The sequence below is a fragment of the Rhineura floridana genome, chromosome 17 (assembly GCF_030035675.1).
Source record: "Rhineura floridana isolate rRhiFlo1 chromosome 17, rRhiFlo1.hap2, whole genome shotgun sequence".
NCBI classification, from domain to species: Eukaryota; Metazoa; Chordata; class Lepidosauria; order Squamata; family Rhineuridae; genus Rhineura; species Rhineura floridana.
This window is the reverse complement of record NC_084496.1, coordinates 7185414-7244171: the sequence shown is the minus strand read 5'-3', so window position 1 is coordinate 7244171 and position 58758 is coordinate 7185414. Positions and strand designations below refer to the sequence as shown.

Genomic DNA, 58758 nt, shown 5'->3' with positions numbered 1-58758 from the left:
ATAATCAACAAAGGTAAATCCTTTGCAACCTTGTAGTTAAAATAAACTTCAACAAATTAAATGGCAAATTAAATCATTTTTTTTAAAAACAGTACTAATACATTCATTTAGCATTAATTAACATCACTACTTTTCAACACCCTGGGGTGGAATGGCTGGCTCTTCAACAGTATAATAGAATATAATCCTGCAAATCTGAATTTTTGGTTTAAAGAACAGTTTTCTATCCCTGATAGGTTTTGGAGAGAGAACATAAAGATATGCAGACAGGTTCAACTATCTTTTTGAAACCAAAGTGGGACTTCTTCATAGTTGCTGTTATGGATTGGGATGGTTCAGATGTGCCCTGTGTTTCTGTGCTCTGGTCTCTTCCCTGTGTTTACACCTTTGCACTTCCCCTTGCATGCTTAGCTTAATGAGTAACTGAACGGTTTGATCAAACAGTAATCTGGTGATTCAGAAGCCACAGCAAACTGTGGTTTGATCAAACCAGGAAGTTACTTACTAAGCGGAGCAAATGGAGGGTGGAGAGCTTGAGGACAGAGCTCTTTTCAATTCTGTTGGAACCATGCCTTTGGCTTTTCTGTAAGTTGAAAACCCCAGCTGTCCATCTTTCATCAGTTTAAATGTATTAACACACTCCTAGTTCTGCTTAAAAAAAAAAGCCTCCGCTCTAAAAACTATGGACCAAATCATTCTCATTAGTTTTAACTGGCTTATATTTCTCTGGCAGAATGTGATGGCTTTAGCATAGAACAAAATCCTTCCTGTCCATATAATTTTGTGACTCTGTGAGGTTAAGGTTTCAGCAAAAGGAATGCAGCTCCCGGCTTGTGCACCCTGCAACTTCCCTGAAGTTTGAATGGTTTTGATCCCTAAAGGCACATGTGGAAAAGTATTGCTCCAGATAAATTAAACTGGAGGGACTAGTTTATCAAAGTGAACCTATTTGTTCCATATTCACTGTTACTAACCCAATTTAGAGTTGCACTCCAAGCATTGGCATAAAAGGACCTGCTTTTCTGTTTCTTTTTAACTAACCTGATTAAATATAGAAGGGTGTTATTGAATCTACACTGAGACAGCATATAGGCACTTAAAGATGTGGGCCTAATTAGTTGCGACTGCAGCAGACCCATCTGGTAGAATGTGGGTTGTGCTGAACAGAGTGTGGGGAAGGGGAGTGGAGGGAGCTGAACTTCTTGAACTTCTACCCCAACCCCGCTTTTCTTCCAGCTGGCCTCAAAGATTGGAAGTAAACTCATCTGGGGGAAAGCGGGGATGGAAGGGCAGGGAAGGGAGTGAAGCAGTCAGTATCCCTTTCTTGCCCCACACCTCTCCATTTCTAGTCCCACCAACCTCTACTTTCTCCCTGACCTGGGACAGCCTGCATTGTATTTGTGCCACCATCAGGATCGGTTCGCTTAGATTTACCAATTGCTCTTAGTGCATAATGCTCAGTAAAGCTTTGGCCCTGCTCTTGGTATGTCTGTGCAGTGGAAAGGCAAGCCTGCCTAAACTGGCCTTTGACCGTCCAGAGCTGTTGATTTGGTTCTTCAGCTCATTCCTTCCTCTTCCTTTGTTTTTGTTGAGTTTTAGCTTGTCTGGTCTGTCTTGTTCCCCCGCAGGCTCAGATACTTGTGGGCAGAGCGCTCTCAAATATCCTGCTGCTGCCATGGCCAAACCTCCCAGAGAGTGAACAGCAGTGGGCCATTCGCTCGACTAACCATGCCAGCCTAATATCCGCCCTCACCAGGGATTACCGCAGCCTGAAATCCAGTGCCATCTTGCCCCAGAGGAAAATTCAGCAGGATGATAGTAAGTCTCCCCATCACAGGCCTCGCTAGCAACGGCAGAGCGGCTGCTAGCATGATTGTAACTGAAGGATCGGTAAATCTAGAAACTTGGGGCTTCCGAACCCCGCTATTGGCAGACATTGGTTGGACTCCCCACCCAGGGCCGGCTGAAGTGCCTGCATAGCAGCTTGGCATCATTGCTGTTTAATTCCTAGTGGCCCAGTGGTAATTAACCCTTACTTACTTGCTAGGAGGAATGTGACTAATGTTGCTATCGTTGTTGTTTCTTCTCCAAAAGATTTCCTTCTTGGGAAATCTGGGGTGTTCAGGAGGATGTGTGGTGTGTGTTTTTTTCCATCGTCACTGTAGATGTCTGGACAGGATTTTCTCTAGAAATCCCATCAGGGCTGAAATCATTAGGACCAGGCTCAGATGCCTTAAATCACACTCTGTAAGCACTTGGGATGGGAAGGGGGAGCACCCCCTGCTCTAGGGACTCTGGAGTCTGCAGAGGGGGGCAAGTCTCCTCTTGTAAAATGCCTGCCATGCTCACGTAATGGTACTATACAAATAACGGTTTTCCAGATAACTGTTCCTCCTCAGGCCCCCATACAGTTCAGTAGATGATACGGGCCTGGAGCAGATTTGGAGGCTGGCAAATTTCAGCGGCATTTCTAACCGCCTCTCTTTTCAGAAATACAAACAGAACCAATAGCCTTTGAGACAACAAGCAGGAGCTACTAGTTCCTAAATTCAAAATAAAATTCAAATTCAAACTAGTTCCTAAAACGGCTGTATGCAGAAAGTGTCCTTCAATAAAAGGGACATAAGCTAGAAAGCGGCTAACTTTGGGTGATGGCTTTGGCAAATCTGGCGCAAGTGTGTTTTTCTTTTGGCTGATGGTACCCTCTTGGTCTGCGAAAGCCATCTTCTTTGATCAGAGAAGCACATGTTCAAACTGCACCAGTTCCCAGGCAGCTATGATTTCCATTACTGAAGATTTCAGCTGACTGCCACGTAGTGCCTGCTTAGAATCCCCTGACTCTAGCTTATACAGGGGGTGTACACTGTAAGTATTAGATAAGCCTGGGAGGGTCAAAGCATCTGAATGCCTGCTGACTAAAAAAGTTCCAAAGAATATTTATGGGACTGTGTTTAAAGAGAGTGCAAGGCTCCTAATTCCATGATTAAACACTGTCAGGCATGTTTAATACAGGCATAAATCTTGCCAACAAGTATGTTTGTAAGTGCATGCACTCCCTTAGAGGACGATTGATACAACACTTCCCAACGGTCCTGATTGTAGCTTTGAAATTTAGACCCAGGAGGACAGGGAAGGTTGTTCTGGCCTTTGAGAAGAGCATGTGCTTTTTGTCCTCTGCAGAAAATATGAAGCCGCCTGTGGTCAGATTTCTGGTGTGTGAGCCATTTTTCTTCCATGAACTAAAATGAAAAGTGCCTTTTATCATCATGCTGGGAAGAAGCATGTAAAAAGCAACAGTTGCCTCCCCTTGTGCTGGGTATGCCCCCCCTGCCAAGGCGGGTCATGATTAGGGTTGTACAGAGCACCCCCAATTCAGTTTGCTACCTGTTTCAGTGATCCTGACTCAGGCCCCAGACCAGTTTGGGAGCCTTGCATAGCCCTAATGTTTAATTAAGGTTTTCAACCATAATTAAACACGGTTGGTGGCAAGGAGAGGCTTGGGGGGGGAGAGAGGGGGGGAGAGAGAGAAGGAGATGGTGCAGGCAGAGCCTTTCACTTGCATCATCTCCTGGATGCTGCCTGATTGCTCCCCACCCCTTTTGACAGCCCTCTGTTGCTCTGAACCAAAGCAACCCGCTCTGGACAAATCCTGGATCAACCCGATTTGGTTTGGATTTGTCCAGACAGAATACACGGCGTTAGTCATTATGCTGCATCTCTTCAGAGTCAGGACATACTGTGCCCCACATCCAGTAGAAATCGGTTAGGAGGAGGTGAGCTGCTGTTGGCGGAAGACTCTGGATGGGTTTTCTGGGTCCATCCTTTGTCATTTCCCATGGGAACACCATCTCATGGCAAAGAATATGGGAATTTCAGGCTGCCACTTCTGTTTTTTTATATTTTTTACTCTGGGTGATCTGGGGTGATTGATCAAATGTTCACTCTTGATTTTTGCAGCCAAGGTGGTTATCCATCAGACTCTTAGCGTCCTGGAAGATATCGTGGAAAGCGTCTCTGGGGAAGCCACCAAGTCCCGCCAGCTCTGTTACCAGTCGCTGCAGGAGTCCGTGCAGGTCTCGCTAGCCCTCTTCCCAGCTTTCATTCATCAGCCAGGTATAACCACAGGGCAGCCTTTCCCAGCATGGGTCGCTCATTAACTCTACATATCAAGAATTCTCACCTGAGCTCTCCTTGGCAAGAAGTCCCTCAGGGTTTCTGTGGCCACACAGATGCTGCTTCCACTGTAATCATTCCTTCCCCACCTGCCCATCAGTTGCGTTGAGAATATTCATCAATAATCATGTTGGCACCATGCCTACCTTTGGGCTGTCCCAGCTAGTTGAATCTTTTCTTTCCCACCCAGGGAAAAGGTGGGCCCATTGAGAATTTGCAGTATAGGGGAGACGAGCATCTGCTTATCTAGCTGTAACTGCTTAAACCCAGCAGCCCACGATGCATTGCTTTTCCTGGTAGAATACCTGATTTGCCTCAGCAAGCAGGAATCTTTATGGCTTTCACTGAGGTGGGGAAACAAACCTCCCCTGCTCATTCTTCCAAATTCCCTTCAAACTCTTGGCAGCACAGCATCTGTGCGGCAATAGGTGGTGGTGGGGGAACAGTGAAAAGAGTTCTTAATTGTTGAACTAAAATATATTTGTGTAGAAATGATTATATGCCTCCCGATTTTAAAAGATTTGGAGCAGCATGGCTTGGTCAGTAAACCAAGTGGCTTGATGCTCAAGTGGCAGGATGTGGCTCTATTTGGTCTAGCGTGGTGCTGAAAAATTCAGTTTTGGTCCTGCGTTACTAGTCTTAGCGCATGGCTGTGTAGGTTTCCAGGAGGCACAGGACTCCTTTAGTACCTACAGAAATCAAGCAGGTTGGATTGCTGCCCAAATATACAACTCTAGATTAAGGCTGCAGACCCATGCTCACTTGACAATAGGAATGAGCCCCTAATTAATTCAACATGTCTTGCTTTTGAATAGGTGTTCAGCTGTGACTTTATGGTGGTTTGCTAGATGAAATGTTCATCTCGTTTTTGATTTTTTATATTCATAGGCTACCCTATAACAAATTTTAGGTTCAAGTGATTGTCTTTTACTGTCCTGCATTGCCACTGTGAGCCACTGGAGTTTAATCTAAACCATTCCGCACACTGATCTGGTGCTTTGTCACAGGCTGTGGGGCTAAGTGTCTTCTTACACTGATAATGCTCATCCGCCACTTAGCTATCCATTTCTGGCACCTACTGGAAAAGGAGAGCTATGATGTCAAGCCTGTCACATTAGCTGTGCAGCGAGGGACAGGATTCACGTTGTAAAACCCAGGGTCAACTAGCAAAGATGGCTTCAGCCCAAGACGAGTCACTTGTTGGAACACTGGCTTTGCTAACGCTTTCTTTTCTGACTCCTCCATCTTCCCATTTCCAGATGTGACAGACGAGATGCTGAGCTTCTTCCTCACTCTGTTTCAAGGGCTGAGGGTGCAGATGGGCGTGCCTTTCACTGAGCAGGTCATACAGACATTCCTTAACATGTTCACCAGGTAACCTGCTCACCTCTCTCTCCGTCGCTGATCTTCTTTGGCACAGAGCTTGGATGTTTTAATGTGGGGTGGGTCGAGCTCCCTTCTAAGATTGGAGCATGGGGGGGCAGAATCCTCTCTGCGCTCTCTTCATTTCATTAGTTGTCAACAAAACTCTGCAGCTGGACCTACATCTCCCACCGAAATGACTGGTTTTGTGTGTTGTGTGCCCTAGAGAACAGCTGGCAGAGAGCATCCTGCACGACGGAAGCACCGGCTGCCGAGTGGTTGAGAAGTTTCTGAAGATCCTTCAGGTGGTGGTGCAAGAGCCAGGCCAAGTCTTCAAGCCTTTCTTACCCAACATCATCTCACTCTGCATGGAGCAAGTCTACCCCATCATTGCTGAGGTAGGGCCGTTCTGGGGCTGAGTGGGGATAAAAGTCTGTGTCAGAAGCGGCAAGGCAGAAGCTTCTGATGCGAGGTCTGAATGGTAGGAGAGCAACGTCCTTCACAGGAAGCCCTTGTGGCTGCTTCATAACCGATGTACGCCGCTCAGTGACTTGCAGCTGAATGCGTGAATGGACTCCATTCAAATGAGATACTGATTGTTGAGATACTGTCAGGTGATCTGTCCTCTGACGGCTCATCTATACATGATGGGACCAATGGCAGGGAAGAGGCAGGCAGCAGCCAAGCTATCCCTCAGAATTAACGTGGTCAGGGAGGCAATGGCACTGTGCTGACATGCTTCTCTTTCCCTGTGCAAAGAAGCCCATAGAGACATAGGAAGCTGCCTTACTCTAAGGCAGATCCTTGGTCCATCTAGCTCAGTATTGTCCACACTGACTGGCAGCAGCTCTCCAGGGTTTTAGGCAGGGGTCTCTCCCAGCCCTACCTGGAGATACCTTCTGCATGCAAGGCCCATGGCTCTTCTCTAGTACTACACCCAAATTGTCTTTCCATTTGCATAGGGTGGTATATAAACTGAAAGCCAGAGTGTTTTTTTTTAAAAAAAAATCAGTGTGTTTCTCAAAGGAGCAGACTATTTCCTTAAAGGGACAGTATTTGAAAGATGTGCAGCTGCAGAATTAACCCATAGTCTGTGCCAAAGGTGTACAACTGCAGAATGGTCTGTGTGCCAAAGCATTCACCCATGGTCACTGCCTGCTTCTGCCACGTAGTGAACATCTCCCTCTCTCTCCCCGTCTGCCTTAGGCGGGTGTTGATCACGAGGTCCGTCCGGGTGGTGAGTGGGTTGACGCCCCGTGCGCTTTTTCCCTTTGTCCCCAAGCGATCCTCTCCTGATGTGAAGGCTGAACTGTTTGAGCTGCTTTTCCGGGTCCTGCATCACAACTGGCGATACTTCTTCAAGTCCAGTGTTCTGGCGAGCGTCCAGAGAGGGGTCGCCGATGATCAGATGGAGAACGAAACTCAGTTCAGTGCCATTATGCAGGTATCTGGATAGCAGTCCCCCAGTCTTGTCATGCCGTGCTTGTGAAGGCTCGGGTGCTTGTGGCTGGCGGCTGAGGAAACAGAATGCTGGGCTGAACGTAGGGGTTTTGACTGATTGGTTGTGTTTCTTTTTAACTGGTTTTAATGCACGTCACTTTGGGTCACTTCGATGATAAAAGTGACTAATAACTATAAGTAATAACAATCTGAGGATCTGCTTGGGAATTGGCAGATGTTGTTAGAGGGGCTGTGGTTGGCTGTGATGTTGCTGTGCCTGCCTATTACAGGGCATGTTCAGAGGTGGCTTTCTGTCTTTGTTGACTGGTTAGCCCTCTTGTTCAACTATGTCCTGAGAGGCTTTTTTTCCTACTCCATAGGCATTTGGCCAGTCCTTCCTGCAGCCTGACATACACCTTTTTAAGCAGAATTTGGTCTATTTGGAGACTCTGAATACAAAGCAGAAGCTGTATCACAAGGTGAGCCCTCGCTCCTTTCCAGGTTATTGTTGGAAAATGCTTGGAAGGGTGTACTTTGCTTCTGTGGAGTTCTGGTGGAAGCGGGGCACTTCAGAAGGCTAGACAGTCCTGCTCTCCCTGCTTATTGCCCCCTAGTGGTCCGTGCGCTCCTCCACTGCAGCTGCCGCTTATGTGTTGGAAGAACACAGGTCTGACTTTCAGTGGCCAGTGGGGGAGAGGCAGAAGAAACCTGCTCTGATGAAACAGACAAACAGCAATGCTGTTTCCTTCAGCATGGAAGAGGGAAACAGGAAGAACCTTTTTTCTGCATATGCAGAATACTCTGTTCCCACTGTTGCTGTCTGCCTCTTACATGGCCAGTAACAAGTGGCCAACAACAAAGACACTTGAAGAGAGACACTGCTTACAAGTGCCTGTACGCTAATGCTAGGAGCCTGCGAACCAAGATGGGAGAACTGGAGTGCTTGGTCTTAGAGGAGAGCATTGATATAGTGAGCATAACGGAGACCTGGTGGAATGGAGAAAACCAGTGGGATACGGTTATCCCTGGATATAAACTATATCGGAAGGACAGGGAAGGATTGGTGGCGGAGTCGCTCTATACGTGAAAGAAGGCATTGAATCCAGCAAGCTTGAAACCCCAAAAGAGGCAGACTCCTCCACAGAATCGTTGTGGGTGGTGATACCATGCCCCAGGAGGGACTTAATACTGGGAACGATCTATCATCCCCCTGATCAAAATGCTCAGGGAGACCTTGAGATGAGATATGAAATTGAGGAAGCATCCAAACTAGGAAATGTGGTAGTAATGGCTGACTTCAACTACCCGGACATAGACTGGCTGCATATGTGTTCCAGTCATGACAAAGAAGCAAAGTTTCTAGATATTCTAAATGACTATTCCCTCGACCAGTTGGTCATGGAACCGACCAGAGGGACGGCAACCCTAGACTTAATCCTCAGTGGGGACCGGGACCTGGTGCAAGATGTAAGTGTTGTTGAACTGATTGGGAGCAGTGACCACAATGCTATTAAATTAAACATACATGTAACTGGCCAATTGCCAAGAAAATCCAACACAGTCACATTTGACTTCAAAAGAGGAAACTTCACAAAAATGAGGGGATTGGTAAAAAGAAAGCTGAAAAACAAAGTCCAGAGGGTCACATCACTCGAAAATGCTTGGAAGTTGTTTAAAAACACTATATTAGAAGCTCAACTGGAGTGCATACCGCAGATCAGAAAAGGTACCGCCAGGGCCAAGAAGATGCCAGCATGGTTAACGAGCAAAGTCAAGGAAGCTCTTAGAGGCAAAAAGTCTTCCTTCAGAAAATGGAAGTCTTGTCCGAATGAAGAAAATAAAAAGAACACAAACTCTGGCAAAAGAAATGCAAGAAGACAATAAGGGATGCTAAAAAAGAATTTGAGGAGCACATTGCTAAGAACATAAAAACCAACAACAAAAAATTCTATAAATACATTCAAAGCAGGAGACCATCTAGGGAGACGATTGGACCCTTGGATGATAAGGGAGTCAAAGGTGTACTAAAGAACGATAAGGAGATTGCAGAGAAGCTAAATGAATTCTTTGCATCTGTCTTCACAGTGGAAGATATAGGGCAGATCCCTGAACCTGAACTAACATTTGCAGGAAGGGATTCTCCGGAACTGAGACAAATAGTGGTAACGAGAGAGGAAGTTCTAGGCTTAATGGACAATATAAAAACTGACAAATCACCAGGCCCGGATGGCATCCACCTGAGAGTTCTCAAAGAACTCAAATGTGAAATTGCTGATCTGCTAACTAAAATATGTAACTTGTCCCTTGGGTCCTCCTCCGTGCCTGAGGACTGGAAAGTGGCAAATGTAACGCCAATCTTCAAAAAGGGATCCAGAGGGGATCCCGGAAATTACAGGCCAGTTAGCTTAACTTCTGTCCCTGGAAAACTGGTAGAAAGTATAATTAAAGCTAGATTAACTAAGCACATAGAAGAACAAGCCTTGCTGAAGCAGAGCCAGCATGGCTTCTGCAAGGGAAAGTCCTGTCTCAGTAACCTATTAGAATTCTTTGAGAGTGTCAACAAGCATATAGATAGAGGTGATCCAGTGGACATAGTGTACTTAGACTTTCAAAAAGCGTTTGACAAGGTGCCTCACCAAAGGCTTCTGAGGAAGCTTAGCAGTCATGGAATAAGAGAAGAGGTCCTCTTGTGGATAAGGAATTGGTTAAGAAGCAGAAAGCAGAGAGTAGGAATAAACGGACAGTTCTCCCAATGGAGGGCTGTAGAAAGTGGAGTCCCTCAAGGATCGGTATTGGGACCTGTACTTTTCAACTTGTTCATTAATGACCTAGAATTAGGAGTGAGCAGTGAAGTGGCCAAGTTTGCTGATGACACTAAATTGTTCAGGGTTGTTAAAACAAAAAGGGATTGCGAAGAGCTCCAAAAAGACCTCTCCAAACTGAGTGAATGGGCAGAAAAATGGCAAATGCAATTCAATATAAACAAGTGTAAAATTATGCATATTGGAGCAAAAAATCTGAATTTCACATACACGCTCATGGGGTCTGAACTGGCGGTGACCGACCAGGAGAGAGACCTCGGGGTTGTAGTGGACAGCACGATGAAAATGTCGACCCAGTGTGCGGCAGCTGTGAAAAAGGCAAATTCCATGCTAGCGGTAATTACGAAAGGTATTGAAAATAAAACAGCCGATATCATCATGCCGTTGTATAAATCTATGGTGCGGCCGCATTTGGAATACTGTGTACAGTTCTGGTCGCCTCATCTCAAAAAGGATATTATAGAGTTGGAAAAGGTTCAGAAGAGGGCAACCAGAATGATCAAGGGGATGGAGCGACTCCCTTACGAGGAAAGGTTGCAGCATTTGGGGCTTTTTAGTTTAGAGAAAAGGCGGGTCAGAGGAGACATGATAGAAGTGTATAAAATTATGCATGGCATTGAGAAAGTGGATAGAGAAAAGTTCTTCTCCCTCTCTCATAATACTAGAACTCGTGGACATTCAAAGAAGCTGAATGTTGGAAGATTCAGGACAGACAAAAGGAAGGACTTCTTTACTCAGCGCATAGTTAAACTATGGAATTTGCTCCCACAAGATGCAGTAATGGCCACCAACTTGGATGGCTTTAAAAGAAGATTAGACAAATTCATGGAGGACAGGGCTATCAATGGCTACTAGCCATGATGGCTGTGCTCTGCCACCCTAGTCAGAGGCAGCATGCTTCTGAAAACCAGTTGCCGGAAGCCTCAGGAGGGGAGAGTGTTCTTGCACTCGGGTCCTGCTTGCGGGCTTCCCCCAGGCACCTGGTTGGCCACTGTGAGAACAGGATGCTGGACTAGATGGGCCACTGGCCTGATCCAGCAGGCTCTTCTTATGTTCTTAAGTGGCTGGTGGGAGGATCAGAGCATATCCAAGATCCGGCAAAACCTCTGTGCAGCCATGCCCCTAATCAGCCTGTAGGCGTTTCAGCAGAAGTCTGGTGAGCCATTTAACAGCAGTTTCCATCTTTCTCATTGTTCAACCATAGCGGATTATACCCACCTTTGCACTGTGGGTGCCACGTGAGCACAAGAGCAAATAGCTTTAAATCTTGTGCACGCTTGCTGGGACAGGTGTACTCAGCTACTGGACAGAGGAATGTCAAGTTGCAGGGGGTTTCACTTAAAGAGCATCCCTGGAACTGAATGGACATGGCATTGGATTCTGGAAGGGCAGCATAATTCTCCTCCCACATGTCACTGAAAATAGAGAGATATCAAGAGGCAGTGTGGTGTTGTGGTTAGGGTATCAGACTGGGACCTGAGAGACCAGGTTTCAAATTTCAGCATGGGCATGAAGCCCACTGAGTGACCTTGGGCCAGGCAGTGTCTCTCATCCCTAATCTACCCCACGGGTTGTTGTGGGGATACAATTTGGAGAGGGGAGGACTGTGTTTGTGTACCATCTCGAGCTCCTTGAGGAGAGGTGGGATATAAATGTAACCATAAACATAAATAAATAATAAAATGTCAACCTGGTCCTGTAAAAAGCAGAACAGGCTGTGCTCTGCAGCAGTCCTTGCAGAGAGCATCCCTCAGCTTAGTTGTTCCCAGAGATGCTTAGTGAGAGACCCTCTTCTCTTCTTTCCCCGCAGAAGATCTTCCAATCTGCGATGCTCTTCCAGTTTGTGAATGTGCTGCTTCAGGTACTGTTCCATAAATCACATGACCTCTTGCAAGAGGAAATAGGCATTGCCATCTACAACATGGCCTCCGTGGACTTTGACAGCTTCTACTCAGCCTTTCTCCCAGGATTCTTAGCCAGCTGTGATGGGGTCGACACCAACCAGAAAAGCGTGCTTGGAAGGAACTTCAAAATGGACAGGGTGAGGCTGGGTTGAAGCGTTTGGGTGGGGGTGCCTTGTACGAACTGACTGACGACACGCGCTCACCTAGCCCCCAGTAGGACTTTCTGGAAGGGGATTTCCTTATTGCTGGATAAGAACATAAGTAGCGCCCTGCTGGATCACCCGAGGGCTGATCCAGTCTAGCAGCCTGTTCCCACAGTGGCCCGCCAGATGCCTACGGGAAACCCACAAGAAAGATTTATAGCCCCACCCTTCACCTCACTTTTTTCACAGCTGTCACACACTGGCGCACATCATTGCGCTATCCACAGTGACCCCAAGGTCTTGTTCCTGGCCAGTCACTGCCGTTTCAGACCCCATGAGCATCTGTTTAAAGTTGAGGAGGGGTTGTCACCCCAATGTCCATCCCCTTACACTTGGGTACATTAAATTACGTTTGGCATTTCACTGAGTTTGGAGAGATCCTTTTGGAGCTCTTCACAATCTTTTTGTTGTTCCGTTTTAACCGCCATGAACAATTTGGTGTCATCAGCCGACATGGCTGTCTCACTGTTCACTGAATCATTTACAGACAAGTATAAAGCACAGGTCCCAGGTCCCATTACCAAAGTCATGTTAGATGTACCTTCCCAAACTGTGAATGAAACCTCCACTGGCGCTTATTCATTATGCCTATGTTTTTCTTCCCTTGCCCTGTCCTTATTTACTTACTATTTTTTCTTATTATTAATTATTATCACTTATTATAATTATTATTACTCCTAAGCAAGCTGCTGTTGTACCAGGTCAGGCTTACAGCGGCTTTCCAGACCTCGGGGGCGTTTGCTTTCCCCTGTTACCTGATCCTCCTTGAACTGGGCTTGAAGCTGGGACCTTCTGTACGCAAAGCATGTGCTCTAACACTGAGCAACAGGAAGCAGGACCCAGAGCACAGTGCGCACGCTCTGCCTGCAGGAAGTCCCAGCCACCTCTGGCAGCATTTCTGGGAAAGGCCTCTGCCTGGGCCCTTGAGGAGCTGCTGTCAGCCGGAGTGGACAGTACTGTCCTAGGTGGCCTGCATCTGTACATAAAAGAGCTGCTCATGTCAGCACGCCGTCATCAGTGCTCCCCAAGGACAAGATTGAGAAGCTTGGTTTGTGTGGTGGCAGCAGAATGGGAATGAGTGACTTGCAGATTTTTGCAGCAGCACAGTTCACGTGGGAGGGGTGCAGGGGAGCTGCCTTGAGTTCCTTGATGAAAGGAAGGTGGGGTTAAAGGTAAGCAAGAAAGGGCAGGATTTCTTTCTCCAAGGGGCCCAAGCAGCGGGCATGCAAGTTCCAGACCTGCTTTGCTTCAAAAGAAAAGAAACTACATCGCAACCTCTATAAACGATTCTCTGGAGCCATTTTCACAAGTTCCTCTACTTCAGGATTGGTTTGCATGCATTGTATGAGTGTAGACAAGAGAATCGCTTCCCAGCAGTTATGGGAACAGACCCTTCCCACCCCAGAATCTTGGGTGTCAAGTGCTTTGCCTGCACATTCCCACAGAACATTTGCTTGGTTACAGTAGGGCCCCACTCATACAGCAGATTAGGTTCCATACTCCCGCCAGAAAGTGGATCAGATGTAGTGCGGGGCTCTGGAACCTAACCCGCTGATTGCGCCCAAGGAGGAGAGGATCAGATCTTTCCCTCCTCGGGTGCGATCAGCTCAAGCGGGGGAGTCTGATCGCGCCAGAAGAGGAGAAGATCAGCTATAGTGCGCTACAGCTGATCTTCCCCTCCTCTGGCGCGATCAGCTGGAGTGCGGGGAGCTCCAGCCCCCCCTTCCCCTGATTGCCCTACTGGCACCGTATTAGCTTAACGCTGAGAAGCAGGGTGCTGAGAAGCGGGGCCCTACTGTATTTATTATCTCCTTTATGGGACAGAGCACTGTATACATTTGGTATTTTGGAAGTGCTTAATATCATCTAGCGGGGCACTTTTGAAAGGAAAGAAACTGTCGTTTGGAAAGCTTTCCTATTTCTCCAAATTCTAGTTAGTTGCAGACTAGTTCTGTCTGAGAGGAAAGCACTCAGAGTGGTGGCTGGTTCGGGACTCTGTGCAGAAGTGCTGTATATCCCATCACGCTGCGCCTTCTCATGATTTTGTCCTAGGAGTGACTCCCTGCCTGAAAACCTGGAGCGCTGCTGCCAGTCAGTGTTGGTAGTACTGAGCAGATGGACCCATGGTCTGGCTCAGGATAAGGCAGCTTCCTGTATTCTTGGGGGCGGCATCTTTTGCTTTAGAGCTGCTCACCACAAAGACTTGCATTCCCATGAAATGCTCCGTTCTTCCTTCACAAGACTTCATGGAGGCACCTCAGGGCTTCTCGGTTCACAAACCCACACAGCCTAGTTTGAAGCAGCTAAACAGAATGGCCCCAGTTTGTTGAAGATGACACCAAAAGAGCTCTGGAGCGCTTGGGTCAGGGCCATTTCATTGCACCCCTAGTATAAACAAACCTTTGGGGCAAACGACTGGGAGGCTTTCTTAATTCTGTTGTTGCTGTAACCAGATTCTCTTTGATGTCTCCTCCTCCCCCATCACCCGGTGTTGTTTTTTTTCCAGGACCTGCCATCATTTACACAGAACGTGCACCGGCTGGTCAACGACCTGCGCTACTACAGACTGTGCAATGACAGTTTGCCCCCTGGGACTGTGAAGCTATAGTTCTCGGCACTGGACTTGGGTTTGAATCACTGTACCAGAGTGACTCTGTACTCCTTGTGTTGCTGCTGCCTCTGCCCCCTGATTTCATCAGGCCTGCAGGATGCAGCACCTCCTCCCACGTGGGCCGTGACTGGGAGTTGCCATGCTGTGCCCCCCCCCTCGTTCCTCTCCCAGCTCACCCTTGTGGCTCAGCCGGCAGCTCTGTTTCCTGCAGGGCTGTCTCAAGGCTGACTGCAGGCTGCTCCTCTAGCCGTGGGTGGTTCTTGTCTTAATACCGTGGCATTCAGTGGCGTCGGCAGGTTTCGGTGACTGGTCTTGTGCATCAGTCATGAGGCAGAATCGCCAAAGACTACTTCTGATGTTCCCACCTTCACGTCATTCCACCTGCCTTCGTCCCCCTACCTTGCCGTTGGGGGGGGGCGGGGAACATCCCCAACACCCTTTTCTTTTTTTAAAATCGCCTTGAAGCCTTCCTATCATCGATCGAGAGATCGAGAGAGACAGACTGATTTCTGTTTTCATTTTTTTTTAAAAGAAAATGTTTTTTCTCATCATTCCATTGTGATACTAAAATGTGCTTAATGGAAATAAAAAGTGCTTACTTTGTTGTTTTAGATGGATGTCAACTTGGCTTAGCTACCTCAGAGGCCCCTGGAAAGCCTTGGACCCGGGTGGGTAGGGGATGGCATATACTCTAGGTTTTGGAGGATTCAGCAGGTGAATCTGTGGAAATTCCTGAGGCATGTGATCCTTATGGGTTGCTCAATGACTTTTGGTGATACTTAACCATTCTTCTGTGGTGTTTTTCATATTTGCTTAGAACCTGCATTGCTTCTAAGGGACTATATGCTGGCACCATGCGGGCTGCTTTCATATTTTCTTCACAACAACCTTACGAGGTAGTAAGCTAGGCTGAGAGCGAACAGGTGACCCAAGGTCACCCCCAGTGAACTCCATGGCTCAGCATGGATTTGAACCCAGCTGTCACTGGTCCTAGTTCCACATTCTGTGTTGGCTATGCTCTGCTTCCACAGTCGGAGGCAGCATGCTTCTGGATGCCAGTTGCTGGAAATAGCAGGAGGGGAGGGCACTGCTGTGCTCAGGTCCTGCTTGAGAGCTCCCCATTGAGGCATCTGGTTGGCTACTGTGAGAAAAGGATGCTGGACTAGATGGACCATTGGCCCTATCCTGCAGACTCTGAGGTTCTCTCCACTACATTACACTGACCCTTTAAACTTCCCCCCCCAATAATTGTTGCAATGGCCTTGTAAGATAGCAGGCTGTTGTGGTTCCCCGTAATGCAGATGCATGCTCTGAGGCGGGGAGAGTTGCCTAAAGCCACTTTGGGGGGTCCATGCTCAAGTTGTGATTTTCAAAATCCCAGCTCCATCCGCTTAAGAGGAAGAACTACATAGCCAGTCTTCATTTTCATCAGTGACCCCTGCAGTTTCCCCAAATGCGGAAAACTCGACCGCATAATATGTGGTAGTTGCAATAACATAGAAACGACCTTAGAAGAAGCTGGGTCTGTTTCTGTTCTGCAGAAGTTCCTGTGGTGACAATTGTTGGAGGAAGGAGCCACTGCTGGAAGCCGGACAGAGGAGAAGCTGTATCTGCTATATACAGAATCTTGAGTCTATGGGTCTTGTTTGCTTTCTATCATGATTCCACTCTGCATGTCCCTGGCCTGGTACAGAGGTCGGCAGCCTTGCAAAAGCACCTGTCGTGGCAGAATGTTTACCGGAGTGAAAGTGCATGTTTTCTCTGTTTGGATCGATAGGTCATGGTTTTGCAAGATGCTCAAATCCCAGCTGATAAAGCAATTGCTTGTCTCATTTCCCCAGTGCACATTCTCTTTGTGTGTGTGAAGCTGACTTGATTTCATTACTTACATCCCACCTTTCTTCCATCATGGAGGTCAGGGGGGCCTGCAGGGAGTTCACCAGCAATCTTCCAACTAGGCACCGATCAAACTTAAGACTCGCTTTGTTTTCAGCAAGGTTGCTGCGGTATATACCTTCAGACCATAGCCGTGGCCTATATACCCTTCAAACAGAGCAAATACCTTGGCTTCCCTGTGGCATGTTAGAATCTGCCATGCTTGAGGCTGCTGAAAAATTAGCAACCCTACTAAAGCTTCTCTTCATGCGTGTTGTTTGCATATTTCCACATGAGGCACAAGAGGTGGTGGACTGGATCTCCAGAATCCCCTGCAGTCCAATTGATGTTGGCCTTGACTGGGTTTTTAAGTTCTAGTAATGCCATGGACTAACAGAACGGCTTTAGGTGAGCCACTAGAAATACAGGAAGCTGTCTTATACGGAGTCACACTGTTGGCCCATATCGCTCAGTATTGTCTACACAGGTTGGCAGCAGTTCTCCAGGGTTTCAGATGAGACATTCCCTGCCCTGTCTGGAGATGCTGGGGATTGAACCTGGAACCTTCTGCATGCAAAGCAGATGCTCTAACCATTGAGCTTGGCCTTTCCCCTTATATTTTCACCCTCTCTCCAGCAGAAATGGTGTTGGGGGGGGGAGAGAGATGTGATTGTACTTCTAGAACATTCACAGACATAATGTGCTTATTGCATTGCAAAACTGCATGGATGGATAGTGACAAGTGGCAAGCTGAGATAAAATGTTGAAAGGCCATAGTGCATCAACGCCATGAAAGACATTTCATCCTCAGCCCTTTCTGTAAAATGGAAATCCTAGAAATCTAATCCCTGCTTCAGCAAAGTTGCATTTCTGTGTAGGAAAAATGTGCAGTGTGATGACCGTCCCATGTGGTGACTCTGCATGTCTAGGATTTTTTTTAAACAAAACTGCCAATGTATAGAGTAAGAGCTTTTAAAAAAGGACAAGGAACATGTAATCTGCATTTTGCTTTTAGGATTGAGAATGGAGGATCAGGGAGGCAGGCAGAATAACAAGTGACGACTGGGCAAAGGTGGTGAATGTGCTTAGGGTTGATTGAGCTTTTGCGGGGTGAGGGGCTATGGATTCAAGGGGAAGGGTTCGTGAGTGAGGTGAGCTTTTAAGGGGGGATCTGAAGAGAGGCTGCATCATGGGCATTTTGGAGCTGGATGTTCCAAGCATAAGGGCAGCAGAGGGGTAGTGTTGAGTGGAGATGACCCTGTGTGGTCAACTGAGGATTGACAGAGTCAGAAGAGACAAAAAGTTGTGGACTGATCCCTTGGGAAATAAGGACAGAAGGACCACTTGAAAATTGCTAAAGATCTTGGTGGACCATCAAAGTTTCTGGTGTGGAAGATTCCAGTGCATCTCTGTCTTGGTGCCCTAACACTCACTGCGCTGGCTATTCTCAATGACCAGTCTAAATGCTGAAGGCATTCAAAAATCAACTGGGTTGATGGTCTTGGGAGGTGGCAAGTTTGGTGCAGTGCCTGAAAACTCCAGAAGTTAGGATTGAGAAATAGGAGAGGAGACCTAAACAGGGTTCCTTTTGTGGTAGAGGAATAATAAATGCAGCAGGAAAACATCTCTGTCCGATACGCTTCTGCTCATATTTTTTGGGGGGTCATTGTTCTGGGAACCATGAACTTCCAACAGGTAGAGCACTGCCATTTGCCCTCCGGATTAGCGCCAGTTAAGGATTGTCACAACAGAGGTGGGGGATGGAGTGTGGAGATGGTCCTAGACACAGCTCCTGTGCATGCAAAAAAATTAATTGTGATTTAATACCTGATTGGCATCCAGACCACTTCTGAGTAGGGAATGGCAAGCAGATACTATTCCTGTATCCTGCTGGTAAGTTCAGCTGCCATTCAGTCTATCCCACCCTCTCTGTCCCAGTCTGCCTCAAACAGGTTTGGGAAATGGAAGGCTGGGATGAGAAACAAAAGTAAGATGAGACACCACCTTGTTGTGATGGTCAGTCTCCTATATTTCCTCCAAGCCATTCTGAAATAGTTCTCAGGTTGAGGAAAGAAATTTATCCATCTTTATGAGATCCATAGCCTGCGTTTGATACGTGGACTATTTTCATCAATTAAACTGTCCTCCAAGTAAGTGGCAGCTTTTGTCCATGGACAAACACAAACACCTTAAAATAGCCAATAAAACTATATGGCGTTACAGTTTTGCATTTTATTACCTGTTTTTGTTCTAAACCATCTGGAATAAACTTCAGATACTATCTTAAAGTGGCCCCCTAGGCAGTGCTGTCTGGCCCCTGGAACTCTCCAACTGGCCCTGCTTTGCACTCTTGAGTGTTATTAACTGGCTGCTATATGTCCTTCAACTTTGATGCTGCCTCTTGATTGGAGAACAGACAGAGGCGTGTGTAGAAACTAACCTGCTGTAGAAAGGTAAACTTCATTTGTTGCTCTGCCCACCACTGGTATGTGCCCCCTGGGAGATTGTTCCGATGGAAATATGGCCCTTGATCTGAAAAGGGTCCCTCCCTGCTTCTCTTATTGCATCTTTTCTGTGCCATTTCTGTGCATCATCTCAACTAGGGACGGGGAACCTTTGGCCCTCCAGATGTTGTTGGACTACAGTTCCCAACATCCTTCACCTTTGGCCATGCTGGCTGGAGCTGTTGGAAGGGGCAACAACATTTGGAAGGCCACAGCCCCCCCCTCCATAAACTATTCTGCTTCTTCAGACATGGACAATATACTCACTTCCTACTGATCAGACTGGTAGATCAGTTAAATCACACAGTTCATCAACTAAGATTTTTTTAATCAAGTGGGGCAGCCCAAATGCTTGTCCCGCTTGGCTCTAGGTAGCACAATTGAGCTTTCCTCCTTGCAACACCCCTGTAAGGTCTGCTAGACTGGGGAGAGAGTGAACTTGACGTGAGTGGGGATTTGGACCCCCATGTTTTCCTGGACTTTTTCAACCTTCAGTGTCTACAGAATCTCAATCCAGTTGGCAGCTGGAGAGGGACCCTTCAGGGATTAATTTGGCCCAGGGGCTGGGAGTTGGAGACCTCTGTTTTTGGGAGACATTTCCGACAAGCAGGTTCAAGTCCAGGGAGATGCACAGGGCAGAGTGTTGTGATCAGGCAGCATCTTCCATTGTTGAAAGGGTGGCAAGTTAATGATTGGAGATGCCTGGCAAGAAGGCTAGTGATGCCATCTCTGTAATGGCTTGCTTTTTGTCAAGGAAGAACAGCTTGTCGTTCTTGGACCAAACCTCGGCTTGTATGTGGCTTAAAGGGCAACACTTTTCTAAAGTTTGTAAATTCCCTAACAAAAAAAAAGTTGTGAGTAGAACAGCATATGTGCATTTCAGACTGAGGATTTCACCATTCCTTGCAAATATTCATATCCCATTAAAAGGGGAAGGTGCACATGTTCTGTGCAAGGTGTCCTACTTCCAGGTAAAAAGCAGCTGTATTGACAGATGGGGAAAGGAGGATTGGCTCTCCCCCTGCAGGCCTCGTGATTCCTCTTGTTGTTATGTGCCTTCAAGTCAATTTCGACCCTATGAATCAGCGACGTCCAATAGCATCTCTTATAAACCACCCCATTCAGCTCTTGTAAGTTCAGGTCTGTGGCTTCCTTTATGGAATCAATCCGTTTCTTGTTTGGCCTTCCTCTTTTTCGACTCCCTTTTGTTTTTCCCAGCATTATTGTCTTTTCTAGTGAATCATGTCTTCTCATGATGTGTCCAAAGTATAATAACCTTAGTTTCATCATTTTGGCCTCTAGTGATCATTCTGGTTTAATTTGTTCTAACCCTCAATTATTTGTCTTTTTCGCAGTCCATGGTATCCACAAAGCCCTCCTCCAACACCACATTTCCAATGAGTTGATTTTTCTCTTATTAGCTTTTTTCACTGTTAACTCACATCCATACATAGAGATCGGGAATACCATGGTCTGCATGATCCTGAGTTTGGTGTTCAGTGATACGTCTTTGCATTTGAGGACCATTTCTAGTTCTCTCATAGCTGCCCTCCCCAGTCCTAGCCGCCTTCTGATTTCTTGACTATTGTCTCCCTTTTGGTTAATGACTGTGCCACGGTATTGATAATCTTTGACGAGTTCAATGTCCTCATTGTCAGCTTGAAAGTTACATCAATCTTGTGTTGTCATTACTTTAGTCTTCTTGACGTTCAGCTGTAGTCCTGCTTTTGTGCTTTCCTCTTTAGTGGTTCCTTTTAATCTCTTCTAATTAGATGTTCTGTGTATTATCTGCAAGAGCACCCAGTGTCCATGAAACCAGACTCTCCTCCCTCCCATGTTCGTCACTGGGTGTTGTTCTTGGGATGATAGAGACATTCTAGATTAAAGACGTGAGTGGTGTTTTTTTTTATTTGTTCTGAACACAGTAATTAGCTGCACTTGCTTTTGAGGCTTAATCCCCATGGAGTGTATTCCCTGTTACCTATTCCAAAGCAGTTGTGTACTGGCAAATTCAGAATGCAGGGTCCCTTCATGTTAGTCACAGCCATGGCCCCTCCTTTGCTGCTGGGTTAAGAATGAGATCCTTTTTAAACCTTCTCCCACAACAACAGATATCTCTAGGAGCCAATCAGCAGGAAGGGGGAGTGTGTTAGCTGCGGAGGAGAGTCTTCTCAGTGGCTGAGTCACCTCCTTTCACTCTGATTGGCTCCACAGGACAAGGAAGCATGTTAGAAGACTCTTCTCAATGACTAACATACTCTCTTTTCATGTTGATTGTCTTATAGGATGCTAGAGACATAGGGACCCTGCTCTGAAAAAAGTAAGGGGTCTAAGACACCCCTGAGACCCTGCACCACTACACCCCTGTTCCAAAGTGTGACCGTCTTCCCAAGGAAGCTAAACTTGCATTGTTCATTAGGAACATAGGAAGCTGCCTTATACCTAGTCAGACCATTGGCCCATCTAGCTCAGTGTTGGTGACACTGACTGGCAGCAGCTCTCTAGCGCTTCAGGCAAGATCTTTTTCGCAGGGGAGGCCAAAGGTTTGGGATTGAACCTGGGACCTTCTGCATGTGACACAGATGCTCTACCACTGAGCTGTGGCCCTTCCTTGAGAGAAGGTCCCTGTTGGGAGGAGCTTACAATCTAAAACAACACACGGGAAACTGAGGGAGGAGAGGGGCAGGTAAAGGGATATATAATTATTTCAGTGAAATGTGCCAGCAAAGTTTTCCATTCTCGTGGCCTGGCTTTCCCTGCTCTAGTAGTTGGTGTATCTTTGACTGATAGCATGTACTAGATTTCAACTTAAGAGCCGACGTGGGAATATTGTACCCTTCCGGGGAGAGGGAATGTCCAACATTAGATGGTTAAAAGGTCTGAGCCAGTTTCACGAACCCACTTCCTGTCTTCCTCTGCTGTCTCAGAAATACCCCCTCTGACACCCCACCCCCTCAATACAAAAAACACTGGTTTTGTCTGGGAACACAGAAGCAGATTTCTTTCTCTCTCTCTTCACCCTGCCCCCCTAAAACACTTGAGCAAGCTGGTCCTTTCCTTGCTGCTGGAACAGCCAGGGGGAGGAAATGGAGGGCTGCCCCCGGACCGGACGAAGAGGCTGCCGAGGCAGCGAAGAGTTGGGGCGCCCATCCCCGTGGCCTCTGGTCTGCCTGGCTGGTTGAGCAGGACGAGCCGTGGTTTGCTATGGATGTGGCCGGCAGTCGGGGGCTGCCCGTCAGGAGGATGGGGCTGGCGGGGTCCAGCTGGCCGCCGGCCTCTTTAAGGGGAGGGCCGGTAACCTGAGCCTTCCTCATCCTCCTCCGCCCTCCTGGGAGCCTGGCTTGGCCTGACCGGGGGTCGGCAGGGGCGGGGGCGCAGCAGAAGCTCCCGCTCCCGGCTATAAACCGGCTGGGCCGGCCCCCTCCTGCCCGGCGGGCCACCATGGGCTTCCTCCAGCGCTGCGTGGGCCGGAGCCGCTGCCTGTTGCTGCTGGAAGGGCAGCGGAGTCTGGGCAGCCTCCCGTCTTCCGATCGCGGGCAGCAGTACAGCACGGGTGAGTGCCCCGGCCGCCAGGAGGAGGGGGGCTGGACGCTGGACGCTGGACGCTGGACTCCAGGCCAGGCTAGGCTCCTTTCGGCCCAACCGGCAGCGTCGATGTCGATGATCGGCGGGCAGGCTTGCCCACCCCGCGCGTGCTAGCCTGGGGGGAACGCGCGCTCGGGAGCGCCTTGGGGCAATCCTTGGGGATGCGCGCCCGCGTTGGCACTCCCCGGTGCCTGCTCGGGTTGGCCCATCCAAGTTCGCCGCCGCCACCCCGCCTGGCCGTTCCTTCGAGCGGCGTTCCCTGCGCCGGCGGGCACATTTTGCTCGGCTTGCAAACGCCCCCCCCCCGCGCAGCTCTCTTCGTCCCTCCCTCTCTCCAGGGCAGAAGAACCTGTGGCTCCTCTAGATGTTGCTGGAGTACACTTCCCATTCTCCCTGACCGTTGGCCATGCTGGCTGGGGCTGATGGGAGTCCGGAGTCCGATGCTTGAGGGTCACCGCCGCTCACCCACCTCTGCATTAAGCAGAGATGCTTTGATTTAAATTCCTGCATTGAGCAGGGGGTTGGATTCGATGGCCTTATAGGTCCCTTCCAACTCTACTATTCTATGATTCTATGCCTTCTGGATTCCCTGCTAGCACAGCGGCAGAGCATCTGCCCTGCATGCAGAAGGGCCCAGGTTCAATCCCCAGCAGGGCTGGGAGAGGCGCCTGCCTGAAACCCTGGCGAGCCGCTGCCAGTCAGTGCAGACTGCCCTTAGCTAGTTGGATCGGTGGTGTGGCTCGCAGCTTCCTATGTGTCGTACGTGCCACGCACCTTTGAGAATACAAGTTGGCAGTGTTTTCCAAGAGCACTCTCATTGGGTGTTCCTTGAGGGAATGGGAAGGTTTGCACCCCCTACTCAGCTTGGCATCACCTTCGGGGCAAGAGATTTAGGTGGGCTGCACCACCCTTGGCATTTCCTTGGATTGCACGGGCTGGAAAAAAGAGTAGCTGGTATCCCTTTCCAAGCGCAGCACCCTGGCATTTCTTTCTGATGGCCCAGTTTGGCATCCTCTGGGATGCTTGCACAGATGGCACATGAAGAGTTGCAGCTTAGGGTGAGCTTCAAGTTCTCCGTATTTCTAGAATAGCCACGTTGGGAGAATAAGATCTAGTGTGGAGAAGGCGGGAACAGAAAAGTTTTCTCTCTCTCTCTCTCTCATAACGTAAGAACTTGGGGATATCCAATGAAACTGAATGTTGGAAGATTCAAGGCAGACCAAAGAAAGGACTCCTTCACCCAGCGCAGAGTTGAGCTACAGGATTCGCTCCCGCAAGAGGCAGCGATGGCCACCAACGCAGATGGCTTTGAAAGAGAATTAGACACATTCATGGCGGATAAGGCTATCAGTGGCTACTGGCCATGATGGCTGTGCTCTGCCACCATAATCAGAGGTAATCTGCTTCTGAAAACCAGTTGCTTGCGGGCTTCCCATAATGGGCATCTGCCTGGCCACGGTGAGACCAGGACGCTGGAGTAGATGGGCCACTGGCCTCATCCAGCAGGCTGTTCTTAGGTTAAACAGAATGTTGTGCGATTCAGGACAGATTAAAGAAAGGACTTTTTATTGCAGTGCATTGTCAACAGTCTGGAATTTGCTCTACGAGATGCAGTGATGGCTACAGATGGTTTTAAACAAGGATTAGACAAATGCATGGAGGATGAAGGTATCCGTGGCTACTAGCCATGATGGCTTTGTTCTGCCTTTACTGCCCGAGGCAGTAGGCTTGGAATGCCAGCTGTTGGAGACCGCAGGCGAGGAGAGTGCTGTGCTCAGGTCCTACTAGAGGGCTTCCCACGGTCATCTGGTTGGCTGCTGTGTGAACAGGATGTTGGACTAGACGGGCCACTGGCCTGATCCAACAGGTGGTTCTTATGTGTTTACGGAGCTGGGATTCCACCCCTGTTGTCAGTCTTTCAATGCCCCATTTTGGCATAGCCTCTCAGTGTGGTGGTTAGATGCTCCTGGCATTCGGTTTTTAGCATGCAAACTTGGTCTCCGCAAGTCGGTCCCCACACAACAGCTAAGAAGAAAATCAAGCTGCAGGTGGTGACAATTCCAAAGCCTCTCTCCTTGACGCAATGGCAAGCAGGGCTGGCATCAGGCAGCTGCTGAGGCCCATGTCTCTGAAGATTGTTATACAAATGGCAGACTTTGGGGTTTCAGTGTCACACCTAGTTTTTTCTCTCACTCTCACCCTTGTTTTGTTTAACGTACAACATGAAGAACCATCCTGTAGAATTCAAGAGCTTGCTCACTACTGTGATGGGGGATAGATGGCTCAGCAATACTACATGTGAGAAGGATCTTGGAATCGTTGACCACAAGCTGAATATGAGCCAACAGTGTAATGTGGCTGCAAAAAAGGCAAATGCTATTTTAAGCTGCATTAATAGTATAGTATCCAAATCATGTGAAGTACTAGTTCCCCTCTGTTCAGCACTGATTAAGCCTCATCTTGAGTACTGCGTCCAGTTCTGGATACCACACTTTAAGAAGGATGCAGATAAACTGGAACAGATTCAGAGGAGGGCAACGATGATCAGCAGACTGGAAACAAAGCCCTATAAGGAGAGACTGAAAGAACTGGGCATGTTTAGCCTTGAGACTGAGGGGAGATAGGATTGCACTGTTCAAGTCCTTGAAAGGTTGCCACACAGAGGAGGGCCAGGATCTCTTCTTCATCGTCCCAGAGTGCAGGACATGGAATAATAGGCTCAAGTTGCAGAAAGTTAGATTTTTGCTGAACATCAAGAAAAGCTTCCTGTTAGAGTGGTATGACAATGGAACCAATGACCTAGGGAGCTGGTGCGCTCTCCAACACTGGAGGCATTCCAGAGGCAACTGGACAGCCACCTGATGGGGATGCTTTAAGCTGGATTCCTGCATTGAGTAGGGGGTTGGACTTGATGGCCTTACAGGACCCTTCCAACTCTACTATGATTGTCTTGCTCCTTATAAAGGTGGCTTTTGGATTCCCACCCCCTCCCACAATAACAGATCAGCATGGCTTGCCTACGTGTTTAGGTATGAAGTCTGTCACTTTCCCCCCTCCCACTTCCTGGAGAATTGAGCCCTTGGATAACATAACTGATTGCTCTTTTTAGGCAGGGGAAGGGGGGATCCTCAAATCGGCTTCCCTCTTCCCCCAAGATACCTACATTTTAAGATAGCTTGATGAAAGACAAATGGATTCTAACTGGCCTATGTTGCAGGACTATTGCAAGGATTATGCAGTCATAGATATACCCTTTCCAGAGGAGCAACTAATTATGTTTATTCTAGCAAATGCCCCCAAAAGAGCCTCCTGGCAGTCGGCACCTTCAAAGACTAACTAGCAGATTCACTGTGGCATAAACTTTTGCAGATTACTAGACCCTACTCTGTCAAATGCAGGTGTTGCATCTGACAGGGGATCCAACCTAGCCTACGCAAATGTATGCCACGGTAAATCTGTCTGTTGGCCTTGAAGGTGTCCCCTCCCCCCCAAATGTGCAGGAAGTACTTTGAACAGCAGATAAGAGAAAAATCAACGCATTTGAAATGTGGTGTTGGAGGAGAGCTTTACACATACCATGGATTGCAAAAAAGACAAATAATTGGGTGTTAGAACAAACTAAACCAGAACTATCACTAGAAGCCAAAATAATGAAACCAAGGTTATCATACTTTGGACACCTAATGAGAAGACGTGATTCGCTAGAAAAGACCATAATGCTGGGAAAAGCAGAAGGGAGTAGAAAAAGAGGAAGGCCAAACAAGAGATGGATTGATTCCATAAAGGAAGCCCAGACCCGAACTTACAAGATCTGAACAGGGTGGTTTATAAGAGATGCTACTGGAGGTCGCTGATTCATAGGGTCTCCATAAGTCGTAATCAACTTGAAGGCATATAACAACAAGACTTACTGTGGTTCCTTGATCTATACTTATTTTTACGGCTGCTCCCAGCTGGCATCTGCCACTTCTGTGCCTTCCAGGCTGCAATTCCACCCACCTTTGGGAAAGGAGGTAGATGGGGGCACTGATGTGCATTGAAGCTTTTACCCTTTTCAGTTTTTCCCAAACTTGGGAGGGGTGGTGGTTCCTAAGCAGAAGCTGTTTAAGTAGTGGAGCAACCTTCCCATTGCCTCTCTGATAATCTGCTTGTAGAGAAGTTCAGTTTTGATTTGCCAGTCATAGCACACGCACACAGAAAAAACACAGCAGTCCTGCAAAAGCAAATCCTTTTTCAGAGCAAATGTTATGAAACGCCAACAGTGGTTAAACCCGTTACAGTCTTATAATCTCCTGTCCGAGGATCCGAGTAACCGCGATGGGAAATTTGGCCACAATCTCTGTGTTTGGCTTTATTGCCTTAGCAATAGTCTGATGTTCACCACTTTGGGCACGCTCCTGAAATGCACAGAGAAACTGTCTCAGGATACATTCAGAGATAGAACAACGGTCCAGAAAATGTAGTATATCCTCTTTTCGATGTCAAGTTCAGACATAGCCCTAAGAAGGGTGAAAGCTTTTCTTAAAAGGAAATTTATCCTGATCCAATCAATAAGATTCACACCCATGAACTGTAATGTACCTTGGTGCCATTTTAGAATTAGGGAATGGCGACAAATCACCTTGAGTATAGATGCTACCTATCTAGGGGAACAGCCTTAGCTCGATGGCAGAGCAACTACTTTCCATGCAGGAGGTCCCGGGTTCAATCCCCGACAGGTCCAGGTTGGGCTGAAAGAGACTCCTGTCTGAAATCCTGGGGAGCTGCTTCCAGTCAGTGTAGACACTACTGGCCTAGATGGACCAACGATCTGACTCTGGAAGGCACCTTCCTACCTTCCCTATGATGCTCTGTCTTCTTAAATGTATACATGCAAAAGGTTTAAATCAAAGTCCAGGAAAATGACCTACAGAAAACAAGAGGGCGGAGGGAGAAGTGGAATGGAGTATCCTGAAAGAAGGGCTGGCTGGCTGCAACACTGAACAGGTCTCACTTTTAATCGATAATCTACTGAAGAACCCCAGAGGACCTTTACATACTGCTTTCTGGGTCATATTCTAAGGCAGGGGGTGATCTCTGGATGTTGTTGACCTAGAAACCCCACCATGGCAGAAGATTGCCGGGGTTCTTTGTAAATTGCTGGGAGGTCTTCTGTTGCGTACGCGGCTATGTACATTTTGTGAAATAAATTGAAAAGCCTATCAACATCGGCAAGGGCGTTATAACTCGGCTGCCCCTGTTCTGTTATGCTCCGTTCACACAAGATGTTGATCGTGCCCGTTTGGGCCTCAATGGTACCTCTTGCAAATTGCAAAGACTCACACACCTCGGCTGCACACGGCAAGGGAAGAGAAGGTGATTGGTGGCCAAGTTGGCCGTCAGAGAAGCTGATCCCAGTGTTGATTTTCATTACAGATCAGCTTCCACCCCTGTGGATTGGCTGATAAAAAAGGAGTTCTGGTTTTCCCCAGAACACAGCTTGGAAAACCCGTAACATTCTCTGCCTCCGGCTGTCTCTCTCTCTCCCATCCCACGCAAGACAGATCACACTCTGCTATGCCAGAGATGAAGCTACATAAACAGGGGCTTCTCCCGGGAGGCCTTGTGTCCGCTCTGCTCCCAGGCTGGGACTCGAGGCTTGGATTTCCCAGCGTCCTCCAGAGGCATCTCCCCAGAGGCATCTTTGCATGCCACCCACTCTTGGCAACTCTAAAGAGCAAATTAAATGTCTCTCTGCAGATCTTCAGGCCGGGAACTGATCACAGGGTGAGGAGAGGCCTTCTCTGCTGCCATCGTGACATCTGTAGGGAAGAACTCCCTGTTTAAATGTTCTGCTCGGCCTTTAGTTGGTTGGGGCTGCGTACAGTAGGGCCCCACTCATACGGCGGGTCATGTTCTGGACCCCCGCTGTAAAGCAAACACCACTGTAAAGCGGAACCCATTGAATAGAATGGTGCGCGATGCCCAGAAACCGCCGTAAAAGCGGAACAAGCACCATATGAGTGGGGCTTTAGTCTAATTGTGTCTCAATGAGACCGCTGTATTAGCGAATCGCTGTAAAGCGGGGCCCTACTGTATATAGTTCCTGCTCTGATTTCATCTTCTCACAACAATCCTGTGAGGTGGTAGATTAGGCTAAGGGAAAGACCCTAACCCAAGGCCACCCAGTGAGCCTCATGGTGTCCGAATAGGGCTTTGGATCCCGGTGCAAATCTGACAATCTAAGCCCAGGGATGGGGAACCTTTACTGGTCCCCATTCCCTCACAGGAAACCAACCAGGGGCTACAGGCCAGTGATGAACAGGGCAACAAATGTGACTCTTGGCTTTGTACACTGGGATGCCGTTCAGCAAGGCAAAGGCCGGAAGCCTCTATATGTATCTCTGCATCCAGGCAAGCAAGTAGCATTATTATGATTCGAGGGCACTTTCCAGCCGGGCTGTGAAGGCTGCTCCATGAGGGTGACTGGGGCGCTTGCCCACCAACATCAGCCTGCCCTCAGCCAGCCTGCCTTCTTAGCTTGCCACCAATCCAGGGACAGAGGTAGCACTGCTTAGTGTCAGGGTTGCTCTTGTGGAACTCAGTAGGGAAGAGGATGGGGGCAAAACTAGAATTTGTTTATTTATTATTTGATTTATATCCCGCCCTTCCTCCCAGCAGGAGCCCAGATTTGTTGGCTCTGCTTTGTCATTGGCTCCGGTGCCACTATGGCTGGGCTCCCTCCCTTCCGCCCCGCCAGTCCCAATGAGCACCAGCCACCACTGCAGCCAGGTAGACAAATTGGAGGAGTGTGTGGGACCTGGGGAGGGTCCCGGGGGCCAGACAGAGAGGCTTGGAGGGCCGCATTTGGGGGAAAAATGGACCTAAGGTTCCACACTCTTTCTCTAACTGCTGCACCACCCTGTTTTCCCACGACTCCAAGCAGCTTGCAGTGCACGATGGATGACCCCGGGTTCAAGTTCTTTGGCACCGACCTACAGCCATGAGGGTTCTTAAGACCTCTGGTTCCAACCTTCCTTTCTTTGCTCAACAGGCGTGGCTGGGCTGCAGGAGCGCACGCTGATAGCTGTGAAGCCAGACGGGGTGCAGAGGAGGCTGGTGGGGGATGTGATCAAGCGCTTTGAAAAACGTGGCTTCAAGCTCGTGGGTCTCAAGTTGCTCCAGGTACGCTCATTGGGCGAGACGGGGAAGTCAGTGCTCGGGAAGCCTCGGAGCAGACTGGAGCGCTCCTTCCTGTTTTTGCAGTGCTCGACGCGTGTAATAGGGAGAGTTACCAGGTGGCCCACGACGCCGGGAGCTCAAAGGAGAAGGCTCTGAGGCTGCTGCTTGGCAGTATCAGCTAGCAGGCAAGCAGACTGCAGGGAAGGGAGCATTAACCTTGTACACCGCCCAGAGAGCTATTAGCTACGGGCGGTTTATAAATTAAATGAAATAAATAAATAAAATAAATAATCTCCTTTAGCAATCTCCCCTCCCCTTTAAGGGGGGGGCGAAGGTGTGTGTGCATGGATGGGCCAGGTATGGGTGCATGCATGTGCAAGCTTTTTCAGTAGAGGCCTTATCCCAGTCTGCATCTGTCTGTTGGAATTGCTTTTTGATATGTTTTTAAAGATTTTTTTTTAAAAAAAGATGTTTTTAAAGATTTTTTTGAAGAAGATGGTTTGTTTTAATATGTTTTTCAGGCTGTGTTGTAATATATTTTAAAGTCTGTTTTTACCATATTTTAGAGTGTTTTTAGTTCTTTTGTGTGGCGCCCTGGGTTTCTACTGGGAGAAAGGGCGGGATATAAATCTAATAAATAAACAAATAAATAGAGTGGCCAAGCCCGTTGCTGCCATTACACACACACACACACACACACACGCAGAGCCCTGAAGATTTGCTATGAAACAGCACGGCCCTCTTGGCCGAAAAAGGCTACCTGCCTGTGGGGTACACTCTGGAAGGGGGCGGGTGGGACACAATGGATCACACACACACACCGTTGGTCCCTATGATCAGGTTAAAAAAGCTTGCACTACTTTATGTTTATGAACCATATTGATAATGTAACCTGTTTTTTACGAATGTACAGTACATCGATAGATTTATGGAACAGTAGATATTTTTTAATTGTTTTGGCAGGCCAACGAAGGCATCCTAACAGAACATTACCACGAGCTGCGCAGGAAGCCGTTCTATCAAGAGGTGATTCAGTACATGACTTCGGGGCCTGTGGTTGCCATGGTAAGGCAGCCTCCCTCCCCCCCCTTGCCTCCCCTCTGTCAGGACCATAACAAGAGCCCTGCTGGATCAGGCCAGTGGCCCATCTAGTCCAGGCTCCTGTCCTCACAGTGGCCAATCAGAATCCTCCAGGAAGCCAGCAGGTAGGGCATAAAGGCAAGTGCCCTTCCCTTCCTGTTATTCATAAGAACATAAGGAAAGTCCTGCTGCTGGGTCAGGCCAGTGGTCCATCTAGTCCAGCCTCCTATCCTCACAGTGGCCAACCAGATGCCCCAACGGGAAGCCTGCAAGCAGGACCTGAGCGCAAGAGCCCTCTCCCCACTTAGGATTCCCAGCAACTGGTGCTGAGAGGTATACTGCCTCTGACAGAGGAGGTAGAGCATAGCCGTCCTCAGCCTCCATGAATTTGTTTAATCCTCTTTTAAAGTCATCCGTAGGCATAGGCCATTGTGGCCTGCCAACTGTAAGCCTGGCTGATGCTTTCAGGACGCTCCTGGATATAGAGGGAACAGTTTTGCATCCATGTCAAACCACCTAGGCGCTTTGCAAAGAGGGGAAAAGCTCCCGCTCGCTTCAGTGGGAGATTTTCCTATGCAAATTGCTGCTGGTGGTGGGCCTGATCCAAACTGGGGTCATAGCTAAGGACAAAGGGTTAACCTCCCCCCGGCCCTCGACTGCTAGGCAGAGCTGGCTGGTGCCAGTCTGGGACCGGTGGGCAGAAGGGAGGGAGGCCAACAGCAAGTGGGGTCAAAGCCAATGGCAAGTAGAGCCTGCTGATGTGCCTCCATCCTCCTCCCTGCCGAGTTCTGCAAAACTAGGGATGGAAAAATCGATCCATTTCGGTTTCCTCCGTTCCTCGTTCTTCCAACCTTAAATTCAGCTCTCCACCTTTCTGCAGCAATTTGTGGTTTTTCTTTTTGAGAATCCTCATGAAAATCCTCCAGCGTTTTGAGTGAGCATCTCTCCCGCTAAATACATTTTTGCCCACCGTTTTGACTAACATATGCCTTTTTTTTTTGCAAGCTGTTTATCCTAACGTACTGCTGAGGTTTGTACGTTATTTTCCCTACGGTGCTCATGTTTATGCTTCCCTCTGGCCTACACATTTTCACAAAGGTTGCTTGGTTGGAGAACTGTATTGCAAAATTCGGTTGAGTGGGAATTTCGAAGGAGGGCTGTGTTTCGCCTGTCGTGTTGTTTTGCAAAGTGCAGATTTGATAAATTCAGTTGAATCGAGTTCCCCTCCCAGCCAAGTGAGACTGAGGAAGCAGATTCCCAGGGACATCCTCCTAGCAGGTGGGAGCTAAGACAGGTTAAATGGGGCACTGCTACGTTTGCGCTAAGGGACCAGGCTCCACTGCTGCTAGGGGCTCCAGATGGACTGGGGTCCCCAGACAGACTGGGCTCCCTGCACTGACCGTTTATGTTGTAGGCAGGGAACCTCTGTGCTTAAGGGCACTAATACGGAGCTTACACATTTTCTAGGTTAGCTCTTTGTGGGGATGTTGGGACGTTTGGTCTTTATCCTTTCTGATGCTGCTCCGACTCTCTTGCAGGTCTGGGAAGGTTACAACGTTGTCAAAACCTCCCGGGCAATGGTAGGGGAGACAAATCCCACAGAAGCCAAGCCCGGCACTATCCGGGGAGACTTTAGCATCCACGTCAGCAGGTATGAGTGGGACGAAATAGCCAAGGCCGCAGGAAGGCCTGTGGTTTATACTGAGCCAGACCCATTAAGAACATAAAAAGAGCCTACTGGATCAGGCCAGTGGCCCGTCTAGTCCAACATCCAGTTCTCACAGTGGCCAACCAGATGCCCCAAAGGGAAGCCCACAAGCAGGACCTGAGTGCAAGAGCCTTCTCCCTTCCTGCGGGTTCCAGCAAGTGGTAATCGGAAGCATGCTGCCTCTAACTGTGGAGGCAGAGCCTAGCCAACATGGCTGGTAGCCATTGATGGCCTTATCCTCCATGAATTTGTCTAATCCTCTTTTAAAGCCCTCCAGGTTGGTGGCCATCACTGCCTCCTATGGGAGTGAATTCCATAATTTACTGTCTGCACTGACTGGCAGCAGCCATCCAAGGTTTCAGACAAGGGACAATCCTAGCCCTATCAGGAGATGCCGGGGACTGAACCTGCTTGCAAGGTGGATACTTGACCACTGAGATATGCCCAGCCAGCCCAGTCTTGATTTGACTGATGCTGCAAGGTTCAAGCTTGGACTAGAGTCTCACGCCTGAAAACCATCTCTGTAATGATTGCAACTGTCTTAGTTGAAGTCTGTTTCCTGGCAAACAGGGTCTGGTTAGCTATTTGGTTAAGTATGCACTAGAGTGGTTCCTGCTGTCGTGCAGCTGTCTAAGAGAACCAGTATGGAAAATGAGGTTTCTGGATCAGAAATTAGAAACCAGCGTTTAACATTGTGATGTATAAAAATGGGCTGCCTTCAAGTCGATCCCGACTTATGGCGACCCTATGAATAGGGTTTTCATGGTAAGCGGTATTCAGAGGGGGTTTACCATTGCCTCCCTCTGAGGCTAGTCCTCCCCAGCTGGCTAGGGCCTGCTCAGCTTGCCACAGCTGCACAAGCCAGCTCCTTCCTTGTCCGCAACTGCCAGTTGGGGTGCAACTGGGCTCCTTGGGGCTATGCAGCTTGCCCACGGCTGCACAGGTGGCAGGGCACGTAACCCCTGAGCCACTCCCTGTGGGGGTGATCTTTAGCTGGCCCTTGACAGCAAGGAGATCCGAGCAGGGATTTGAACTCGCAGACTCTGGACTCCCAGCCAGGCTCTCCTCCCCACTGTGCTATACCAGTAAGGGGAAAAAAGGAAATACTCAGTTTAGGTCAACTAATCAGGAACATGCTGAAATTTCATCATTAGTTCCTCCTACATGTTATGTTGCATGTCAGTGTGATCATTGCTTTCTTTCTCATTTTCCTTCTCGGTTGTAAATAACATCAAATTTCATTGGTAGATATTCTTGGTTTAAAATTCGTTCTAGATCCCTTATTTTGGAGGGAGCCACGTTAACAACCATCTACCCTTACAGCAGAAAAAGATGGTAGACTGGACTAGGCCAAGGGGAAATGCAGATGGGGGGGCAGGATCACATTTGATTTCTCCCTTTCATGCATTTTTTAAAAAGAACTCGTTAGTAGAAATCTAGCAGAGCAAGAGCAGACCAGCCTCAACATTTTCCCCTGATGTGCTAGCTTCTACTTGCAGAGTGTTTTTATTTGGGTGACCGATCTAAAGATTTTCCCCATCTGGAGCCTGAAGTGGTATAGTCTACTTTAACCACACTTCTGCTGATTCCAAATGCCATGGTTTCAAAAAGTGGATTAGACAAATTTATGGAGGATAAGGCTGTCAGGGGCTATTAGCCATGATGGCTATGCTCTGCCTCCACTGCTGGAGACAGTATGTTTCTATTGCTGGAAACTGCAGGAGCAGAAAGTGCTCTTGCACTCAGGGCTTCCCGCAGGCATCTGGTTGGCCACTGTGAGAACTGGATGCTGGACTAGATAGGCCACCGTCCCAATCCAGCAGGCTCCTTACGGTATTATGCATGTGTAGAATGGATATTATCGTCCCCTGGGAAGGTTGTTTTGCCTCTGGAGACTCTTATCCAGGGAAACACTTGTAAATGATTTTACTGCATCAGATGAGGATGGTTCAACGTACTGTGCTAGAGTTCCTCACAGGAAGATGCATGCACACTACACAGCCATTCCTTCCTGGGGAATCCTAGGAACTGAGGTTCTGCAAAGGGGAGGCTAGAGATCTTCAGCAGGGAATTCTTGGCACCCTCATCCAGCTACATAATGCTTTGGGGGAATAGGCGATGGCAGTTAAAGGCGACCATAGCTCAGTAATAGAGCATCTGTCTTGCATGTGGAAGGTCCCAGGTTCAATCCCTGGCATCACCGGGGCATCAGTAAGGGCTGGAAGAGACTCCTGCCTGAACTACTGGAGAGGCTCTGCCAGTCAGTGTTGACAATAATGAGCTAGATGCACCAGTGGGTCTGACTCAGTATAAGGCAGCTTCAGAGAGTTTGTATGATGTTCCTATGATATAAAATGGATATTTTTTTTGCAGTGGTTAGGTACGTTGGACATTAATGTATGATGTGCCCTCATTGTGACGTTTTCTCTGGAAACAGGAACGTGGTCCATGCCAGCGACTCCGTGGAGACGGCCCAGAGGGAGATCAGCCTGTGGTTCCGCAGCAACGAGCTGATAGACTGGGATTGTTGCAATCACAAAATCATGTATGAACATTGAGGGCCTGGCCTGGCCCAGCCCACACGCTGACACGGGATCTACTACCTCTGCCCATGGGCTGCCTTTCTGAAGTGAGCCGTGTTCTGGCCTGTGCATCATAGGCTGGACAGGAGGGTTGTGTGTGTGTGTGTGATGTTGCACTTCAACCACTTTGGCTCTGCCATTGAGCGGAAAGATTTACATCTGTGGCAGAAAAGCCACGGAATACGGGTCTTAACAGAACTCACATTAAAAAAGAAAACTCGTTTGTACAAACCTGATTCTGTTGTCTGTGCCCTGGTAATTGAAGTCTGTGTTTTGGCCAGCCAGCAACCTGCCTATCGTGCCAGATCTCACAGAGACGGAAAGAAGACTTACAATTTCCATGGCGATCACCTGAACGGTTAGCATCCCCCATGAGGCAGGCTGGAGATAGACAGGCCATGCACTCTAGAGCGTGCCTTAGCATTTGATGCGCTGAAAACGTCAGCCTCATACCTCTCTCTCTCTGCCTGCCTGCTTCCAGGGGCAGGCCCATAGGCAGCCTAAATTTAATTAATTGTTAGTGGGGGGGGAGGGGTTAATTTTTTTGCCAGGGCAGCCCCCCCCCGGCTACTACAGACCTGTCCAGATGGGCAGCTCTTAAGGCAGGGGTGAGGATCCTACTGGCTTTGCTTGCTTTTCACACTAGATCTAAGTGCAGATGCAGCAAGGAAAGTCAAATAAAAGCCAACGTTTCCCAGAACTGGAGTTCAGCATACACCAAGTAGTTTTGTTTCGAACCTCCCTGTGATGCAAGAGCCAGATTGAGATAAATCCGAGTCTGTAGTCAGGCCGATGTTCCTTGCCCTAGAAAAGCATGTACGTGCTTAAAGGTTTTCTTTGTTGAGGATTTTGAATCCTATAACATCCACAGAAAGCATGTCATTGCTCACGTGAAGATCTTCAAGGGCAGGCAGGTGAGCGGGAGAGATATGCTGCTTTCTGAGCTAAAAACAGACGTCGCTGCCTTCTTGTGAATTCTGAACTTTGACATAGATTCTGGGAGAGGCGGCGATATTGGCCTGATTCTCTGGGGCAAGCCATATGTTTACATGAGCGATATATAATTAGCAGCACAATCTTAAGCACATTTACTCTTTGAAGGCAATGCCATTGTCTCCAGGCAGGTTTCCACCTATATAAATGTCCACAGGATTGCAGCCTAGACTTCTAGTAGTTGTTTTTTTTAAAAAAAAAAAACACAAACCCAACTTTAGGGAGAGCAGCTTGTGAGTGCTTAAGTGCTCCCCACTGCACCCTGGGAGAGTTTGGAAGAGAAAATTATATGTAAATACAAAAGGTTGAAGGCTAGGGCCTTAATCGAGGCAGGACCGTCTAAATGAAATGTTAAGCCATCTCCCTTTCCTTGCTCTCTTTACCCCATCGTCCCCCAGGCAAGCAAGAAGCATCTTCGCAGTTCAAGGACAGGTGCCAGCCAGGCAAAAACCCTCTAGGGCCCAGAGTAGGTCCGGTGGGGTGAGTGGCCTGGAGAGAGCTCCGAGGGCCAGAGAGGCCTCAGGGGGCCGCATATGGCCCCTAAGCCTGAGCTTCTCCATTCCTGTCCTGCTCCCACACCAACGTGCCAAGCCCTTGAGATCGCATGCCGGTGGAGCCAAGACCGCTATCAAAACCAGGGAGATCTTGTCTGCAGTGACTCCCCAGCTAGGCAACCTCCATCAGAAAAGTGACAGGGAGGGGGCATCCTGTCCCTTCCCACGTGCTGCCTCTCAGACCAAAATATCCCCTCCTTTCTCGCTGCCACCAGCCCAACTGGGGGCAAAACATACATGTGTAATATGCGGGATAGGGGAGGAGTTTGATCATGGAAAGGAATGAAATACCCCAAGTACTCCTTTCCTTGGAAGCCCCCTACCACTGCCCCCCAAAACCAAGTCAACCACAGGAGGTCATTCCATGGGCATTTCCCATGTCACGTCGGCTCTGGGCTAAGACTGAGGCTTGTAAAAGGTGTGAGATGCTACAAGCAGTTGCAAGATCACAAGGCAGAAATCCTGATGCTGACACTGATGACGGTCTCCTACCTCTTCATCCAAAGTGGAATTTAACAGCCAAATCCAAGTTCAGCCACAGCTTACCTTTGATGGCAGGTGACCTTAGGCAAGGCACAATTCCTTAGTCCAGAGGCTCCCAAACTTTTCCCCCAGCAAACCACCTGAAAATTGCTTAGGATCTTGGCAGACCACTCACATGATTTTTTCCCCACCTGTTGTAGCAATTGTAATGTGCTACTAGATGATGTATGGTTTTTAACTGTACTGTTATTGCTTTTTCATTTCTTATATTTTATTGTAGTCCACAGAATTCAAATTGTAATACAATAAAATACAGTAAGAAATAAAAGCATCAGATAATACACATTTAAAAATTAATCTGAATATTTTAATGCGATCAATGTGCCATCTCCTATCTTCAACCACAAAGCCACAGCCACACCACAGACCCAGTGAAACTTATGGGCCACTGGTGACCTGCGGACAGCTGCTTGGGAACTTCTGCCTTAGCTATTCCTTCTAATAGTGAACTTGGGGGATTGAGTGCCAATGGAAATGGAGACATTAAGAAACAAGATCAAGCATCAGAATCCTTTGGTGAATTCCAAAGGCGTGCAGACAGGCAAAACCTTTTAGAAGTCCCAAATGGTGCAGCCCCTCCCAGCAAACAGTCCGACAGCAACTGAGTGGCCTCCAGGAGTCAGAGGTATGTTGAGTGTCTGTCAGAAAAGAAAAGGGGCGGTGTGGGGAGGAAGACGACTTGGCCAGCTTCAACCCTACAACTCTGAGGATTAGCACGTGTGGCAAGGAGAGGATACACTACAACATTTTGTTACAGATCCCACTTGTGGTGTAACACAGCCCTGCACATTTGCAGTGCTAGTTGCTAATAACTCAAAAAGGTGTGCAATATAAACAGTAAGCATTTTTTTTTGTAATGTGCCCAGGTTATTTTTTTTGCATTATTCAACAGCAAGGTTTCCCCATTCCTAATTCCTTCACTATAATTTTTGCAACATCCCTAATTGAAAAACTTATTCCAAGCTCTTCAAATCAGCTAAGAACACAGACAGGGCTGACTGCTTCTTTTCAGGGAAATGTCAAGCATTAAAAGATTCCACCAAAAGAGAGACTGTCCACTCCAAGCCACAAAGATAAGCTTTTAATGTGAATAAGACTGGCAAGAAAAGAGCATTTTACTTACATCTTTGTTACGGAGACCAATGCCCCTCAAAAGGCAAACAAAGGTGCTGTTAAGGACCGCAAATACAAAAACATAAAAACCCCACTGAGGGACGGATTCCTAATATTTTGTACACTTTAATGTGATATGCCTTGCTGGCTTCTTAGTGGGCCCACTGACCTTCCAAAGGGGCAAGAGTTCTAGATTTGCCCGTACCTGGATATTACCTGTCCCGATGGGAGCTGTATTGAGCTGTAGGTCTGAATCGGATCTCCCCCCCCCCCCCAAAGGTTTCTTCTGTTGTCTAGTTAGTTCTCCTGGCAGTCACTCACAAACACACAAAATCAAAGCCCAGAGAACCTACTCCCCAACAACTTCCTCATAGAAAAAAGGTAGAATTCAGCAGTGACGGCAAATAGGGAAAGAAACTCTAAGCATGCACTGTTGAACACAATTCTGCTATTCCCTGCAATGCTGCAGCACAAAAAAATTTAAAAAGTTAAATGGGATGGGGGAGAAGAAGAGGCACATAGGAATGGGTCGGTGATCTACCGGATAATTATACAAAGAAAAACCAAGTCAGAAACTCCCAGTACCCTGGGCACAGCACTCTGCAGCAGCAATTCTAACTTGTCTGTCTTCTGCCATATGTCATAATTCAGCTGCTGCCAGCAGTTATTAAAATGGGCTTAAGGACATCATGACTTAGGTAAGATTATGTCCCACTACCTCTTCAACGCTCACCTACCAAATGTGTTTCAGGTAAATAGTCACTGCAAGTACAGCCTTATAGTAGGCACCGTTACAATTGGCTCAACACCCTCCCAACCAAAATAGCCTCTCTCTTTGTAACTGCACAACACATCCAGGAGTGGGAGCTGTTTGTTCACCAGGTTGCAACAGGGCTGCCTCAGCCAGTTCCTCATCTGCCAAATAAGGAGAGCCATTTTGTGTTACTGTAAGAGTTGCTCTTAATGGAACGGCTTTAATACACTTTCCTGTTCCAAGAGCGCTCTGAAGTATCTGCGACTGCCCTGTGCAGAATCCCATTCCACCTAAATTAGGACCTCTCCATCAGGCAAAAAATATGTATTTATATCCACTGGAGTCAGCAATGACAACCTGAAAGGTAGGACACCAGAGCCAGATTAAAGGGGGGGGGGGGAAATGAAGTCTCAGAGTGCAAAATTCAACCAATATCCATTTAAATTTAAAATGCTGTGCTACTTGGCCAAGCGCTAAATACAACTACTACAACAACAAAAAAAGGGAAGATCTTGTGCCATGTTGTACAGCTGCCCCAATATGACTTCACTGAGCTCACCTGCTGTGTAAGTTACTTTTTGACCAATCTGGCTTGTTCACGTTTAGCTAAAGATCTTGAATATCAGATACGTTAAATGAACCTGCCACGTTTAGAAAGGTGGGAGGGGTGGAAGCACAAGCGCTGCTGAGGTTCTTTAGCATGTTACGAACTTAAGTCTGCAAGGGAAAGGCAAGGTGATATTTTAAAGTAGGCATGTGGGGGATGGATTTTTACGGCAGATGATGACCCCACCCCACAGGGCAGGGCAGCTTCCAGCTGCTGATCTGTGTTGAAGGGCAGCTGTTGAGTTTTGCTTCTTTCTATTAAAAGACAAAGTCTCAAGTCACCAGTAAGGAACTGTTACAGGCCTGGCTTTGCTTACGGGCAGGAACAATAGAAATTCAGAACTACAAAAGATGTGCTGTATTCAGTTAATATAAATGAGAAATTTGGGCCATGTAGGATGTTTCTCAAGACTATATATATATACACATATGCACAGTACAATACAGATGGTGCCCGGAGTTCAGATCTCACCGGCTTCCCTCTCTTCTGACCTCTTCGAGTGAGATTTGCCGTTGGTGCTCTCGTGCCGCCTTTCGGAAGAGCTCTTCTCCTTCTTCTCCTTTTCCCGCGATTTCTCTCTTGAAGACCGATCTCTAGAGGATCTGAAGAACAAACCAAAACATGCTATAAGGTTCCACAATGGAAGATATCTGTATCTATCTACACACACGTGTGTGTGTGTGTGTATATATAGCAAAAAAATTCACATCAGAAAAAGGAACTGTAGACTCAGCCGACCAATTCTCCTTTCTGAACCATGGGCAGGAAGGCAGCCTAGCTGGATGGGAAAAGCCACCCTCCTGGGTTGGTGGGCACTAAGGCACCGGGTGAGGTGCTACCGAAATCTGGGCTCAAGGCTAAGCACTAGATGCAGAGGTTCTCCAACTGGGTCTATGAGCTCCAATCAGGTGGCCAAGGGGACCTGTACTTGTCCGGCCCTTTCATCTCCCAGTAACAAACAAAAATCAAGGCTGTTTTGACCGGGACTGGATTTTCGAGCAGGCTAACACTGCCCTGGCCTAAGATCCATGATTTTCACAGTCCACTAAGTTCCCCCCTAAAGTTCTACCTGCTGAAGGGGCCTTCTCAGTGGCCTGCCCACCTTCACATCCAAATGCAGAAGCAGGAGAAACAGCGAGACTAACCAGAGGTAAAAGGGGGCAAGCATTACACCCCACTTCACTCACAGAAAATGCGTAGGACTACGGTTGAGAGGCAGGACTGCGGTTATTAAGCGATGAATTGTGTATGCACTGAACACAGGTCATACCTCCCACCCATAACCAAGACTGGGAATGTCAAAACACAGTCAAAATTGTACTAGTCCATGGATCCCTACTGGGATGAAGGGCAGGATATAAATCAAATAAATAAATAAATAAATCCCATAGGGCAGGTGTGGGGAGCCTGTGACCCTCCAGATGCTATTGAACTACAACTCCCATCATCCCTAGCCATTAGCTGTGCTTGCTAGGGCTGAAGGGAGTTGTAGTTCGGCAATATCTGGAGGGCCAAAGGTTCCCCACTCCTGCCCGTGGGGATCTCAGAGGAAAGGACAGCTGTGACTCTCCCTAAGGTGAAATCTGTCAATCAAGTTCCTGGCCTCCCAATACATAGGAATGAACTCCCTGTAAGGACTGCTGTAATGTATGTAATATAATTCAAGTTCACGGTAACATAAATTTTGCTCAATTATTATGCTGCTCAGTCAAACCCAGAAATTCAACAATGACATCAGGATTCAGCAAGGCTTTCTGCTATGCTGCCACCCAGTCACAACGGCTCTTCATGGAGCTCCCCGGCTTCTCTGTTCATCAGTGACTGATATTTTATCTTTCATTCATGACACACGCACATATTCCTACCGTTCACCCTATACCCAGATAATTCCTTCTTTTCACAGAGCAGGACACCCTAAGTCAGCATGATGTAGCATTAGACAGAATCTTCCTATTTTTTTCCCTAAAACCCACCATACCCAGGTTCTACAAGTACAACTTATTTAGCTGTCATTAAGTTTTATTTTACTTTATTTTTTGCTGTTTGCTGCCCTTGAGGTCTTTGGATGGAAGGGTGGAACAGAAGTTTTGCAAACAAGCAACATGACTAAAGTGTCTTATCACTATCAATTTGGAAAAAAAAAACAGGAAGATGAACTTTGAGCCCTTTAATCAGTAGCCCACACGTGGACATGAAGTTCAGAACATAAGAGCCTGCTGGATCTGGCCAAAGACCCCGCTAGTCCAGCATGCTGGCACTCAGAGGTCTACTGCCACTTGACAGTGTAGTTCACTAACCTATGACGCTTCACAGGGAATCTTGGGACCCCATCCAACAGGGGAGCGCTTCCCACCAATTGTTCAAGCCTAGCCTACATCACTTCAAAGTCACTGTATGCTTACAAGCAGCACCGGAGCTTCTTGGAAGAATAGCAGAGGACCCAAATGTACAAAATTAAAATGGTTACCTTGGGGAAGGGACTATTTTAACGACACAAAGAGACATAGAGGTGATCAACTTAACGGGGGGGGGAACCACCTACACACAGCAGCTTATTAAAATGTTATGCAGCAATGGATGCTAACTGTCAGTTCAGAAGCAGGCATTCCATCTTTGTACCAAGAGCTAAATGAGGATTGCTACAATTAGCCTCTAAGCTCTCTACCAAGCTAAGCAAGACTATCAGCAACTTCAAATGTAAATAGCTTTATTTTACCGGGGGGGGGGGGGGGCTTCTCTAGAGTGGGCTTGACCAACAGAAATTAGGGGGGGGATTTTTGTCAAGAGCAGTCTTCATACTAGGCTTTCATTATTCTATGTCACACTGGCATGCTATAAACTCTTTGACATTTAAATGGTAAATTAACAATGCAAAGACAGGCAATGGGAACAATTCTCGCACCCACGATTTCTTTAACTGTTTACCCAGCACGATCTTTTATGCATTGTTTTACATCTCCCTGAAGCTCTGATACCTTTCTTTCTTTCTTTTTAGGGATGGCAACAGATCAAAGCAACTATGGTTTCTTTTTGAATGCCTTCCCATTTTTTCTTTGTTCCAAAACCCACCAATACACTTCCTCCCCCAAGGGAACACTCTGAGATGGGCTATTGTACATTGGGAGTTTTTTTGAAGCATTCCCTTACCTGCTCTTTAGCAATAGTAATTACAGGGTCTTCCTCATTTCCTAATTGTCCAAACTTCTTGTCTTTATTGTTCATGTTCAAGACAGATTTAAAAGATGAATTTAGTATCTCAACTGTGAGTTAATAGTTTCCACACACCCCATTTCTAACAAACCTGCTTTCCAACACTCCTTTCTCTTCACAGAGAGCGGTACACGCTCGTCATTTCCCACTTACCCATCTAGTGGTTGACATTATAAATCCAGGGACCTTGGGAAAATAGGCTAGGTTTTCCCCAGGCTCCCTGTAGTACCAGTATTATTAAGCCAGTGGCCTTGGAAAACAGAGACTAGATTTTCCTCAGACTCCCCAGAGCATCGCTACGAACTGCCAGTAGATGAAAGTGCTTGGGACGACACTTGGGAAACATTATTGTATGCACTGCATATGAAGCGCTTCCTGTTAAGCTTTTCCTAAGGAGGATCAGAAGCATATTTTCAAAGAAATGGGATCCAATAGCTATGTGCTGGAAGCCAATTCTATAGCAAATCTTGGAGTACTTGTGGCTGTGCAGCACAATCTTGTCCCTGCCCACATCAAGCCTACACCCCTACAGTAATCCTGGGTTACTGTTTTCCTATAAAAGCAATTAAACCACACTGTGGAAGGTCACCAAGAGTTACTTTGGACCAAACCAGCGGCTTGGGCCTCTTATGTATAAATGTATGTGCTTGTCTGAAACCCAGTAAATCTTACAATTTCAAACAATCATCTGAGTTCTACCAGTTTCTTACTGAGTAACTAGCTTGCCTTTGAGCAGATGCAAGGCATTACAAAGGAGGGAAGCCTTTTTTTGTGTATTGGGCAAAGTCAAACTTACGGGTCTGGCCCATGAGGAAACCAGCAATTCCCAAATGGCTTTTGGATGAGATCTACACATCCTATCTTCATGGATTAGAGTAGGAATGGGAGAAAATAGCACGCGGCACTGCAACCTTTGCCTTCCCTGCTTATTTGTATCACATGAACCGGCTCTTAAACTGCATCCCCTGGAAGTCTTTGGAAGTAGATCACTGACTTTTGAACCAATCCTAGTTTCTCACTGTTGTTCAGTTCAAGGAGTTTTGACCTGAACTCGTTTCTCGTGGCTAAACTACAAGTCAAAAAGGCTTTCCCTCCCCCAAGAGAGAGGCTGTGAAGGCCAGCATACTTGTGCTTTGAACTCCTGTCCCTGGATCCCCGTCGATGGCCTCTGCTATGACTGCCGGAACGGCTGCGATGGCGCCTGTGCCTCTCTCGTTCTCGGGACTTGGAGCGGGATTTCCGCTTCCCGCGGGAAGCAGACCTCGAATGCCTTCGCCTCCGCTCTCGAGAGCGAGACCTGCCGCATCCAGGAACAAGGAAGGGGCATCAAACCCAGTGACACAGAACACTTCCACAGCAGCTGGATTCCCCTCCCCAAAACACACTCACAGCTGATTTTACAAGGAAATTCCATCTCAAGTTTAATTTATAACATTTATACCCCACCTAAAGAACTCAAGCCAGAAGCCATGGTTCTTCCTCCATTTTATCCTCACAGCAATCCTGGTTAAGTAGGTTGTGGCTGAGAAAATGACTTGCTGAGTATCACCCAGCGAGTTTCACGACTGAGAAGGGATTTGAATCTGCGTCTCCCCATCTCTAGGTTGATTAATGCAGCCTTTCCCAACCAGTGTGCCTCCAGTTGTTGTTGGACGACAACTCCCATCAGCCTCAGCCAGCATTGCCAATGGTCAGGAAAGATGGGAATTGTGGTCCAACAACATCTGGAGGCACACTGGTTGGGAAAGGCTGCTCTAATGGCTTGACCACTATTGCAGGGTTGCAATATTGCACCTATTAAGACAAGCATGCTTTTGTGCGTATATAAGGAAGACGTATCTTGAAGCCTGTAGCTTCAACTTTTAAGTAAAAATATTTTTAACATGTCTCCGTATTCTTATTCCTTACTCAACAGCTTCTAAAGCTGCCAGTCACATTTCAGATTAATAAAAGGCTAAAATTCTCCTACACAGAAGAGCAATATTCATTTATTAAGCAGTAATTCTGCATCTGCATTGGAATTGTTTTTAGATGCCTTAACATTTGTGGGTTTGCCATGCTGCGCTCCTTTAGGAGGAAGGGCGGGATAAAAATTTAACAACAAGCGAGGCATAAGTAAAGGGATTTAGTTCCATGGCAAGTTTTATTTCAAACCATCCAGTATTTGTAACCATTTAAATAATTTTGATTTATCCCCCCTGAATACACTTCCCTGAAACAGCAGAAGGGGCTGGCCAAGCAAGCAGCAGTTACAGATCAGAAAAAGCACCCCTCCCCTAGCCAGGATTGTCGCCCACTTGATTAATGCTCAGAGTGAAGGGCAGCAAGGTAACGAACTGCAAAGAGTTGCCAATCCCTTCACCCAAAACGAAGAGCCATCACCTCCTTAAAACACTCACCGTTTGCGATCTCGGTTTCTTGAGCCAGACCTAGTAAAAAACAATAGGATTTGTTTCAGAAAAGAGAACAGAGCAACGACTGGCAGAGTTGTTTTTGAGAATGTTTCAAATTAACCATGATTCTTTTAGAGCAAAACACCACTCAGGAAAAGTCCCCTAATCCCAGCATCAAGAACCAAGAACATGGATGATAAACATGTCAAAGATGAATTAGGGAAAAAATGGCTGTAAAACAATTATGTAGGGTAGATACCTGATAAAGTGAGGCAGGTTTAATCACGTCTTTCAGGTCCAAAAACCCCAGCCACCAGGGCTGTTGTGCAGTTTGCTGCTTGTCTGCAGGGCCTGCTGGTTTTTCCAGAGAGGGAGCTTCTACATTTTCTCCTCCCTGCCCCCTCCCAAATCCCATGCCTAGTAAAACACTCTACTGACTTCATGGGCAATGGCCACAATACATGGCCTGATGTGCTGTGCGCTGCCCACAGACCAAGTGTGATTCATGTCTTAATCTCCGCCACCCCATTTTGGGTAGTGCAAGTCCCCTTAAACTACAGCACAACAAAGCCACATCTTCCCGCTGCACAGACTTGCTGGGCGTCACTCACCGCTGCCCCGTCCGGTCCTCTCGCTCTCTCTCTTCTCTCCGTCTCAGGCGGTCCTGGTTTCTCTTCTCCTGTTTTTCTGCCACAGTTTTCTAGGACAGCAGTGAGAACTTGTTAAAGACAGCTGTGTACTACAAAGCAAAGATGTTTTAAGTCTGACCTGGAGACACAGAAAACAGTTAATTCAGTGACATTTCGGTGACCTCCTCCTCTACAAGGACAGGTCTAGTGGCTCAAACCCAAGACTCACCAAATATCAAAACGTAAGGACAGAAATTAAAAGGAGTAAACAGGAAGTGGAATTAACCAGCCACTTAAAAGCAACAGATCATGGGTGGGGAACCTCCAGCCTGTGGGCCTTATTATTATTAAAATTTATTAATTAGGCCCTCCAGGCCATTTTGCCCAAGCCAAGCCACGCCTTCCTGCTGTACCCTGAAATAATATATGACATTAAGTTTAGGGCGGGTAAGGATGGGGCTTGGCCGGAAGGGTGTTTCAAGCAGGGCTATAGAATTGGAGTCATGGAGTTGGAAGCAATTTTGGGTGGAGTCGGAAGAAATGTACTGACTCCAGCTTCAAAATAAATTTTGATTGACAAATTTTTTAAACTATAAATTCACAATGTCAAAGAAGCTTCCCATGAAGTCACCTGTTGTTGAGCATTTCACCATAACTCAAGATGGAAAACATTTTGTGTGTCAGTGTATGACACAGGACCCAGATGAAGACAAATGTTGTGATGCCAAGATCAGCGCATACTCAGGCAGCGATAAAAATGCTCCTACGAGAGCTTCCAATTTAAAAAGACATTTACAGCGCTTTCCAGGGCTGTGGAGTCGGAAGCAATTCTGGGTGGAGTCGGAGTCAGAGTCGGACAGTAGAAAAATAGAGGAGTCGGAGTCGAACGTTTGGCATACCGACTCCACAGCCCTGGTTTCAAGCATGGCTGATCAACCGTCAATGGCACCGGCAGAGCCCCTTTCAACATACAGGACAAGGCAGCATTCTGAATGGGGCTTCTGAAGAAGTCTCCAGAAGCCCCCCTCAATGCACTGCACAAAATAGTGCTTCTGAAGGGTGTCTGAAGACTCTTGCTAGCAAGTCACCTGATATCACTGTGACATCAAGTGAATTTTGGATGGCTCCACCCACTGTCAATGACCCGTGAGCGGGGGGAGATAACAATCTGGCCCAGTGAGCTAGAAAGGTTCTCCACCCGTGATAGATAAAATAAATCTATCCTATTGATGAAGATATGAGAGCCATTGAAAGTCACATTTGGCATCGCAGGACCAATATTCCTACCATCAACTTCACAACTAACACCCCTACCCAAAGACCTGACACACAAGTTACTGGGGGACTGGGATGACAATGTGAAGCGTCGAGATGTAGGTCCAACAGCAGAGAGATCAATGCTGGGAATTATCTGCAGGGAAAGACCCTGAAGCACAAGCAACTTGCAAGAATGTTCCAATGTGCAAGCAATGCAATGCAATTGTACTGCCTTCAAGTCGATTCTGACTTATAGCGACCCTATGAATAGGGTTTTCATGAGGCTGAGAGGCAGTGACTCACAGTGCACAGGAGCTGTCAAAGTGGGCTAGAATTCCCCTTCAGGGGAACAGGACACCAGAAGGTGTATCTGGGCCTTCCACATGCAGAGCTGCAGCTCTACCACTGAGTCATGCCTCTTACCCGCAACTGGTCCAATTTCTCACGAATCTGAATGAAGCCCAAGTGCAATTTGCCTCCAAAGTGATCTGCAAGGCGACGATCGTTGTCATGGAGACCAAGGTATGCAGAACAGACCTCACAGACACGCAGCTTCTGTTGCTGGAAACTGGATGCAGGCATAGAATTACGGTATTCCTCCTACGGAAGATCAGAGGCAGCTTAGCGTCAGGATTTTCACAGAATACACCTCTTGCGCGTTCTTCTCTACACCCTGACCAGTTTCTCATAGTTTATCTAATAAATATTTCACTATTTTTACACAGTGTTCCTACTGATTAACGCACCAGAAATAATACTGGTAGCCATTATCTAAACTACAGCTCAATTCACCATGCACAAATCCAGCTTGTTAGGATGCAAACACACCCTTACTTGGAGGGGCTTGCTTTCTATTAGAGCAGGGGTCCTCAAACTGTGCTCCGTGGACCACCAGGAGTTGGCAAGTTCATTTAGGTGGTCCGCAGTGAGTCTGCGGATTTGTGGTTGAAGATGGGAGACAGCACACCGAACCATGGTTTTAAATTGTGTGGTTTTTTGCTTCTTTTCTTTCTTATATTGCATTTTATTGTATTATAATTTGAATTCATGGAATGACAATGGCTACAACAGGTAGAAATTAAATGGCCCACCAAGACCCCCAGCATTTTTTAAGTGACCCGTGGGGGGGGGGGAAGGTTTGGGTACCACTGCATTACAAGTTGACCCCTACTCAAATCAACTAAGGATTGACACAGTTACGAGGAAATAATCAGAAGCTGCTGTTCCAAGTGAGGAACACTGCACTTGATCATCTGTATCTCCTCACCCACGTTTTGCTTTGGGACAACTCCACATTTTGATTTAGTATGTTTTACAGGGGTGGGGCACCATTCTCCCCTGCCACCCCCAAGCAGGCCCTGTACCTGCCCTAACCCTCATGGGCGGGTGGCTCCCAGCACACCTTCAAAGAGGCCTGCTGCTAAAACTGAGTTCCTCCTTCTCCTTTAAGCAGGGGCTGAGTGTGCTCTGCTCCTGGCAAAAGAACAATCAGGAGCAATCTTTAAGCCCCTGGTTGTCCCTTTGAAGCCACACTGATACTCCCTCCTGCACCTGATGCCACATTATGATGGCAGGCAAGGGGCAGATGGGCGTGGTTTGTCAGGAAGAGCCTGGCAGGCCAAAGTTTAATTTATTTATTTATTATTAATTTTATATCCCACCCTTCCTCACAGGAGCCCAGATCAGCAAACAAAAACACTGAAAACACTTAAAACATCTTTAAAGACATCTTAAAAAGCAATCCCAGCACAGGCTGCAGGTTCACCACCCCTGATGCGTTACAGACTTTTGCTTCCTGCTGTTACAACCGCCAAAATAAAAAGCAAATCTAACTTCTGTATAGAAGATTGCAATCAGACGAGAGCAAAGCAAACCTCCGCTTCTTTCTTTCTGGCTCGGACTTTCTCCACTTCCATCAGTATCTTCTGGGATTCGTCCACATTCCCTTCGGCTCCCAGCTGCTCAGCTTTAGCCAGGAGTTTGCCAATGTCTTCATTCAGTTCATGCACCTTTTCTGCCTGGAGAGGAGAGATGGCTTTTAGCGAGCAGAGGAGGAGGCTGTATCTTTAGCATTTGCCTTTGACCTGGGTATGCAAGGAATGCCATGGTCAAAGGAATGCAGCTATTCAAACGTTTGGGCATGAAAGATTCATGGGAAAAGGTATTTTTAATACAGTAAACTGGCTTGAAGCCTGTTTCCTTTGGCTTTACAGTGCACTCTAGCTGGCTTGAGCAATTTTTGGTGGAAAGGTGGGATACGAACAGAAACAAAAAATAAAACATCATTTAATTAGTTATTAATTTATTAAGTCCTTGGAGGACAAATAGGTCATCAATGTAATCCTTTAAAATAGACTAATGCTATCCCTGGAGTCGATAATGGCTTTCCCAAGGCCACCTAGTGGATTTGTGAATGTGATATCATCAGCCTTGCACTGAAGCACCAGCCTGCTAGGCATAGCAGAAGAGGCACCTCTTTACCCTAGCTTTGACATCCGAGATATTTATTTTCAAGAGTCACCCTATTCTTGTGACTGTAATTTGCTTTAACCTGTTTTTAATCTTGTATTCTAAGTTGCTCTGACCCACCCTGTAGACCTTATGGCGAAGGGGTGGTCAGAACTCGAAACAACAGAGGACCAAGAATTCCATGCAGACAAGCGAGAGGGCTGGTGAGGGAGGGATAGAACAAAGACCTGCAAAGGAAGCAAGGAATCTGCCCCCTCCTCCTCTACAGCATAAATATTTATTTATTGCATGCTAGCGACGTTTGTGGGCTTATTTATAAAGGCTGGGCAACTTACATCAGCTGCTCTGACTTATATCAGACCTTTACATGAGTTTGCAGGTGGCTTGAACTAAGGCCTACCCAGAAGACCTCAGGCGCTTAACCTTTACAATAGCACCAGCTCTTCAAGCATCCTAACACAGACGCCAAATGAATGGGTTCTGGGAGCATCTGAAGATGCAGAATTGCTGAAGCTGAGCAGGTGTGAACCTGATTGGTCCAGTAAAATCAGTGGCCACTGGGATCCCCCTGTAACGGGATAACAGGATGCTGATACAGCTTTTCTGGCTCAGAAAGGGGGCTGCCACACGTGATTCCACCCAAGTGAAATACCTTTGCAGCCACTTCAGCACTGATCTCCTCCTGCGTCTCTGCAAGTCGTTTCTTTGCCAGTTCAGTTCTCCTGTCACATTCAGCAATGAAAGATTCCAAGTGGTCCATTGCCTGCGCGTGTACAAAGAGTCAAAGGTGAGGTGCACATGAAGAAGGGTGTATACACAGAGTGTTACAGATCCTCCGTGGCGCAGAGTGGTAAGCGGCAGTAACGCAGCCGAAGCTCTGCTTGTGGCCGGAGTTCGATTCCAACAGAAGGAGGAAGTCGAATCTCCGGTAAAAGGGGTTGAGGTCCACTCAGCCTTCCATCCATCCGTGGTCGGTAAAATGAGTACCCGGCATATGCTGGGGGGTAAAGAAAGGCCGGGGACAGAACTGGCAATCCCACCCCATATATACGGTCTGCCTAGTAAACGTCACAAGACGTCACCCTAAGAGTCAGAAACGACTCACACTACAAGTGCGGGGACACCTTTACCTTTTTATACACACAGTGTTACTTCTAGATAATTTTCCCTGTGGAAGAGAGCTTTGATAAAAGGGAAGTAAACATTCCCCAAGAGGAACATGCTCATCTTGGATACAGAGCAAAATCAAGTTTTCCTTTATCTCTTGTTGGGGCATTTCAGAGCAAAACAGATAGCGACAGGGATGGCCAAAGGAAAGCAGCTGATGGTGAGGTGGGCACAAGAGGTTTTTCTTCTGGATAATAGGGGAGGGTGTGTTTAGAAAACCCATTGCCTCAGAACACGAAGTAATATCCTAATAATGGCAGGGTATCATTAAATCTTTAAAACTTAGCAGCAATGCTAGTTTGTTTAGCTTTATATAAGACACATAAAAGATGGCAATGGGCAAATTTTAGGTAGAAATTTAAAATAATTAAAGGGTGAATGGCTATTTAAGGATTTTTGCAGAGAAAGAATTCTGAGGTTCAGAAGTGGATATACAGAGGTGGAATCATGAGAAGAAAGAGGGTGCAGCCACTCTGGGAGGTTGGCAAGCATAGTGAAGCCTGGAACCCCAGCAGTTGGCACTCAAAGATGAATTTAAATCAGCCTTTTGCCAACCTGGTGCCCTCCAGATGCACATGCTGGCTGGGGCTGATGGGAGTTGTAGTCCAGGACATCGGGAGGGCACCATGTTGGCAAAAGGGTGATTTAAAGGAGTTGCAGGCTACATTTAGGTTGATAGCATTAATAACATGGCCAGTGGGCTTCACTCTGACCTCTCAGAGTGCAGGCCTCAGTAACTGCACCCAATTCCGGTAGAGCAAGGACACATCACCTTAGCAGCAGCAGTCATATGTGCCTATAAAAATAATTACTACATAGATTAATCAGCTATTGTTCTAAGAACCTGTTGCACTGGGAGATTTTGGCCCAATGACCAACAGGACAACTTTGCTTTGGAGAGAAACCCTAGACAACTCCTAGAGCGGCTGCCACTCATAACAGAAATGCTCAAGAAAACCTAGCATGCAATGCTCTAAAGTCCCTATCCAACGGCCACCAGATGAAACTCTGCATAGTTCAGAAATCACTGCACGTTTTGCAAATGGTTCCGAGCATTTGTGCTCACCTCTGCAGGAGGTTTCCATAAGGAAGGAGTCATGAGATGAGCGAGAACGTCAGACTTACTGTTGCCCAATCTGATACCAGCATTTCATTACCAGAAACAATACACAAAGCACTTACATCCAGCTCAAAGAACAGGTCTCTCTCTTTACTTGCAATCTCATAATCGGCTCTTAGTGCCAAATCATGAATTTTGGTGCACTCCCCGAGGTCCATGCGCTGTTGAGAAGGGGGGGGGAGAGAGAGACAACACAACCTGAGATTTTTATACCACTGCCAGCAAAATATTTCATTGCTGGTGACTAATGCTGATATTTGCATTCACTAATGTCACACTATCACTGGGAGCAACACTTTTTGCATCTACAAACAAGGAAAATGGCAAGAACAGTTGTGCCACATGATGTTCCTTCAGCCCATTTTGTTCTCTTTATAACTCAGATTTATATCCCTCCCTTCATTACTTTTGTGATCCCAGCATGGCTAACAAACAATTTAAAAAAGCTGTAACAAAACTGAAAGGTAACAATTTACATCGGATAAAACAGAGGGAGATCACAATATGTGAAGCGCTTTGAGTACTTGAAAGAAGTATAGTAAGAGCTGAGGATTATTACATGAAACTGGATTTAAGGATGCAGGAACCAGAGAATCACTCTGTAATATGTCTGTCTTTATCACACAGAGTGGTCTGGTTCTCACATCAGGCTGAGCCACACCACGGCTGAGCACGAACTCACTAAGCGCTGAGAGAGGAGATCATGGCTGCTTTGCTTCTCCCCAGGCTTGCGGGTGAGCTCTCTCAAGACTAACCACAAGCTGTAACCAGTGCTTGTCCTATGATTTATGACTTGCTGTTTGTCCGAGAGAATTAAACCACAAGCTTGGGTTCAGATGACATGGCTTAGCACAGCAGAACAACCGGGGAGGAGTAAAGTTGTTGTGATCGCCTCTTTGGGAGCCTGCAGGCTTGCACATTTGCGCTAAGTCATGGTTTGTATGAACCAAGCTAGGGGAAAAAGGGGGGAAAGTGGGGGGAAAGTGACCCTGATGTATACATGGCTGCTTTGAGCTACATTATGTACTATATTTAAAATAATACACATCTTTTAAAAGGGTCTTGTATAAAAGTTAACCATTCAAAATTAATCCATTGTACTTCCTTGTGATCCAGCTATTTGCCAATTCAAATATGTTGACATTTCAAATACAAGACTGAATTATATTCTGCTATATGTATTAATGCACTGAATATTTTGTTGTTGAATCAAAGAGGCTCCAGAGATATTTGAAGACCCACAATTATGTAAAATTGTCATAAGTAAGAGGAACACATGCTGTTGACAGTACAACTTCCTGCCTTTCTTTATGATGTGCCCTTTCACATCAACTGATGGGATATACTTGATTACTGTTGACACTGCAAGACAGCTGTCTATAACAGATCAGATTAAGGGCCCAATTTAGTAACTAAAATGTGACAACCAGAACATTAAAGTTTTTATGTGGAGTTTAAGTATCTCACCACAAAGAACTGCACTGTAAGCCCATAGCGTAACTATTCTCCTATTAGAGAAATGGGAGGTTATCAGCTTGCTGCCACTTGGGTTTTGAGTTTGCTCACATAGCCACACAGAAGGATCCCAGGCACGCTTGAACTGCTCAATCACATACAGTAGGACCCCACTCATATGGCGGGTTACGTTCCAGACCCCTGCCAAAAAGCAGAACTCCATCAATAAAATGGTGCCCAACGCCCGAAAAACGCCGTAAAAGTGGAACAAGCACTGTATGAGTAGGGCCTTACTCTAATTGAACACCGCCGTATTAGCGGAACGCTGAAAACCAGGCCGCCGAAAAGCAGGGCCCTACTGTATTCTGCAGAGGCCTGTCACACATGTTGCGGTACAAAGGGCACTTACCGTTCCCGCCAGAATATCATGAGGGCAACAGTCCAGAAGGTGGCTCTTGCAGACCCGTTCATCTGTGAACTTCACCCTTTGCCTGGTTTCATCTCCTGAAATTCACGTTTGATTATAAATATGAAAAAAAACCACAATAAAAATGCTGAGTAAGCAAGGTAAGTGGTGGTAAGTTTGTTTTATTTTGCCTCATTATGCAGATTAAAATACTTCACGAACCCCAGAACTGCTTGGAAAACTACAAAGGCATTAAGTGGTGGATTTTTTTTCTTTCACAGCTGAGAATCAAAGTAAGTACAGCATTTAATATCGCATACACCATTTACTAAATATGGTGCTGACCATGATAATGACCGTAGCCAGACATCTATATAAAGAGACAGCAGAGTCAGGAAAGGATCCAGACTGCAAAAGGGTTTTTCTAGGGTCTGGAAAAACCAAAACCCATGCTATCTGAACACTACAAACAACAAGACAGACCAACACCTAGGAATTTTAATAGGCAGCCATTTATTAATTTGGTATATTTTCCATTAATACTGCCGGCTCATACATATTAACACGCAGCGAGATTCTACAGGCTACCAGAATGCTTCGGTGTTGGCCTGAAAAGTGGAATCTGTTTCATCCTGCCCCTTCCCCACCCTCAGAAAACATTTTACATTTGGGAGCCACTTAAAAATCAAGCAACACCAACAAAAAAAAGATGAAGTTAGTTAATACACACTGCGAGCTCCAACATATACTATACCCATCTGCATTCTTCAAGACCTCAGCTGCAGAATTTTATGCCCGCTGTTGAAAAGTTTTAAAGGAAAAGTTTTCTTGCCCATACCTGCAGTAAGGAAGTCAGGGGAATGATACATAAAAAGTAAAGGCAAAGTGGTAATGGTATGTGACAACTGTCTTTTAAAAGCTAGTCTGTGTATGACTATAGATCAGGATTCGCAAGCATCCAGGATTAATGTTGTGTCTACTGAAAATGTTTTTTTTTCCTTTTTTTCTTTCTTTTCTAAGCTACACTTTTAAAAGTTACTTGTGAAAAAAAGCAGCAAACACTTTTTTTTTGTTATAACAGCTTTAAAAATTGGTTGTGACTCACGGCTCGATGAACATGAGGCTTTTCTGCAACTCCCTTGCAGATTGATGTAGGCAGGCAAAGATACACTGAACCTTTATAAATAAAATAGAGGGGCCACAATTGTTCAGTTTGTATGAAATAAAAATATGGGAAGCAATTCAAAAGCAACTCAAATACACAAAGAAAGAACGAGCACTTATTCATTTACGAAACGAAGTGCAAAAAGTCATCTGCAGAGTTCTGCAAATGTGCCATATAGCTGCCGATTCAAGTAAGGAAGCAGTTACAAACCTTGCCAGGAATGCACAGCTTTTCAAGCAGATGTCCAGGAGCTAGCACTAAAGTCCCGTTTCTATACAGAACAGGCCTTCCTTCGTGTTTTTATCTACGAAGCGTTACCTCTACAGGCAAGTCTACAAAAGAAAAGCCTCACCACATAATCCAGAGAAGCTTAGCTTTCAAGCTCCTGATACAGAGCTTCAGCTGACAAATCTGGTATTTAAAGCCTTATGTTTCAGGCAGCTTTAAGTGTCCAAGTTGCGGAAATTCATGTCATATGTATTCCTTGCCAAAGCTTTTCAGGAGAGCCCTAGAGATGTACTGAACATGCTAAATCCTAGGTTACTCTGAAAGACCTGATTGTTTTCCCTTATACCATCTGTACCAGTGTTTTAGGCTACTGAGCAGATGTTTCCAGGAATCAGATGTTATGCCAAGAACTGCACCACCTGCTTTGGTGGACATTTGGGTTGGCACCTAGAAGGTGTGGTAAAGCAGGTGCTGGGGACTTGGCTATCCTGCTTAGGCACCCTCCTCCAAGACCTGTGCTTGGAGAATTTCTCCACCTACATTACCATGACCAACACCATCACACTGGCCAGCTTGCTATGCAGCCAAATTTAAACTGGCCTAACTGGTTTGACTTTTGGCTGGCTAGCACCCAGTTCCTTTTACTAAGAACTAAGAACATATCACTAAGCAATAACTTTGGCTCAGACCAATTTACTCCCAGCATCCAGTTTCCACCAGTGGCCAAACCAATTGCCTCTTGGGAAGCCCACAAGGAGGGCATGAAAGCAACAGCCCTTTATCCTCTCCCCCCCCACCGCCCAACACACACACACACACACGTACACTTCTGGTATTACAAGTATTGGTATTGCTAGACTTGGAAGCTCCACTTACCTATTATGATTAACAACCACTGAGAGAAGCAACTTTAAAGTTGCTCCTGTTTTTGTTTTCAATGCACCAATCAGCCAAAAATGTCCTTTTATCATATATTTCCAGGACAATCCCCCATGCCCAAATCTGAGCAAGGGCTGTTATGTATGTTCAGCGCGGCAAGGGCCAATGCAAAGGCTCCAGCCAGGAACCTGTGAAATTACGCAAAGGGGGGGGGAGGCGAGGAGAAGAGTGCCTCTGAGCGTACCCTGAGCGCTTAGCCTTCTCCCTCCCAGAACCTGAACGCCCAAGCCTTGTGTGCGCACGTGTGCTTTTTAAAAAGAGGATTGGGCGCTGCCTCTTGCCAGGGGGGTGGAAAGCCTCGGTTTGCTGACAGGGGACGCGAGGCCCTGCCTCTGGGTGGGCCTCTCGAGGCCAGGCCCCGCTGCTGGGCCCCGCCGCGGAGGGAAGGCGACGAGAGGTGGTGGCCTCGGCCTCAGCCACGGCGGCACCCCGCCGCTCCAGGCCCCAACGCCTCTGTGTGTGTGTGTGTCGGCGCCGGGCCCAAGGCGCTTCCTCGCTTCCTTCCTGCAGGCCCCCGCCTCGCCCGCCCCTACTCACCGTCCCGGGCCGTGCCCATCAGCTGGTCGAGCAGCGCCCGCATCTGGGCCTGAGCCGACATGGCGGCTGGCGGACGAGGAGAGGCGATGGGGGGGGGATTCGCGTCTCCTTGGCAACCAGGGAACGAGGGTGGGGCGGGGGAGCAACGGCGCGAGCCCAGGCCGCGGAGACGACGCTGGTTGGCGGGCCTCTGGCTCTCTCCTGCCTTCGCAAGGCACGACGGGAAGGCGGGGGGGAAGCCGTCGCCGTCGTCGCCCTCTTCTTCGCCTCACTCACTTCCTCCTTCAAACCCCTGGCGCGCAGTGCGCTCTGGGGGTTGTAGTCCAGCCCTCGTCGAACCCTTTGCCCGGCGCGCAGTGCGCTCTGGGGGTTGCAGTCCAGTTTTGAGCGGAGTCGTACTTTCGCACCACCTTATAAATATTTACTTTATTTATTTTATTAAATTTATGTCCCGCCCTTCCTCCCAGTCGGAGCCCAGGGCGGCAAACAAAAACATTATTTATTTATTTACTTACATAAAAGTACATCTCTCTGTGTGTGCAACTGTTGCTTTTTTATTCATACTTTTTAACATTTTGATTTTATTGGACCTGAACGTACAAGATCTGAACAAGGTGGTTCATGACAGATGCTCTTGGAGGTCACTGATTCATAGGGTCGCCATAAGTCACAGTCCACTTGGAGGCACATAACAACAACAGAGGTTTTTTTTTAATGATTAAGCTGTATATAAATCTTGTCAACTAAAGTAAATAAATAATTCACTAACAGGCCAAAAAAACCAAAACCCCTTGCGGTTTAAGAACGTACCTATAGCCAACAGATATTTCCATCAAACTTTAAAAAGCAGAAAAATTGGGCAGCTATAGGGAATACACCAGGGGAGCAGGAGACCTGACCTCCTCTCTGAGATATTGTACTGCCTTACAAATTTGTCAAAATGCAAACACAATGTGGGTGAGAGATTGGGTGCTGGGCAGAGGTGAAGCGCCTTCCCTTTCCAAAAGGAAAACTGTGAACAGTATCATTGTTTTTCAGCGTTTCCCCCACCTTTTTATCCAACAGCAGGCACATGTAGCCTTCCACCCAAATTTAAACCAAAACTGTCCCTGGTCACATCCACACCAGACATTTATTCCACTTTAGACAGTCACGGCTACTCCCAAAGAATCCTGGGACGTGTAGTTAGTGAAGGGTGCTGAGAGTTGCTAGGAGATGCCCTGTTCCTCTCACAGACCTTCAGTCAGAGCGGCTGACTGTTGAACCACTCTGGCCACTGGAGCTCTCTTAGTGGAATAGGAGTCTCCTCTCAGCACACTTCATAAACTAAACTTCCCAAGATTCTTTAGGGGAAGCCATGACTGTCTAAAGTGAAATATAGATCTGACATGGGTGTGGCCCCCTGATTAGGCAAGCCAAACAGCTGTGAGTCTGGCTTTTAGAACACTGACAGTTGGTTCTTACTGAGCATGCCCAGGCTTATAATTAGCTCCAAAGCTAAATTTCTTAAATTAATTAAAAATTGGCCAGGCATTTTTTTTTAACTTTTAAACTGCAGAAGGTGAAGGTCAGAGTATGGGCCAAGGTCAGTAATAGGATTCCAGGTACTCTGTGAACATGGTGGATTTTTAATTAATTTCAACAAATTATGAGAACTCTTGACAAAAAGTCCAATGGGTCTGGTAATTCTCTTTCTCTTTTTACACTTTGAACTCTCAGTTCTCTCAGACTGTTTTGTGTATCTCTATGAATGTTTAGAGGATTGTTAAGCAAGCATTTCTGAGTTCAGGACTATACGTTTTGTAAGGTTTTGTTTTGAAATGAGCTTATGGGAAGCATCAGAATGGCGTGCGGGGGGTATTGTCAATTTAACATTGCAGAATGTGAAAAATCCATGCTGGCTACAGTATACAGCCACTCCGTGGCTGTATAATTAAAAAAAATTAAGTTTACAGGGCAGTGCACTTCAGGATTTGATACAAGGCCTGGCTGGGCCTTGTCGATTCAAAAGGCATCTCTGTACACAGTTTCATTTCAGCCTGGTTGCCTTACCATACCAGTCCCCTGCCACCCCTGAAACAACAACAGCAATGACACCCCATTGTCTTCAGCACCAAGAGACTCATTCAGCCCTGGACCACATCAAGTAACAATAAAGAGGAGAATGCCACTGACCATGTACAGAGTGTGACAACAACACACTGACCCA

The 58758-nt window shown here is 47.1% G+C and overlaps 3 protein-coding genes and 1 long non-coding RNA gene across 12 annotated transcripts in view; 3 read left to right on the top strand and 1 right to left on the bottom strand.

Annotated features, from left to right (window-relative positions):
• The window catches only part of XPO6 (exportin 6), a 61127-nt gene extending 46001 nt beyond the window's left edge, over positions 1–15126 (top strand). For both annotated transcript variants that reach the window (XM_061599258.1, XM_061599257.1), the window contains 8 exons: positions 1629–1818; positions 3958–4113; positions 5433–5547; positions 5762–5933; positions 6818–6979; positions 7356–7454; positions 11608–11838; positions 14411–15126. In XM_061599258.1, coding sequence (XP_061455242.1) covers positions 1629–1818; positions 3958–4113; positions 5433–5547; positions 5762–5933; positions 6818–6979; positions 7356–7454; positions 11608–11838; positions 14411–14512 — 1227 coding nt within the window. In that variant the 3' untranslated portion in view covers positions 14513–15126. The remainder of the gene's footprint in view (positions 1–1628; positions 1819–3957; positions 4114–5432; positions 5548–5761; positions 5934–6817; positions 6980–7355; positions 7455–11607; positions 11839–14410) is intronic.
• Positions 15127–22207: 7081 nt separating this feature from the next.
• Positions 22208–35246, top strand: LOC133371698 (nucleoside diphosphate kinase A-like). 3 transcript variants are annotated; one of them, XM_061599379.1, is made up of 5 exons: positions 22208–22447; positions 29513–29643; positions 30604–30705; positions 32259–32371; positions 34866–35246. In XM_061599379.1, exons 1-5 carry the CDS (start codon positions 22336–22338, stop codon positions 34984–34986), a joined length of 579 nt encoding a protein of 192 aa, XP_061455363.1. In that variant the 5' UTR covers positions 22208–22335; the 3' UTR covers positions 34987–35246. The 3 variants fall into 3 exon arrangements, with proteins under 3 accessions (XP_061455363.1, XP_061455362.1, XP_061455361.1); XM_061599377.1 differs by having other exon boundaries at positions 22234–22447; positions 30604–30666; XM_061599378.1 differs by lacking the exon at positions 32259–32371 and having other exon boundaries at positions 22231–22447.
• Positions 22458–28471, top strand: LOC133371699 (uncharacterized). Its single transcript, XR_009759364.1, has 2 exons — positions 22458–23537; positions 23651–28471. It is a non-coding gene; the product is annotated as an uncharacterized LOC133371699 (long non-coding RNA).
• A 2920-nt stretch (positions 35247–38166) lies between the features above and the next one.
• LUC7L (LUC7 like) lies at positions 38167–56808 on the bottom strand. 6 transcript variants are annotated; one of them, XM_061599134.1, is made up of 12 exons: positions 55950–56537; positions 54786–54856; positions 53684–53778; positions 51882–51980; positions 50185–50295; positions 48938–49081; positions 47487–47663; positions 45789–45877; positions 45184–45213; positions 43911–44081; positions 42722–42783; positions 40089–40176 (listed from the first exon to the last, which is right to left on the bottom strand). In XM_061599134.1, exons 1-11 carry the CDS (start codon positions 56042–56044, stop codon positions 42756–42758), a joined length of 1110 nt encoding a protein of 369 aa, XP_061455118.1. In that variant the 5' UTR covers positions 56045–56537; the 3' UTR covers positions 40089–40176; positions 42722–42755. The 6 variants fall into 6 exon arrangements, with proteins under 6 accessions (XP_061455122.1, XP_061455116.1, XP_061455121.1 ...); XM_061599138.1 differs by lacking the exons at positions 42722–42783; positions 55950–56537 and adding an exon at positions 56550–56808 and having other exon boundaries at positions 38167–40176; XM_061599132.1 differs by lacking the exon at positions 42722–42783 and having other exon boundaries at positions 38167–40176; positions 55950–56536.
• Positions 56809–58758: the final 1950 nt, after the last annotated feature.

Excerpts from the sequence above, each read along its gene's own strand:
- LUC7L (XM_061599132.1), bottom strand. The coding sequence starts at position 56,044 with ATGATAAAAGGACATTTTTGGCTGATTGGTGCATTGAAAACAAAAACA. Across the intron at positions 49,082-50,184 it reads GTGCTGAAGTGGCTGCAAAG|GCAGAAAAGGTGCATGAACT; the intron begins GTATTTCACTTG and ends TCTCCTCTCCAG. Across the intron at positions 40,177-43,910 it reads GACAGGAGTTCAAAGCACAA|ATCCTCTAGAGATCGGTCTT; the intron begins GTATGCTGGCCT and ends TTTGTTCTTCAG.
- LOC133371698 (XM_061599379.1), top strand. The coding sequence starts at position 22,336 with ATGGGCTTCCTCCAGCGCTGCGTGGGCCGGAGCCGCTGCCTGTTGCTG. Across the intron at positions 22,448-29,512 it reads CGGGCAGCAGTACAGCACGG|GCGTGGCTGGGCTGCAGGAG; the intron begins GTGAGTGCCCCG and ends TTTGCTCAACAG. Across the intron at positions 29,644-30,603 it reads TGGGTCTCAAGTTGCTCCAG|GCCAACGAAGGCATCCTAAC; the intron begins GTACGCTCATTG and ends TTGTTTTGGCAG.